Below are 71,041 nucleotides of genomic sequence, written 5' to 3'. Positions count from 1 at the left end.
TATCAACAACCAGATGATATGACGTCACATTATACACTGTTTGTTGTACATATTATTTGTTGGATTAACTTTTATATCTATTATATATGACATATTTTTTTGAAATTAAAATATTTTTAACAATAATTTTATTTAAAATAATTAGTTCAATTAAGGAAAAAAATTGATATGATGATAATTACAAACATTACCGTAATTATCAATATTACGTTAATTATGATTTCAAATCTTATTCAAATATTGTCTCATATTTCAATATGCTATCAACTAGATATGCATATGATATCTGTGATTTTGTAATATGCTTTATTCATAATTTATAATGTCTACTTAATAGGTTACTTGCAGAATTAATATTTTATATTTAGGTAATATTTTTTTTATTAAGATATTATATTATTTAACTTAAGTAATTAATTTAATTAAGTCAAAGATATTGATATGATATTAATTACAAACGTTACTATAATTAATGATTTCAATAATTATGGTATGAAATCTTATTAATTATGTTATTAAATCTTATCTAAACAGTACCACATAGGATGTTATGCTATCGGTTGTATACAACTATGTTATCAATAACTCGATGATATGATGTTACGTTATACCCGAATTGTTGTATATGTTATTTGTTGAATTAAATTTTATATTTATTATATATGACATATTTTTTTGAAATTAAAATATTTTGCTAATAGTTTTATTTGAAGTAATTAGTTCAAATAAACTAAGAAATTGATTTGGTATTAATTATAAATGTTTCCATGATTATAAAAAGTCTTATTAATTATTGTATCAAATCTTATCTAAATCTTAATTCATAGGATGTTATGCTATCGGCTATCAACAACTTAATATGTCACGTTGTGTTTACTGTAAATGTATTTTGTTGAATTAAATTTTAAATCTATTATAAGACATATTTTTTTACAATTAAAATATTTTCACCAATAGTTTTATTTAAAGTAATTAATTCAGATAAAGCAAAAAAAATTAGTTGATATTAATTATAAATTCTACCATAATTAAAAAAAAATCTTATTAATTATGGCATCAAATCTTATATAAATCTTAACACATATGATGTTATGCTATCGACTGTATATACATATGCTATCAATAACTCGATGATATGATGTCACGTTATACACTATTTGTTGTACATATTATTTTTTGAATTAATTTTAAATTCTATTATATGTGGCTCATTTTGTTCAAATAAAATATTTCATCAAGAGTTTTTTTTTTATAAAGTAACTAGTTCAGATAAAGTAAAAAATTGATTTGATATTAATTAGAAATGTTACCATAATTACAAAAATTACGTTAATTTCAATTTAAATTTTTTTCCATATATTTGAATTAATTACAAACGTTACTCTAATTAACATAATCTCATTAATTATGATTTCAAATCTTATCTAAAATTTGATTACGTTATGCCATCGCCAATATATATTTTATCCGTAATTATATAATATGTTTTTTTTTTTTTTTCATGTATGGTGTATGTTGTATATATTATTTATAATAATAAATTCTATTAAAAGTATTTATGGTATTTATTTATTTTTCTCAAAACTCTACTTTACTGTGTTTCTGAAATATTTCATTGCGCTATCATTCTCCCGCCCGACGACATAATCGATCATCCCTATCGCTCTTCCGCCGCCGTCGCACTTTATACTTTCGTGCCGTCGCCATTTGTGTTGCTGCCCGGTATGCAAAAATCAAATCCCACTATACTCCCGAAAGATAAATTAAACAATGATTTGTCTAAGCCCAATCCCTCTGGTATCCCAGATGATCAATCGAATGTCTTGAACACCTCTTATTATTAATGTGCTTGTGTCCCTAGGAAACTATGCGATTTAAACAAGGAGAAAGTTTTCCGGGCAAGTGGTGATTCCCTTCGTTTTTATGTGCGTATCCACAATAGAACTTGTACACCTCATTGGGTGTACTAAATTCAAGATCTCTCCAATCAAATAAATCTACAAAAACGTGAACATTACTTAATTAATCATGCATTCGGCGCAACACTAGTCGTATGCTATTTTAAATCTAAGATGTTTTTCGTATCATACTTATATGATGTCAAGTATAGAATAATATGCTATTAAAAATAATAAAATGTGCTATTGAGTATACTCCGATCAACGCTAAGCATATGCTATTTTAAGTCTAAGATGCTTTTCATATCATACTTGTATGATGTCAAATATAGAATAATATGCTATTAAAAAATAAAATATGTTGTTGAGTATATTCCGATCAATGAGCCGGCAAAATGCATATACAAGCTTACTTGTGTTTGGTGACGAAGCTGAGGCATTATTGTTGTATGCGGTAGCAGGGCTGAGATGTGTGTCTCCTAAAATATTGTTCATCTACTTCACGTGGCAAAGAATCAACCTTGAAGAGTTTAGGAAGAAATTTTGAAATAACATACGGATAAATGTAAAACAAATGGTATAAAAATTTGTGGAAATATTTTTTTTATTCCTTTCCGAAATGATTGCTATTCTTTGTGAAATCATATTAATTAAGATTGATATAATAAATTTATATTACTATAATTACTATTGTATATAAAATTACATTATAATTCTTCTTCCAAATCTCATCCGTTAACTTCATTTTTCAACAGACGGCGCCATAAGCGAATTGTCAATTTTGAGTCCATCTAAGCTCATTCATTGAAACTTACTCCATTTAATTTGTGGTTATTTCAATTTAAAAGCTCATTCATTAAAAATTACTCAAATCTAATTTGTGGTTATTTCAATTTAAAATCAATTTGACTGTTTATACACTCCCCCTGTCATTTAATTATGCGCTCATTTGATCGGACATAAGTTTTAATATAAAAATATATTTTTTTGACGTTTTGTACTTTACAATACAAAAAGTACATAGGCAAAATGGGTTTTTTTTTTTTTTTTTTCTTTTTTAGTACAACATAAAGTAGTGATAAAAATAACTACAAATACTTAATTTTATGTTACACATGTTTAAATTTTCTATATTCAAACAAAAAAATAATAAAAAGAAAAAGAAAACCTTTTGTTCTATAGCGGTGATAAAAATTAGATTTAATTTAATTTTTTTAACAATATAAAAATCTATGTTAGTTCAAAAAAAATTCCCCTAAAATGTGGCAAAATGCGAGCCAAAAATTGTCTAAAATACACTAGGACCTTAAATTCCAAAAAATATTTTTTTCTTAAAAAAATCACCATCTAATTCATTTCCCAAACATATAGATTAATGTCAAATAAGTTCCCCCAAAATATAACAAAATTAAGAGCCAAACCAGTCTATAAATACACAATATTTTCACATTAAATACACTTTTTCAAATCAACCATATAAAGTTCTTCCACTAAAAATTAGTTTTGTCCCCACTGGAAGTTATAGAGTAGGAAAAGAGAAATGTTTCAAACCTGAGAGCTGAGACAAAAATTTTGGTGGCCCAATTTCTTCTCGCACACATCAAAGACGGAAAGCTGGAAAGAGGAAAGATTAACGAGTGCGCAAAAATGCTAGCCATCTTGAGGCGTAACGTTTCTAGCATATAGAGCGCAAGTAAGGTTAAAATTAGTTTGGTGAACCTATTGTTTTCCAAAAAACTGTGTGGTCACAACATGCAGATTAAGAAAAAAGGTTTGATTCAATGATGTTTGAAAATATTCCTTTAAAAAAATGGTCAACATATCGAATGATAGCAAAAGAGATGCATGTAAGTAGGTATGAAGTTCAAACCTGGGTGAAAGAGTGGCATATTAGGCGACATAGCAATGCTATACATCCCGAGTTAACCGTAGGCAAGAAACTATGTAGATTAAAATTCTGTTTAAATGTTCTATTTTACAAAGAAGAATAGAAGAAATTCACATTCAAATGCATGGACAATGTAGTGCATATAGACGAGAAATAGTTTTATATCCCAAAAGACCATGATAGGTACCATCTCACCTATGAAGAACTTGACCCATATAGATCATGTAAGAGTAGGAGAGTTATCACCAAACTTATGTTCTTATGTGTTGTTAGTCGACCTCTATACTCAACCAATGGAGAGCTACTTTTTGATGGGAAATTAAGAATATTTCCCTTCACAAAAGTAGAACCAGCACGACGAAACAACAAAAATAGACTGAAAGACACTCTTGAGAGCAAACCAATTGACACTATCACAAATGCAGTCACAAAATAATGCCTTATAAACCAGGTATATATACATTCACTGTTAGCTATTCATCATATAATGAAAAATGGGACAACCCTCTAAATTCATTTATTTTTACACATCTAGCAGCATATTTGCATTTCACACAGGCAGTAACATAAATTTCATGTATATTTTGGACATGCATTTCAGGTATTACCAGCAATAAAAGCAAAGTGGCCAAGTCTAGCATAAAAAAACATCAAAATCCAACAAGATAATGCAAAGCCACACATTCAAGATGACGATCCAGATTTTAGAGAAGTTGCACAGTCTGATGGATTCAATATCCACCTTGTATGCCAGCCCAACCCCCTAACTCCCCGGATCTTAACATCAATGATGTAGGTTGGTTTAGGGCAATACAAAGCCTACAAACAGAAACATCATTATACACAGTGGATGACCTTGCACGTACCGTGCAATTGAGTTTTGAGGGGCTAATTCACACAACTTTGAATAATGTGTTTCTAAGCTTGCAAGCCTCTATGATACAAATTATAAAATGCAATGGGAATAACAATTACAAGCTTACACACATGAACAAAGAGAGAACGGTTCATGAAGGCACACTTCCAAGAAATTTAGATGTTAAAGAACAAGTTGTCAAAGATGGATTACAGTTTCTAAGGTTGCCGAAAATGAATCAGTAAGTGGAATAGATATAAATCTTTTGATAAATGAAATAATCCCTCCGTCCCATAATAAAATATCCATTTTTCCATTTTAGTCCGTCCCATAACAAAGTATCAATTTCTTTTTTTAGTAACTGTACTATCTACCTAACATTACAAATACCCTTACAACTTACAATATATTACACAAATGCCATTACCTTTATATCACACATACTAATAAGGTTATTTTAGACATTTATATTTTATTCCTACTATATCCCAATATAATACTAATATTTATAAAACTACGTGAAAAAAACAAATGGATATTTGCTTACGGTATGGAAAGAGTATTATATGCTGAATGATGTCTGAAATACTTAGTGCATAAGGTAGGAAAACCTTAGTTTTTGCCAGAGCTTTATATTGAGTAAGAAAATGCAATGTATTGATAGTTTGTGAATTTTTTTACTGTACTAAATCAATGAATGACATCCAATGATGAATGCATGAAAGGTTTTGCTATTTTGATTTTTTAACTTGAATTGGAGAATAGTTTGGAAATAATCATCCTTCAGACAAAAAAATACCCACATCATAAGGATGAATGTGGCAATTAGTCTCCCAAACATGCGTAAAGACATGTTGATGACATAATGCCACTTTAGCAACTTAACAAAAAATATGTCCATTAATGATGTAAAAGGACAATAGCCGCCTACAACAGTTTTTCAACTGTGGGCAACATATGGGGTTGCATCCTAATTAACCAACAAATCCCTCTGACTCGATGGACATTAATCATCACAGAGTATGATATTTTCAAGCATCAAACAGAAGCTTCATTTATCTCTAACAAATTACAAGAAACATGCCAACAAATGCACAAAAAAGCCCTCTCCCAAAATGATTGGATCATTGGGCAGCACATAGAGACATATATTAATTAAACATACCCCACATTAGTAAGTAGAATTATCGCACTAGGCACCCAAATCAAGTACATTTCCACAATGAGATCCCTCAGCTTTGGGTATCTTGGTCCTCTGAAAGGGCTCTAAATTCTCGAGAAATTATCAGTATACAAGAGACCATCAAGCAAAGAAGCAGCAACACATCAACTTCATGATCAGTAATGGATAAACGAATTATACCAACATAAGAAGTATCGATATTGTGGTGAACCATATTTTCTAAAGTTTTCATCACTATTTCATCTGAATCGATCGCATAAATTGGATAGGGGCCAAATCCATAGCCATCAAACCCTCCCAACAAACATTACAAGAAATAGAAATGAAAATTATAATTATTGTTGTTATTCCCTAAGCGAAACCAAAAATCAGTTCAAATAAAAATATTATGGCACAAGAATAAACTGATCTGTGATGAAGGATGAGAGTCGAACCCCTAGTATAAAAAACAACAAATCAGGCCAACCCACCGCCAGCTTGGCCTTCTCCATCACCTTTTTGCTGTTTTCGGCGTCGACAAGGTGAGAGTTGCCCAAATCATCGATTTTTTTTTTCTCTTCCACAAAAGACATTAAACTGAAATTTTCACCCATGAGATCAGTGGAGAAGTGCGAGAGAAGATTTTAACAGCAAAGACAACCAGCGAACAACTTGAAACTGACCGGAAAAATCATGAACGGTGGCGACGAGATGAAACCTTAAATCGCGATGAAGATGAACGAAAGTGATTGAGTGAGAGAGAGATAAATGAAAAATGAGGGCTAGGTGGATGATTGAATAATTGGGTGGGTAGGTAAATTAATCGGGTTGGTAGCATTAAATTTAATTTTGGTTATCCAATGAATAAAAAATACATGTGATATGGGAATTACTTTTGGTACGAATATCAAATATGTGAAAAGTTTGATGGCATTTTAAGAATATGTCATGTTACAATTCAAAAGTATTCATCAAATAATAATTTACTTATATTAACCGATGAATGCTAGGTCGAACTCAGGATATTCAATATTAAAGAAATTTTTGAGTAAAAGTGCATGCAAGTTTATAAAATTGAAAATTAAAATTAATTCGCGTTAGAGGTAAAATGATATAAAGAAAGTAAATGCGAAAAGCCAGGTAAAATAAGGTTATTAAGGCAATTGAAGTGTATTATGGAATTTGAAAGTAATGGAAAATAAGAGTTGGCGAGTGGAGGTTCGCAATCTCACGATAAGGATTGCGGGTGATGTGGGATAATGGATATAGATGGTAATAAGTAGATAAAAGTACGAAAAAGGGAGAATTCCCTTCGGGGGGGAAAAAAAAGGAAGAATGCCCTCCGAGAGTGAAGGTATTCATGATATAAACTTCGTGCGAGAGAGTATTGCGAGAAAGTGATTACATAAGACGTCCGCTCGCTATTGCACTTCATGATTACTATGACATGTTCTAATTTATAGGAAAATGTAGAAGATAAACTAATTCTCACTTATTGAGTTAATATTTCGTTTCTAAAATCATTATTATATAATTAGTGAGTTGTTCTCCTCGACACTCGCGACTGATAAATTGGGAGATTAGTTCATTACCTATATTTTAACTACATATTACTCTTTTCGTCTACCAAATTTATGTCTATTTCTATTTTTTGTTTGTCCATAAAAAAATATGCAAATTTTCATTGATAGTAAATAATTTTTACATATTTTTAATTTATATTCTTCAATATTCTATTTATTTACATATATGTTACTAACATCTATATAGTCAATTTATTTAAAATTTTCTCTCACCTTATAATCTACTCATATACTTATCAAAATATCCTTATTTTATATCATAATCAACCAATATAATATTATATTCATTAAAATCTGTGTCTAACTCATATAAGCATTTTTTTTTTTTGGAACAAGGAAGTATAAGCTAAATTGCATTCAAGGAATCACTTTTGTGATAGGTCTTGGGTTTACTTGGCAATGTGGAATTCTCTCGGAACCTTCTAACTTGATTAGATTAAGTGACTTATATTTGCTTCTTAGTCAAAGTTCGCGTGAGATACTTCGTGAAACAACTGTCTTATATATGCTTAATCCATGTAGATTAAAGAAATAGAGAATAATGATATTTCATTAATTATTAAGAAATTTAAGTTCACAATTATGCTAGTAAATTTATCTAAGTACATAAAAGAAAATGTGATGGATGGTTAAGTGCACGACTCCTATCTCGGGTGTTGCCAACCATCCGGGCTATGCGACTTGGAGCCTTTACAGCTTGAGCTCATTATGTTTCTAAAAGTGGTAGCGTTTTACGAAACGTGAAATTATTACAAAGAAATAAATCAACCCTTATTTATAGGCGTTGACAGAGCTTCTAAAATATTGACGGTTATTGACAGCTAACAACTAGTTAATACTTTCATTCTCAATTGTCCAATCTAGCAGATGCAAAAATGGATGGTCAATCTTCCTCCCACTTAGATCAAGGTGATTAACCTTTGAAGAAAAAATGAAACAAGGTTTCATTTATTTAGCAGATGATTTAATCACTTTTGGCTGGCGAAATTCAAACGTAATTTTTGGGATCACGACCCGAGAACTTGGTTTTCAGATAGCCAGGTTGTCATACTTTCAAATGTAAGCTTATCTCTTCAAAATTTTATATAGAATGCGATTGAAATACTAAAAAAATACTAAGACATTTCAAATGATACATGCCCAAAATCAGCGTTTAAAAAAGATATAGAAAGCTTATCTAATATTCATATACCTCCCAAAGATTATTAAATACAAAAAATCTCAAATAAGAACTTACCAAACATGTAACGTGTACATATTCTTATTATAATATATTAATATATTTTGGATTTTCGATTTGTAAATTGATCTGAAAATATAAAATTTTAGAAAATTTTTAATTCAATCCAATTAATAAATCTAAACAATTTGAATAAAATTATAAATTCCATTATGATTCAAATCGAATTTCGAATATTTTAGTCATCCTGATTTGATTGCAAGTTGATTGTATATTCAATTAGGATGCAATTTATTATAAATAAATTTAAAATATTTTTAAATTTTTATTTCAATAAAATATAATTAAAATGATTGCTACTTTGTATAAATAAAAATTTATATAATATAATATAAATAAATAAAATAATATATATGTTTATAAATAATTAATAAAAATAACTTATAAAATATAGAGTATTTTAAATGTATAAAAATATATTTATGTATTTCGAAAGATAGAAATAAGATAATGGATTAATTCATGAATGAATGAATTTGGATTTTCTTCTATCGTCCGTTTTAAAGTATCATTTTTACTACTTTTGTCTGTTCCACTTTAAAATATATAGTAAAAGTAATCATACACCAATACCAAAATACACTTAATTTTTACTTAAATTATAAACATATCATTACACATGCAATACTTTTTACATAAAATCAAAGAGAAAAAAATGTTTAAACTTCTTAGACACTTCGACTAATTAATAAAATACTAAGGGTGTGTTTGCTTGGAGGTTTGGATTTTGAGTTGGGATTTAAATAGTAAAAATTTTGAATTTGAATAGTTGTATGATGTGATATAAATAGATGTTAATGTGATGTTTTGAATGTAAAATTGATTTTTAATATATTATAAAAAATAAAAAATAGGTGTTTGAGTTGATATTTTTGGGGAAAAAAAATGGGATGAACAGTCTATTTAAAATCTAATCTCCAAACAAACACACTCTAATCTACTGCAAAACTCCAAAGGGTCCATTTGGACCGGGATGGAGGGAGTAATAGATATAGATTGTTTAGAATACATATTAATGGATAATTAGTTTGTTAATTAGAGATTTGGAGACGAAGTAAAAGTGAAAGTTCGAACATGCAAGCAAGCTAGCCGTTGATATATTTTTTTATTAAATGTAATTATTGTAAGTATAAATATGTTATACATACATACATCCTCCTCCACGTTCAACTTACAGTCGCCTTTCAATCTTCTTATTCCCCCATCGTATCTTTTTCATCACTCCCAACTCTTTCCATTCTTCTTTCTTCGGCTCCTTCCAAGTATAAATAACACCTCAATATATCCACCGCCTTAGTCTATATATATCTCTCCACAGCCTCCAACGCCTAAAGCATGAGATCGTCAAATTTTTCAATAATTAATAAAGAAAATTAAAAAAAAAAATTAAACCAAAATGTACAAAATTGAATATTTCAAAGTTTGATAAAAAAAAACACACCATATATAAATTGTTATTATATTGACCGTCTATATTTCGAAATGGTTATGATGATGGTTGGACAAATCAACACCATACTTATTTTTCTAGTCAATATATTAAACAATTAATCAAATATCATATGTTTTATTTAACAAAATACATATTGTGTTAATAAAGTATATAGTTGCGTTGCATTGTTATATTTATTATGTTATAATCAGTTGTAATATTATATTAACATAATTTATGTATTGTCTATTTTTATATTGCGTGACATTTATTCCAATATTATATGTTATTTGAGACTATGATATATTATTGTATTTAAATTATATTAGTATAATTATGTATTATCTATTTTTATTATGTTGTATTGTTTATCTTTACATAATTGTTAGTCAATTAGTTTTTGAAAGAATTTTTTACACTCAAATAAATTATTTCGGCGTTTTAGAAGAAAACTTTTACTTTAATTTTTTTATTATTTATTTGTCCTTAAAAATTAATCATTCATTATATATATAAATATAATTTATTGTAGTATTTTTTTATTTACTAAATTATAATTTTATCTTTATAAATTTAAAATAATTACTATGATTAATTATTACATATAAATTATTTTATTTTCAAAATATATCAATCTATTAAAAATAGTTTTGTCATATCTAAGAAAATAAAAATAAATATTTTATAATTTGAGCATCTTATAATTTATATGTTGCATAAGGATATTTTTTCATTGATGTTAATTATACAGTTTATGGACATTATTTTTTTGCATATCATTTTTATTTATACGGATAAATTGGTTTTACGTTAACAATAATTTCAAATTTGAGATTATATGTTCAGTTGCAACAGTATACCATAATTATATGTATATATATAATTTCTTTTGCCTAATACTAGTGTGGTGAGTCTGGTGATTTTTGCCTAATACTAGTGTGATAAGTTTGGTGACTCGTGCGTTACACGGTTTGCATATATTATTAACATTATAGTTTACTTTTTCTATTTCAACAAGTATATTTTTATTGTTTTGGCATGTTCCATTAAAAATATTTATTTTCTACTTTTAGTAAAAAAATATTCATATACTAATATGAAAATATATTTAATTTTTAATTAAATTTCTAACGTACATACGACTAGTTTTGTAACCCTACAAAAAAATAATATATTTGTAACGGAATTCCGTCCCTAAAGTTCACGTAGCTAACGTAATTTCATTCATATTTCCGTCTCCAATGTCATTAATAACGAAAAAATTAGATTTAGAGACAAAAATATTTTGTTACAAAAATAATTTTTTCTTGTAGTGTAAGTTCCCATGTGATTTTATATAATTAAGTCTATTTACTTTGAAATTTTATTTCAATTTTTTTTTTTATCATATAATTCATATAATTTTCTATAAAATACATATATTTCTTTCATAGAATATTATTTTAAATTGGAAATTTAATATGAACAAAAAGCAATAAATAAAACTATAGTAATATATATTACCAAAAATAAACCTACAAAATTATAAACAATAAAAACATATGTTTTAGTTTTAGAACAAATCATTATATAACATTCTAATGTAAAAGTAATAATTATATTATATATATATATTATCAAAATCATACAATTTCGATAGCTTAAAAGGGCACTATGAATTCAACCAATTATTCGTTGAATTAATTCATGAATGAATGAATTTGGGATTTTCTTCTAATATATATGAATTGTTTAAAATATATGTTAATGGGCTATTAGTTTGTTAGTTAGAGATTTGAAGACGAAAAGTAAAAGTGAAGCTTGAGCATGCAAGCAAACTAGCCGTTGGGTGTGGTGGGGGGTGTTTGGATTTTGTGTTGGGATTTGAATAGTAAAAATTTTAAATTTGAATAATGTGATATAAATAGGTGCTGATGTGATGTTTTGAACATAAAATTGATTTTTAGTATAATATAAAAAATAAAAAATAGATGTTTGATTTGATATTTTTGAGAGAAAAAATTAGATAAAATTGGATAAATAGTGTAAATCCAATCCAAGTCCCTAAACAAACACACCCTAAATGTAATAATTATAAATATAAATATGTATACATACATACATACATTCATTCATCCATATTCCATATACAATCTTCACACCAGATTCTATCTTTCTTTTTCTCATCATATTTTCTTCTCGTCGGGGAGGAATCGGGTGCTGAATGAAAAAATGACCATGCTGAACATTTAGAATTAATTATTTTAATTTATATAATTAATTAAAATAATTAACATAATTCTATGTCATCAAATTAGTGCTGAATTTTTTCATTCCGCACCCAATTCTCTCACCCTTTCTTCATAATTCCCAATTCTTTGCATTCTTCTCTCCTAGGTTCATTTCAAGTATGAATAGTAGATTTATATGTTCACTGGCTTAGTCTATATATGTCTGTCCATAGCCGCTTAAAGCATGAAATCGGTAAAATTTTTAATAATTAATAATTATTAAATAATATAATTTGGATGTCATTTTTTTTAATTGTATTTAACATTCAAAATATTTTTAACTGTAGTGAGACCAACTAGCATTAATTATTAAATAATAATTTTTTTTGTATAATTATTTTCAGTAATTTTAAATTTTAAAAATACTCATTGGGAATTCATGACCAAATTGGACCAGTAAAAGGAAAATCATCTTTAGGGTTCCCAGGATTTACTCTCAGATGAATCCATTTGACCCCAAAATTTAGCAAATCTGCAGACCGACTCACCTTTTGTTTGCTACATCATCATCATCATCATCATCATCGAAATCTGCGTCTTTGTGGCTTGCTTGCCTCCTTCGATTCCGTCATCTCCTACACAGTGATAGACAACGCACCCCCACCCCTCTGACGTCGTTCTTCCTCCCTCCTCTCTCCGTCCGTTGGTGCGACCCGTTTCTAAATTGTCATCTGGGGTCGCCCAATTCACGAAATTCCGCGGAAATCCTTTTCCAAGAACGTGGAATTCACCTCAGTTATTAGATCATCCGTTGTTCTCTTTCTTCTGCTTCAATTGTACCATATTCCTTTCCCATGGCTGCGCCGGAGCTCGCCCAGACCGATCCAGAGGGGATTGAAGGAGTCCGGATGACGTGGAATAGCTGGCCGCGGACGAAGGTGGAGGCGTCCAAGTGCGTGATCCCGATCGCAGCCTCAATTCAGCCGATCCGCCCGCACGTGGATCTTCAGGTGCTTCCCTACCCGCCCCTCCGATGCAAGACGTGCTCCGCCGTGCTGAACCCGTTCTGCCGCGTTGATTTCACCGCTCGCATGTGGATCTGCCCCTTTTGTTTTCAAAGGAACCATTTTCCGCAGCATTATTCGTCCATTTCGGAGACGAATGTGCCGGCCGAATTGTACCCTAATTTCCCCTCAATTGAGTACTCGATTCAGAATTATCAGAATCCGCAGGGTTACAATCCTGTTGCCGCCCCACCTCCGATTTATTTGTTTGTTTTGGATACGTGTATGCTCGAGGAGGAGTTGGAGTTTGCTAAGTCGGCGCTGAAACGCGCCATTGGGATGCTTCCAGATAGTGCCATGGTTGGATTAATTTCGTATGGTACACAGGTGCAGGTCCATGAGTTGGGGTTTTCAGAGATGTCTAAGGTTTATGTGTTTAGAGGATCCAAGGATGTCTCAAAAGATCAGGTCTTGGAACAGTTAGGACTTGGCGCTTCTGGTGCTAGACGGATGGGGCCAAACATTCCGAAAGGTGGTGGTGGACTTAGTCCTGCTGCGGCAGGAGGTGGCCCCAATGCGGGGATCAATAGATTCTTGTTGCCAGCTTCTGAATGTGAATATACCTTGAATTCGGTATGGATGTATGTATATGTTGACATTCTAGCTACTTAGGAATGTTTTGCATTCTTTCCCATTGATTAGTTTAGTTGTTAGACCCGGGTCTGAAAGTTGCTTAAATATTTCCTAATTTGCTTTGGGTTGATCATTTGCTCATATTTTTATTTGCCTATTCCTTGGTATAGTTGTTGGATGAATTGGCCACGGATCAATGGCCAGTGGCACCAGGGAATAGGTCATTGAGGTGTACTGGAGTTGCTCTGAGTGTTGCGGCAGGGTTGCTGGGGACTTGTACAGCAGGAACTGGTGCGCGGATTGTTGCACTAGTGGGAGGTCCATGCACAGAAGGTCCTGGAGTGGTAAAACCTTTGCTGGATTTGTCAATTGAATCTTTTTCTGATATATATGATTTCTTCTATTATATTATTTGGTGGCACTTTTTGAGATATGCTGTTGCTTGTAATAAAATCTATGACATTGATAGATGACTCTTTATGTCTTAATTCCTTAAAAATGAGTATAATGTTGAATCAACATGGTTAAGTTGTCCATTGTCATTTTTTGGACAACTTGGGGCAGGAACTTTGAAACATAAATGAAAAGATTGGGATGGATAAGCCAAAAAGAAATCAAAGAGAAGCATTTTCCTAATTAAAAGGAAGAAAAATGCAGTTACGGGATTATCCTCTTTCTTGCATGACTTTGTTCTCTTGATTTTTCAACTAGATGACCAACCTGTGCATTTCATTTGTTTATTCTTGTTAGATTTAATTGTTAGATTAATCTTGTGTCTATACGCTTAATCTTTTCCACCTATTCTTTTCATCTCTTCAGCTTACTGTAGATTGTCTATAAAAAACTCTTGCGATTGTATGTGAAGTATCAACTTCGAGTGAATATAATCTTCCCTTTTCTCTATCTCTCATAACATCGTATCGAGTTTAACATCACTTTTTCTCTTCTACTTTATCCCGTGCCATTAATGCTCATTTGATTTTCTTTAATTAATCCTTGTCATCCCAATATAGAAATTGACTTCAGTGTCCACTTCAATGATTACCGACGGCCATGCCAACATTAGTCGTGTTTTTGGAAACACACTCTTATGCGTGAGAGTCACATCCATTCATCGGCCGTTAATTTGTATAGGTTTCGGTTGGTCAACTTATTTTCTCATTTTGAGTCCCAACGTGTGTTTTTTTTTTTTTTTTCTTGATTGATTGAAGTTATTCTCAGTTTTAATCCATGTGATTTTAGTTTCACTTTGAGGTTTTTGTCTAATGTGTTTTCTCATTTTGAGTCCCAACGTGTGTTTTTTTTTTTTTTCTTGATTGATTGAAGTTATTCTCAGTTTTAATCCATGTGATTTTAGTTTCACTTTGAGGTTTTTGTCTAATGTGTTTCTTGTGCTACGCATCCTGCAATGGGTTGTTGATGGTCAAAGAAAAGCTTTCTTGCAACCACTTTCTTAGGGGTGATTACATCACTTTATTACTCTAAACATCATGAAGAGTATGAAATTTCAAGCAATCAAAGAACAAACTTTTCTCTATGGCATTCATAGTTCATCAAGGTAACTTGATGGCTTGTCATATTTCTACTTCTTTGCGTCAACCTGTCCCGATAAGTTTTCTCTATGATGATTTACACTAGACCATTTATATAGAGCAACCACTAGGATTGTTGTTTAGAGTATTTGCAAGTTGAATAATTAAAGCATTGCATGGATCAAAGCAATCACTACGAGTATGGTTTGGGTGGTCTAGCACAATCATTAAAGGATTTGGGTTAGAACAATGTGAAGTTGATCATTTGGTTTTCTATTGATGTGGGAATGCTGGAATAATTCTAGTAATTGTCTACATTGATGGTATTATGATTATTGGTGTAATACCCCGGAGTTGAGGTGGTGCTAGGCTAATTCCCGTAGATGAGCCGGTATCGGGCCATCTGAGAGTTAGTAGTAATCAAATGGATTGAATAGACTACTTATGCCAACAATGTGCACATTCCTTTCGGAAGTTCTACTGAAAGAACTTTAGAGTTAAGCGTGTTTCCCGTGGAGTAATTTGAGGATGGGTGATTCCTGGGAAGTCTCCAAGAGTGTGCGTGAATGAGGACAGAAGTGCGCTGGAAGGACTCGTGTTGGCCCGTAGGGCCGGTCTACGATCCCGACACACCCGACTTTGCGTAGCTTGCCAGCCGGGGTGTCAGAGTTGGTGGTGATGTTGGAATACAATCATGAAATCTTTCCATTATTTCAAGTTTCATCTTAAGATCTTGGGTTACTTAGCTACCCTTTCAGTATTGAGGTTTCTTGTTCCAAATGGTCATTTGCTTATCACAATAAAATTATATGCTTATCTATTGAGTGAAATTGGGTTACTTGTGCAAAACCAACCAATAGATAGTCTTATTTAGTCAAATGTCAAACTTGATGTGAAGAAAGGAGAAGACTTACGAAGTTCAAGAATGCATTGGATATTTTTCGATAAATTATGATCTAAATGTCACTTGCCCAAAGATTTCTTTTGCCACATGTTTTGTTAGTTAAATTATGATATCACTCACCTCAAACAACCTGTTGGGATGCTGTAGTTAGAATTTTGCGGTACTTGAAAAGACCACAAGGCAAGGTCTTTTATATCAAAATCATGTTCATTCCACAGCATAAGGATATACAAATGTAGATTGTGTAGGATCACATGATAAAAGGTTCTCTTCTCGTTGCTACATGTTCTTTGGTGGCAACCTCGGGGTTTGTTCTTTTTACAACTTTTTTCAGTTTTTACTGTTCATTCCCACACTCCTTGATAAAAATACACTTTCCTCTCACAAAACCTCATATCAAACCACTATTTAAACAAAACACACACACACAAAAAAAATACAAACCAAACACACCTTTTATATCTTGAAAAATGCAAAAAATGACTACTGTTGCTTGTTCTATCATAGAATCTAAATATCAAGCGATAGCATATGCAACATATAGACTAATTGGGTTAATGGATCTTCTTGCTAAAATTTGTTTTTAGCATTAATCTTTTATGGAGCAATATGTAACAATCAATTGGCCATTCACATTGCTTCTAATTCACTCTTCCATGAAATAAATAAGTACATTCCAGTGTTTTGCCATTTTGTAAGTGAGAACAACATTTCATTCAAGTCATCTACGTCCAGTCCAATGAACAACTTGTAGATTTATTCGCAAGGGCTTTGGGAGGATCACAAGTGTGGTACATTTGTGACAAGTTTGGAACTTATGATATTTACACTCCAATTTGAAAGGAGTGTTGTACGTTGGTTTTTAGTTTAAATTTTGTGTCCGTTTATTTTGTTTGGTTTGAGGGAAAAGTTGGGGATGGGAGAGAAAATGTTTTAAAAAATGTTTTTGTTTTTTCAATTTTTTTTGAAGGGGTTCTTTCTTTCAAAATCCATGGAATCCGGAAGAGAAGGCAAATGGGTTTTTTTTTTTTTTTTTCCATTAAATTAATATCCTCATAATTGTTAAGTTATTTTATTTTATTTTTGTTTCCCTCGCCATTTTAATTAAACACAAAAATACTAATTTTTCTATACTCTATTTCATTTGAAGAGAAAAGAGGCGAGTGAAAATTAAAATCGTAATAGTGTTTTTGGTTCAAATAGAAGTGAGCGAAAGGGTTTGTTCTTTTTTAGTTTTTTTTTTTTTAATTTTTTTATGCAATCTCACCGTTGTATCTATTTTTTATGCAAAATATTACATTAAATAATTACACTTAAAAAATAATAAAAATTAAAACATAAAAAATGAAAAACACACCCAAAAGAAACTAACTTTACAATTACTGAAGATATAATTGGGAATTTAATGAAAATTTTGTAACCATTTTCTTTCCTTTTCGGAAGGGAAGGAAAACCCCCTCCCCTCTTAACATATTTTGAACCAAACACACTGTTTATGACATTTCCCTCGATTCCTCCTATTGTCTTGAACCATAAAGGGACCTCTTTGGTTTCCTGATCTCCCATGTAGCTTGTTTATACATAATCTTGCAATTGTTTTATAAAGTATCAAGTTCTTTCTATCTCTCTCAACAATTTTGTTACGTCTTTTTTCCATGTATTTTGTAAAGGGTATGCATTCCAATGATCATTTCACGAAGAAGAATATTGGGTTTGTTCTGAGGCTTTGAGTTTGTTTGTTTAGTGTTTTTAGTTTTAGTTGTTTTTTATGTTATGTCTGGGAAGCGTGCTAGTAATATATAAAAAAATAATATTTTGTGTAGAATTATTTACTTATTTGTTTTATATGATGTGGTGTGTGTAGGTATTGTATTATTGGGTAATATTAATCGAGAATCGTTTAGGTGTTTTATGTATTGGGTGAACGAACCTTTTTTTTCTTTAAAAAAATTGTCTTAGAAATTTTCCTTAATAAATATCCCAACCAACAACTATTTCATCTAAAAATCATTAAAACCATCCGTAAGAGATGGTTTGGTAATGTGGGGGTGAATTCGTGATCGTAAGATCATGGGTTCAAACCCCGAAGCCTCCATGTCTCGTTTGTTACATATGGTTTACCTAGTGTGATTTACCTCACCGGACCTAGTTTGCAGGCTATTAGCCGGGAGTTTACCTAGAGCAAAAAAAAAAAAAAAATCATTAAAACCAAAATCACAAGACACCTCTTGCATCCATGCATATATTCAAACAAATGTACTTAAAATGACTTCCGCAGCCTATATTTAATTATGAATTCATACAACCTTTTTTAGCATGGTCTATGAACAACTTAAATTAGATAGACTTTTGAAATAATAAGAAATTGTACGAAAGTGAGGTGAAATAAAGGTTTGTCTAGTTGAGGTGATAGTTTTAGGTGAAATAATGGTTAGGTGTGCCTGGTGCGATGTTTTGAATAAAAATGGGTATTGGATGTAATGTTTCTTTGAGAGAAATTGGGTGATTGAATATAAAAAAATTTGGGGATAAGTATACAAACCCGAAATCTTTAAATTATATAGATTATTTGATACCTTGCCAACTTTATTTTGTATGAATCTCAACATTCATGTAAGAATTACTTTAGTTTTGCTATGATCTTATGCAAAGTATTTTCTTTGTGTTTTTTTTTTTTATCTTTTGGAGAGGGTAAATTTATATAAAAGCTGAAGCTATAGGTTACGATACTAAGGAGATTGACAAACTAACAGAAACAACCACGAGAAGAAATAGACCTTAGAAACTATGGAAGGACTACCCAGCAACAAAAAAAACTAAATGAGAGACTCCGCTACATTTGAGTTTGCAATCCCAGCACATTTATGAGAGGATGATGGCTAAAATGGTCAGAAATTACTGCACTAATACAGGTCTGACTTGGTTTGTCTAATGCTGACTTGTGTGAGTTGATTTCCACCAACCACAACATAGGGGAGTCCAGGCAATAGAAAGGTGCATATAAGCATCTGTTTTTTTGGCACCAAAGGAATGTCTTGTAGATTGTTTACTAAGGAGATTAGAGAGATGACAAAGTGAGGGAGAAGTGCTCGGTAACCAAAAGATGTTCCACAAACACAGTAGATGCTCCCAAATGATGGAATTCAATTATTTTGCATTGAGTTCGTGGGATTGTCGTATTGTGTCATTTTTTTGCCAGCTCTAGGTGAATCCAACAGAACATTTTTTGAGTTGCACTCAACGACAATATGGGGCAAATGTCCTAACAGGAAAAAGACAACATGCTCAAGGGCATCTCAGCTTGCCATTATTTGTACGACATTTGAGTCTTTTGAGCCAATGTGTTCTCTTTAATGCTCTATTTTCTTCTTCTTCCCCTTTCAGCCGTTGTCATATTTTTCTGTCAAGTACTAAGACTGACGTCATGCAAATGTATTCAAGGGTCTGTCTTGCATTTTGAAGCAAACCCTTATATCCATGATAATTCTGTTTCTTGTCTTTCGAAGTCGCTTAGATATAGTTGCTATTAGTTTCTTTGAACTATCGGGCTGATCAATAAAGGGTGGTTTATTTGTAGATTGTATCAAAAGATTTGTCCGATCCAGTCCGTTCACATAAGGATCTTGACAAGGATGCAGCAGCATTCTTTAAAAAATCAGTGCAGTTCTACGATGAACTTGGAAAGCAGTTGGTTAATCAGGGGCACGTGTTGGATGTCTTCGCTGCTGCACTTGATCAGGTTAGTGATGATGAACTTGAATTGGTGTTGGATTTGGTTGTTTATTTCTACTACAGCTGTATAAACTTAATGTTACTGGAGCTTCATCTGATAATGGAAATCATAGTCTATAAGCCATGAATAGATTGTAGAGAATGGAAATCTATGTGAGTTTGCAGATTCTTTATTTTTATTTATTTATTTATTTATTTTTCTTTCTATTTTGTTTCTATGGATTAGTCACCTGTTCTGACTATTTTAAACGTTTAAAGTGTGATTGTGTTGCTGTCCCAAGAGAGAAGCGACTCATTGGAATACTTTTAACTGTGTATGAAAAGTATAATGTGATGCTGTTATATCTATTCATATTAATATTGCGAAGTACCTCTGTGATTAATTATTGCTACAATTCTTCTTCTACTTAATGTGCTAGTTTTCAGGTCGGCATTGCTGAGATGAAAGTAGCTATAGAGAAAACTGGTGGACTTGTAGTTTTGGCTGAAAGTTTTGGCCATTCTGTTTTCAAGGATTCGTTCAAGCGCATTTTTGAAGATGGGGAGCAGAATCTTGGACTTTCATTCAAGTAAGTTGTTAATATCGGATATGGGCAACTTGTTATATCTTTTGAATGATAGTCATTAGTTGTCAACACAGCTTCTGTTAATGCATTTACTTTTAAGAAATTGACTGGTGGAAGGCATCCTCATAGCTATTAAATGAAATGTCTTTTCTTGTTGTATTTGGATTCTTGAGTGACAGTTCTGTTTATATCTCTTTTAACTTTGTTATCTTTTCAGTTATGACACAATTTAGATCTTGAGTTTTTAACCATAGAATTGTCTTTCTGGTATGCGGCTGTTGCTGTCTTGGAAATTTCAGCTTGCCTATTGTAACGAACAATCTTTTGTGTTCTATGTTTGGTGTTTTGTTTGGAAAAGTATCAGCAGACTTGGTTAATATATTTCCTCGAGTTCATGATTCACACCCTTGGCGACAACATTTTATAACACAAGTTTTATTGTAAACTACAGCACAAAAAATTATAAACACTAGCTCTGATATTCTATTCCAATTGTTTCAGTGGAATTATTTTCCCAACTATTGATATTTAAAAATTGATACATCTTGAATCTATTAAGCCTCCATTTTGGTGTTGATATATTCATTACGAGAACAACTAGGAGCCAATACTTCGAAGGGGGAGGCTTGCTGAATTGTCCAATCCTTCATTTCTATTCAATCCATCCGCATATTATTTCTACTGTTATTGTGAGGAATTATGTTCACAAGAAAGTGATTAAAGATACAATGTTTTCTAGTGGCACATTGGAGATCAACTGCTCAAAAGATATAAAAGTTCAAGGAATCATCGGACCATGCACATCACTTGAGAAGGTGTGTTCTTGTTCCTTATGTTCATAACTTACTAATAAATTGCCCACTTCGGCTTCAGTTTGTCAATGTTGCGGTACTAGGTATATTCTTATACTGATCTATGAGCTTTTGTGCAGAAAGGACCTGCTGTTGCCAGCACATTTATAGGACAGGGGAATACAACAGCCTGGAGATTATGTGGCCTAGACAAGAATACTTGCTTGACTGTTTTCTTTGATGTTTCTTCGACTGAAAAGTCTGATCCTGCTGGGTCAAACCCTCAATTATACATACAGTTTCTGACAAGGTACAGATAGTTTGCATACCTTTCTTTTCTTAGGAATATAACTTTAAAAATCTTTCAAGATGAATAAATGTGAACAAAAAAGTGACCAATCTGCTGTCAGTCCATTCTGAATTTGGATGGAAGGATATTGATAGCTGGTGTGTCTGTCATAATGATTTATGTTGTACATTGTTTGACTTGTTTTCCATGTTATAATGAATTTACACTTGTTCCTTAATTATGGTTTATGCTTGATCATCGTTTTACCTTTTTTCCATGTTATTTTGAATTTCCCCTACTTAAATTGACACTAAAAAGCTCCCTTTGGGCACAGTTATCAGAACCATGATGGTCAGATGCGATTCAGGGTCACAACTGTTACTAGACAATGGGTGGATGGTGCTTTGGGAAATGAGGTGGAATATTAGTTTTCTCTGCAACTTAACATGTGAAAAAATTGTGTTTCTTGTTAAAAATCAACGTATACATCTATGGAATGTTTTTTTGTAAATAATTTTAAGTAGAAATTGTGTTTGTTCACCAAGTCTAGACGACTTTATGTGAATATTACAATTTGAAGCATTAACTGTTTGTATTTGAATTTTTTTCCTGTAAGTGTAACACTTTTGACTATGAAGATGACTGCTAGCATGTTTCAAAGGTAATTTAGATTTTAGTATAATTTGTCATTAATGATAGATATATGGATTATTGTCTGCAAATATGTTTAGCTTTCAAAGGTGAAATTTCAAATTGTTTTTTTTTTTTTCCATACTATATGCGTACACTTTCTAGCTACCCGCAATTGTTGTTTACTCTGATCTCTTCAAGTTCCAATTCTTAGGAGAATGGTCTCATTTAATCATATTTATTTCCAAATACACTTGTTAATATTTTTTGTTTTGCTTTGTAATTGACTCTTCAGATTATTTTCTCACTAGTGTGAAATTCTGTGAAACTGAAGTTCATGTGATGTCATTTCTAATTTGTTTCTGAACAGGATTTGATTCAAGGATTTGATCAAGAAGCTGCTGCTGTAGTTATGGCTAGACTGGCATCGTACAAGATGGAGATTGAGGTAATATTATGAGGAATTTTGGTAACTGTGGGAAGCATCTTGCATCCCTGCAAATTCTAACATGAAACTATAAAATATGTTCTCTCTCTCTAGTTTTCATCTTCATCAAGAAGAGGATAGAATATTAAAGCTTGAGATGGCAATATCGGTTAGAACAAAGTTGATGAATCGCTCTGACCATTGGTCAATTGTCAGTGTTAGTTTAAGCCCGTTTACTCTGTTTAAGTTATTGTCTGTAGATTTACTTGTGCTAGTTCTCATGGTTGAGAAATAGAATACATATTTACATGGTATCAGAGTAAACCATTATTAGGGTTTTAGCTACCGCACCACTGCTGCTGCCCAAAAACCTTAAAATTTGGCCAAAATTCTAATTTTTCTCTCATGCCTATTCTGGTAATTTTTTGACCCAATCAACACCAGTCTTGTTTCCGTCCACCAGCTTTGCAACCCATGGTCATTTGCTGTCTGTCCTTCATGCGGCTCCACGTGCTTCCGACCTGAGCTGTTTTTCTCCTTCTAGCAGATTTTTCTTCCGTTTTTGCTGCCTCCTTCCGAAACCTGCCATATCATTATTGATGTCAAGATGCGTCGATCGGCATTTTAGTCGCTCGCTGAATTCATGCGTGTGCCACATGTGCCGCCTCTTGTTTGCTGGATTATTTTCTACAAAAAAACAAGAAAAAGGAATATACGAAATCCTTAATTATCTCCATGGCTAACTAATCTAAACCATTCAATTTCCAAGCAATTACAATTTAGAAGTCACATTGTCAAGGAGGTGTTATCTTGTTGTGTGGACACCGGGTATGAGTCCTCAAACAATCAACTTGCAAACATGTTGACAAAATCCCTTAGAGGTTCTCATTCTTAACTTTATATTAAATAAGCTTGAATCGTATGACCTGTACACACTATCTCGAGGGGAGTGTTAGATTAGTAGCCTTTTTTTTTTTTTTTTTCCTTTTTCTCCTTTTTTTAAGTTTAGGTCTGTTTAGGTTGCTTTGTATGTATATATGCATGTAGTTCATCATTGAGAAAATAGAATATATATTTACCGTTGACAAAATTATTAAAGGAAAATTAAACTGTTATAAGGTAACTTGTAATATGAGACAACATTCTTTTGTCGGTGAACTAAAAAGGTGAAATATATTTACTTGTTCACCTAGAGCGATTGCTCAGTAATTTGCGTGCCAGGGCTTGGGGCATGCATTTTGTTTTTCCTTGAATTTGATTCATGAAGTAAACATGGTATCTTTTCATCTTGCATATTCAATTGTATGTCATCCAAGTATCCAAAATCTTTCTTTCTACTTATTATAAATCGAGAGTACTTATCTGCATGGCTACAGAATTCTGAATTCAAGATTGGTTGATTTGGTCTAGTTTAGGCGGTCATCTCATGCTTTTAATTGTATGTAAACTATTTTCTTCGATGAATTATTTTTCCCCCCAATTTCATTTTCTAGCTCATTCAATATTTGAAATTACTAGGAGAGTTCCTAATAAGAGTCGGAAGAAATATTTTCTGAAACGATTCCAAGTAGTACATTACTTGATGGCCTTTATACATGCATCTTTTGCTTTAAATAGTAAAATTTCATATATCCCCTATTTATTATCCAATATATTTGAATTGTATCCATTGTTTTAACATATTTATGCGGAAAGGGTTTGATGATCATTCAATATTTTTTAACTAACCTTTATTTCACTTTTGCTCTCAGTATTTTTTGTACCTGTACTCTTTTTCACAATTCTCTTTTATCTTTTTTCTCTATTATATACATCCTTTAACATTCTTTTTTCTCTTCTGCAATTTTAACTGTTTTTTTTCCATTTCTTCCATAAAGTATCTCCTTCCTATATTATTATTCTATTATTCAATACTCAGTTAAGTTTTTCAAAATTTTCTTTATTTTCACTCTATGGTAACTTAAATGATTCTTTCAATATAAAGTTTTTCATTTTCTTTTCATATTTTACAGTGCATGTACTGTGTTTACTTGTGTTTTCATTTATATTTTCACACTAATTCAATCTACAGCGCTATCCCATTTTCCCTTAAAAAAGAAAAAATCACATAAAATAACTATTTTTCGTTCAAAACATTACTTCCAACATCTTCGATTTAAAATTTTCTCCAAACAACCCATAAAGCAAGCCTTTTTTTGCATGGTGTATGTGTGTTTTTTGTTTTTGTGGCTGAAATTATTGTTTGATGTGATGTTTTGTATGAAAATTAGTATATTTTTTTGGGAACTGCGAGGTGCATATGGGAAAAAAGACCCTAAGTAAATGCACCTAGGATATATATTTAGAATGTAAGGTCTTAGAACTGTGTAGGTGTTTAAAACCTATATTTGAATCCTTTCCTTAACAATAAGTGTATGTTTTCGTTATTTGCATTTGCTTTGACAGCAATTGCATCCTTAACTTTGTGGCTCAACAGCACTTTTGATTGGTGTTTGGTCATATAGAGAATGAAAGCAAAGTGTATAATATTTCATTCTCTATATAATTATTACTTGACCTCTTGCACTTTTGATTGGTGTTCCGTTGTTCAGGAAGGGTTCGATGCCACGAGATGGCTGGATAGGAGCCTGATTCGTCTATGCTCAAAATTTGGAGAGTACCGAAAAGATGATCCTGCCTCATTCTCTTTAAATCCATGTTTTTCTTTGTTCCCTCAGTTCATGTTTAATCTGCGTAGATCACAGTTTGTGCAGGTAAATTGCTAGTAATATCTATTCTTGTCGTTATATTTTGTTTTGCTGGATCATACTTTGATCTTTATCTTTATGTTTCATTCAGGTATTTAATAACAGTCCAGATGAGACAGCCTATTTCCGCATTCTATTGAATCGGGAGAATATAAGCAATGCTGCAGTCATGATTCAACCGTCATTAATATCATATGCATTTGATTCATTGCCTGCACCAGCTTTACTTGATGTCCAATCCATTGCAGCTGATCGCATCCTCTTACTGGATGCATATTTTAGTGTAGTTATTTTTCATGGAATGACGATAGCTCAATGGAGAAATATGGGCTACCAGAATCAGCCAGAACATCAGGTATATCTTCAAGTTTACTGATTCTTGTGTTGATAGTGAATGGATGGATATTTATTATCCATACTCTTATAAAAGGGAAGGTGTTACGGTGTCATGAAATGATAGGACTGTATGGATCTGCTTCATCTTGATTAGTAAACATACATGAATATGTACATGGCTTGATACAAAATCCATTTCCATGTGGTAACTCCCATAAATTGTTTCTTTCTGAAAGTTCCGTGTGTTTGTTTGGGTGATTTGATTTAATTTCTACTGTTCACAAAAAAATTTGCCTCTTAAAGAAATCAAACCACACACTTATTTTATATATTAAAATCAATTTTAAGTTCAAAAGATCACATTTATTCCTATTTATATCACATCAAACAACTATTCAAATTAAAATTTTTTATATTCAAATCAAAACCTCCAAACAAACACACCCTTGATTGTTTCTATTGTTAGTTTTACTATGCACCATCAAAAAATTCTTGTGATCATAGTTGTGTTGTGCAAATCTTTTGCAGTTACAATGTGAGCTTTATCTTATCAACACATTTGTTTATTTTGGACGGTATAGGGTTTTGCCCTCCTGTTACAAGCCCCTCATGATGATGCCCAATTAATAATTCGTGACCGCTTTCCTGTACCTAGACTTGTAGTCTGTGATCAACATGGCTCTCAGGTAATCATTATTTCCGTTTTCGTGTCTGTATGATCTGCAATTAGGTTTGTTTAATTAAAATTGCCAGTTTTCTGATTGGGATGCATATGATTACCTGTTTCTGTATGAAAGGTCTTGTTCCTTTCTACTTTGTAGAATCTTTGGTTAGGTGTATTTATATCCATTTTTACTCTATTTCATAAAACTTCAGTATATAGTTTTTGGCAATGCAGCAGCTTATGATAAAACAAGGTACATTTAGATATGTGAATGTTTTATTTTCTACAGGATCTTACAGTCTTGGTTCAGTATGATATTCTGATTATTCTCTGTAGTGTTCAATGTTTATCTATGCCACACGCCACTTTCTCTATGAGTTTCTAGGATATTACTCATGCCTTTTGTTATCTTATATGTTTTGTTCAAAGTTCGAACTCTGCCTTAGTTTTGTGAACAACCTCATTAATAATATCATTGCCCTTTTTGCTGATTCTGTCGTAATAATCTCTGATCCTTGTAAGTTGCATATATATTTCAAAAGGTTGGTTTTCCTTGTTTCTTTAAGCTTTTTTTTTTCCCATCAATTATATATTTGCATGTTTATTCAATGCTTGCAATCCACAGGCAAGATTTCTGTTGGCAAAGTTGAACCCTTCCGCAACCTACACCAATGCACATGAAATGAGCACTGGCTCTGACATTATCTTCACCGATGATGTGAGTTTGCAAGTCTTTATTGATCATCTTCAGCGGTTGGCAGTCCAAGGTTCTTGAGAGTAAGTGCAGCATGTTCAGTGTGTATAAGTTTCACTTTTCTCATCTCAATGGTTTCTTGGTTTATATATCGAAAAATCCAGTGTCATTTTACTACTCCCATTTACCTATATTTGAACTGTGAGGAATGAGGTTAGGCAGGCCATCTACTATATGAGCAATATGTGGTAAAGACTGTTTCTTATAGTTTTCGGTTCTTTTGGGAAGCCTTGAAGGGATTTGTAATTTTAGTAGAATTGGATTTAAAGCAGCCATAGTTGTAAGTTAAACAGGACAATTTTGGACTGAGAGCAGGGGGTAATCAGGCTATATATTGTTAATTATTGTGCTACTATTTTATTTTTTATTTGTGATTGAATTAAAGGACTGTGATGAGTAGTCCAGACTTATAATGGTTAAATGGTTTTTCAGATTTGAGTTTTTATTTTTGTTATCTTCTTTTTCATTTCAGTATTTTAGCTGTTACAGCATTTTATTCATATAAGATGATGACCCACACTATATTTGTGTTTCTTTACACCAACTTCATATTTCTATTATTTGGACTGAATTTTTCGAAAAATAATACATTATTTCTTCTCACAAAATATCTTATTATATATATTATTTTAATATTAAATCCAAATAAAAAAATTTCAAACTTTGTCAAAAGAAACACAATTGCCATTTCTTTTTTTCTTTCATTTTTTATTATTTTTTTATTTTCCCTATATTTTCCTAGTAATATTCATATCACTTTTCTCTATTCATTTTGTTTTAAATTCTAATTGCATCAATTTAAACAAATCTTTAAATCTCAATGCTTTTTTCTTTTTCTTTTTTATTCTTATTTTGTTTATAAAGAGTGATTAGATTTCATGTCACTTATTAATATAAACATATCATTTAAATCTTGTGAAATTTAATATCATCAATACATTAGATTATAATATCATATTATATTAAAATTATTTTAAATTTTAAATTCAAGCTTTTATGCCAATTAACTTATTATTTTGTACTACTACAGAGTGTTAAAATAAGATGAAATAGTTGGTTAAAAAAAATAAATTAAGAGTAGAGTATATGCTTAAATGAAGCTGAAAATTGTTCAGTCATACCCGACATGACATAGGCATCGCATAACTATTACTCCTCAAAATTTTATAATTAGTTATTAATTTTTTACTAATTTTTTACTAATTTTTAAAACTTTTAAAACACAATTTGTTCCTTTTGGGAATTTCGGTGATTTTGGAAAGTTATCTGTATACAATTATTTTACAAAAATATAATATTCCCTAAGTATTAAAAGAAATAAACTTCTTTTTTTATTATAAAAATAGACTTTTTTTTTTAATAATAATTATACTATTTTTATCAATTTTTTATTATAAAAAACTATGCATACTATATTTAAAATCGTACAAAAATCAAATACTTACTTTTTTTTCACAGAAAAAGTACATATGTGTTCTTTTTATAAAAAATACTCTAACATATATATATTTTTAAAAAAATAATATTATACTCATTATTTTTATATTACTTATATAACATTTTAGTAAAATATATTTCTCTTCAAATCAAAATACAAGACAAACAACATATATTTTTGCCGAAAAATATAATAACTGAGATTTTCTTTAACCGAGTTATTTATAAAACTTTAGAAAGAACAGATCTTAACAAAAATATGAACGATTTTGTCTCTCATCTAGTGTAACTTGCATTTTTTGGACCCATATATATGACAGAGCAGTGGTGGTTTCACATGCTATTAATAAAAAGAAAACAAATAAATTTTATATAATATTAAAGAATAATAGTATTATATTGACAATTTATGTAAAAGTGTTTTTAAAAAGACTAAAATATTCTCATTTTATATAATTATTGTAAGAAATTGGAAATAATTTTGTAAAAAAATGGGAAGTTTGTTATTAAATATGGAAATTAGACGAAAAATGACAAAATGAAACTATTGTTTTGAAATGAATGGAGTATTATTTCTAAAGAAAAAATTTGAGAATGATAAAAAAAAATCAAACGATAAACACACCAAGAGTTTGTAGTAATTATAAAGTAAAATCAATGCTATTCATTTTGTATTATCTTTATGAATTTATATCAAAATATTATTTAAATAAAAATTTAAATTAATATTAAAAAAAATTTGCCTCGTAATATGATGTGTCAAAGGGGACGACTGACGTTGACGGGTGAAAAAGGAAATTTGCATACAATGGTTATTTTTTTCTTCCATTTATTTATTTCTTTTAATAAAAATTTCTAGGTTTTCTTTCATGAAATACGAATAGAAATTCCCATTTCATTCATCTTTGCTCAACATTGCGATTCTTCCTCAACTTTCTCACGCCGCATACGATTTCGGCCGTCATCATCCTACGCTTCAAGCTCGCCTCGGTGGTTCTGCCTTCGTCGTGCGGCCGGAGAGCCGAAAGATTTTCAATTTGGAAACTGTAAAAGAAAGTCTCTCTCGCATTCTCTTTTTCTGTTGCGGTAAGGTGTGTTAGTTTAATTTTTTCCACTACTGGGTGAACTTGATCTTTGGATTTCATACCTGTAGAAATTTGTGGTGATTTGGTTTCGATGTTGATTTCTCTTGGGACTTGGTTGAATAATATCACATGTTTTGAATTTTTGATATATTTTGGCTTCGCTTTCAAAATTGAAAGGAATTAAGAACAACGTTCCTATGAAAATATGGATATCTAATTCTATGTTGGGTTGCAATTGCAAACGTTGGTGGGTATACTTGTTACTACAAACCGTGTGAAAGTTGAAATCTCTTGGAAATGTAATACTACGTGTAATTGAAAATTGTGTCTATGTTTGTCAGTTCTAAGAGAAATCTGATTTATATTTGTTGATGTATTTTTTCAACAATAAAAAGTAAAATCCGAAAATAGGGAATTATATTCGAATTTGATATAATTAGTGTCTGATATTATGAATCTTTAAACACTGAATGTTACAGAAAATTTAAATGATGATCATGAATCACTGACTTCTGACTTTGTTGTGGTTTGAAGATGATTGAAGATGCCGGTCAGTTGCAAATCCCAATCCTTAAATATTCTTTAGAAATGGTACTTGGAACCGTCGCCCGAACGGTTACAACGCCTCCTCTCAACCGTCTGCTAACTCCTCTTTTGCTGACACGTGCTCTCAACCGACCAAGCTATTATTCTCACTCGCTCTCCGCAGCATCCGACCTCCACAACAACCAACAATTCGAACCAACCGACTTGTCTATCCGATCGCAAACCAACCGACTTGTTGGTCCGACCACAGACCTTCCGACTTATTGGTCCGACCGTAGACCTTTCAACTTGTTGGTCCGACCACAGACCTTCCGACTTGTTGGTCCGACCTCAGACCTTCCGATTTGTTGGCCCGACCGCAAATCTTCCGACTTGCAGACCATCTGACTTGTTGGTCCGACCGCAGACTTTCCGACTTGTTGGTCCGATAACAAACATTCCAACTTGCAGACCATCCGACCCGCTGACCAACTGACCTGCGGACCGTCCGACCTGTAGACTGTCCGACTTGCAGACTTACCGCCCTATGGACCATCCAACCTGCGGACTTTCCGACCTGTAGACTATCCGACTCGCAGACTTATCGTCCTATGGACCATCCGACTTGCGGACCGTCCGACCTGTAGACCATCCGACCTGCCTATTTTCTCAAAAAAAATGCCCAGTTTACCCGATTATCTTGAAATACCCCTTAAAAGTAACAGACCCAATTACAGGCCCACTTTTTCTTCTAACTTGGGCTTTTTAACCTAATTATAAATTTCATACGTAACAATAATATTTAAATTCCACAATCCATGTTTTCATTAGTTGCTGTAGGTAATTGTTCCGGGGAAAGAAAGTATTGACAAATATAACTGTTTAGCCTAGGTTTCTTTCATTGCATGAGTAATTTATCTTATTTACTGTGTTATATTAATATGCATTCGTATATCTTTATTTGCTTGTAAGAAAAAAAAAAAAAGGTATCCAATTAAAACTAGTATTTTGGTTGTTATAAGAATGATTCTAGGAACTTACGACTAGGAAATGCATGTCATTTAAAGATTGTTAAATTTTAGCGAGTATGCCACTTTTATTGTACAGTTGTATGAGATTCTTATTAGACATGTTCATATAAAGTTCAATTACTTTCGTCGGGCCGACTGCAATTGATTTGAAGCGTCCAATTGGAGTTAAAAAGGCGAAGGCTAGAAAAAAATTCAAATAATCAATGACAACGAAGGATAAAGAATCATGAAGAGTCTAAGTATCGGTTGCTCGAACAATTACTGCTAGTTTGATGAAACCTGAATCTACAAGTAATAAAAGATGGTCCAGAATTGAGGAGTTTGATCGAAGAAGTCAAGTGCAACTAGATGATGAATATGAGTTGGTCTCTAAAAGATCTAAAAAGAAGGTATTTTCAGATATTTACGGTTCTATTTTTTAATTTTTGATTTCGTGTTATGTCAATCTCATTTACTTTTACTTTCAGGATTCAATAAACACAGAAAAAAATATGTGAATATAATGAAAGAGCTTGAAAACATGAGTGACAGGCCGATGGCTTCAATAGCAAGACTAGAAGAACTGCATGAGAACAATATACGCACCGAGTATTAAGAGAAATTATACAAAATGCAGAATGAGCAATTGTAGTACTGCACACGAGGTTATAACAGTATGTATATTTATTTTTTTTCAAATACAACATTTTGAGATTTTGTTTGCTGATCTTGTCCAATTGTAGGGTTGCAATCAATTTTTCAATCGATTGACGAAGCAAATCCTCTGAATGCGGATGTGGCCTATACCAGTGGCAGACGTATGGAGAGTCGGAAAAGGCTTTTCTATGAGACAAGTGGAGATGAGTGTTCCACGGAGAAATGAACACCTCATTATGTGTTTGTGATGCAAGGTATCTTTATTTTGTACTTGAATGTGCTATATACTTAATTGTGCACGTTCGATCTTTGTTTTGTGTTTGTTGTATATTTGTAGATCTCGTATGTATGTCATGTTCGGTATACAATGCTACCTTTTATGGTGCACGTTTTATATCATTTTGTGCTTGTTGCATGATTGTTGAATGATGCTAGATAATGCTTATCCCATTTCACCTTATATTTTGGTTTGTAATTGCATGCATGCATAATACATAGACAATTCATATCCTATTCCATACTGCACGCACTCAGACAATTCATATCTCATTTCACCCATATTCTGAAGGTTTAGTTGTTTGCTTCATACATGTATATACTAAAAAAAAGGACAAAACACATAGACGGTGCATTTAAATATACATATACACATGTATAATTTCTAGACAATGCATTTATATATATAATTTCCAGACATATTTCATATATTCTAGGCAATGCATTTATATAGATATATAACCTCCAGACAATATTTTACATAAATGTATTTATAAATTTCATTCAACCACTTATATACATATATATAATTCAGACAATGCTTTTATACTTATATATGAAACTTCCATCAAACCATATATATACAACTGTATCGCCTCTTCCATTGCAAGGCAACACCTACACAAAATGTAATTTCATAATGCTCATCAGGCCTAACTTTGATATCTATTGCAATTCGGCATGAAAGCAACATAAGACTAGCCGACACGACAGTACACAAAAATTTAACAACAAAGATCATTTCGTTGGACCTAGTAACACAACACGTGAATCACAAAATATTTTCCCGACATCATCCATTGGTGGTTAATGAGATCATCCCGTAGTCTTCCATTAGTTTCCGTTTTGCGGATTCTACCCATTCTAATGCGATATAGTAAGCGAACATCTTCAACTGATTGTGCTCGCTCAAGTAAAATTTGCTCATCTTCTATCGTTGGAATCCAATCAAGTAGGTTGTTGCCACGCTCATCTTCAATGATCATATTGTGTAATATAATACACGTAGTAATCACACGGAGGAGGTCACTTATTTTCCGTATTCTCCCTGGCATGGCCAATATACGTCATTTCTATTGGAGTACACCAAACGCCCTTTCTATATCTTTTCGGCAGGCTTCCTGCGTAGTTGTAAACGCTTGTTCCTTGGCGATGATTGGATTTATCACCGTTTGAATAAATATTAAATGTTTCGGATATATACCACCCGTTAAATAGTATGGTAAGTTATAATGCCTATCATTCACCTCGTTGTCAACCGGCGGTACTGTTCCATCTATCTACTTGTTGAACAGAGGCAGATGATCCAAGATTGTAACATCGTTATTAGTTTTGGACATTCCAAAAAATGCATGCTAGATCCACAAATCTTGGGAGGCGGCTGCCTCTAATATTAGTGTCGGGTATCCATAGCGTCCGTTGTATTGGTCTCTCCAAGCCACAGGACACACATCCCACTGCCAATACATGCAATCCAAAGATCCTATTATCCCCGGAAATCCATGTTGTCCATTTTCAAATAGTAGTCGCGCTATGTTCTCATTGGTCAAATCACGCAAATATTGCTCCTTAAATGTTGTGATAATTGTATCACAGAGCTCCATGGTTGCGACCCGTGCTGTTGGTGCTCCTATTTTTATAACTTCATCAACACTATCAAAACAATAACCATATGCGAGGATACATAGAGCGGTCATAATTTTCTGTATGAAAGAAAGACTTGTTCGACCAGTACAATCCGATCGTTGAGTGAAGTAAGGGTTGTTATTGCATACCTCTGTAAAAATTCTTATGAAAAGATCTCATCGCATTCGAAACCTTCTTATGAAGTAAGACTCAGGGAAATGTAGAAGCTCACACAAGTGGTCCGTCCACAAATCCTCGTGTCTTCATTCCCTATCCCTATATATGTAATTTCTTTGTGTTGGAACTGTCATCGCAACCATGTTAGAAATGGCAGGCAAAATCACGGACAACCATTTGCGCTGTTCTTGCTTCATATGTAGTAGTTGATGTCTTCGACGACGGCTGTGTAATACACGTCTTCGTGCTACAACAAAAAAGGAAGTTGTTTCATCTTCATCCTCGGATTCTATCTCATGCCCGTCCATAGACCAGAATCACTCCCAAATGATCAAAGATCTAAACTAAACCAGGAGAACTACAAAGTAGTTTTATCTTGTTGAAACTGGAAAGATGGAAAAAATACAAACATAATAGTGTAAATGAAAATTAACATAATGTGGTGGTTATGGATAAATTTTATAGATGTCTGATGAATCTTAATAATAAATAGTGTGATGTGGTGATTGTGCTTCGATCCTATCTAACTTGACTTTTCTCCTCTACCTACATTTGTAACACACTAAGAAACCATGATGTTACCTAATACTCACACATCTAGTACACTGCCTATATATTTAATTTCCCGTCCACTTACTTTATATTTATTAAATGCGATGTACATTGACAAGATACAAAACAGACGATCTATTTGAATTCTATTACTGAAGTTCTTATGTAGCTTGCTCTCTTTTGAATTGTCAACTCTAATTAATGTCATCCCATCCAATGGTCATTACATTGCATCACATCTAAAAAAAATCTTATCTGCACCTTATGCAAATTCATTGTTGTATGTTCTTAATACAAATAGAATCTTATATCAACCTACAAGAAAAATTAATACAACACAAGTATATTTATATACATATATATAGAACAAAAGTCTTTATCCACATACAAACATACAATATATGATATGATGTGATGCATAATTGAAGCATGAACGGATATCAGTATTTGAGTTGGGCAATTAATTATACAACATTGAATTTGAACTAATTTATTAATATTCATAAATATCCTAAAACCCACATGTTGTTATGGATCAATAATTATATAACATATGCAAATTTATACTCCCATCTTAAGCAAGCAGATCCATTTCACCTTAATTCAAATCATCATGATTGATAGTATGACATTTATACTTACTTTAATTTGGTGGGATAAGTATATAAGTGACACAAAGTAAATTAAAAAACTTACTACATAGAATCGATTGTCAAACAAGCCCCTTCACACTTCATTCATCCATCCACCCACACACATAGTTTAGTTGGGTATGATACGATAATAGTCTTGCATAGATGACTTGAAAATAAACCCAATAAATTAACACTTCAACAAGACAATGCCAAATTCATTTAATTATATAATAATCATCATGCAAATATATATGCTTATTTAATTTCAAATTTTAGAACAAGTTAAATATCAATTGTTTATTCTTATCATTCCACATCCGAAGATCAATGAGGAAGCTAAAAACTTTTGAGTGTTCAACCTTCTGCATCATTCTAGACAGATCTAACCTGCCAACTGCATGAATAAAAAAACAAGAAGATGTATACCCCAAGTAATTAGGTTCATCACAATTGTACATACAAAGTAAATGTATTTTTCAATAGATACAACCTGCCAAGTAGTTCAATTGGTGATACCTTGGGGTACTTCACATTACAACACGAGCTCATAAGTGAAATTGTCAGGCCAAAACCAATGCTTCTATTTGTAGAACTTATATATTATAGTACCTCTTTAGCCACAAAAGAAATGTATTAAAATGTACACACTTTGAGGAGTTGTCCCTAAACAAATTCAAGTAGCAAAAGTAGATATTGTTTCTTCATAAAGCCGCCCACAGTTCGTGAAAAAGTGTTAAATGGAAGATACATAAGTGATCCTAGTCCTACACAAACCATACAAACTAGCTACTACATGCAGTTAATGAAACAAAATACAAATAAACATTAGTATAGTAATAACTAAATTAGCCAATATTAGAAGAAGTAGCATTGAAATATCCTCCATTTGTCTATTCTCCCCATAGCCTAAACATGTACATCGACAAGCAGTACTCACACGCGGATGTTGTGAGCTTGTAGTTGAATCACCAGCGTAGAAAGATCTATTTTTCTTCATTTCAAACTCTCGGTACGATTGTTCATTTAGATATTCTTCTCAACATAACCATTTATCACAAGGATTACATCTGTATTATAACCTACCTGGATTGTTGACGCTATTCGAAACTCTTAGCACACCATCCCTCCCACAGGAACATTTTCACCCTATTTCCCATAGAACCCCTTATAAATTTCACAACCTTGCAAATCTGCACAAGCATAACAACATCACAACTATAACATTACTACCATCCCATCCATTGAGTTTCATATCAAATGCCGACAAAGTATATTCAGAAGGTTTCACACAAATAAACAATAACAACATCAACAATACTCAAAAGCTTTCGCCATTTTTCTAAAGACGTAGTATGTGATGCTAATCCACAACATCCAGACTAAAATAAGTTCCATTGGCATCAAATTCAAATCTTGACAAGAAACAACTAAAGCAAAAGCCAAAATCGAATGACTTCTCCACAGATATTCTACACATATCGATCAAATATTGCTCCAAATTCATATTCAAGTTTCTCAACACTAAACAATAAACCACAATGAGTTGCAACATCCAAAAAAAACTAGCCTTTTGTCTAAAAACAATATTTTCTCATCTGAATACCAAATAGACAAACACACCACGCTACAAAATTACAAATCATTACTAGAAAAACTTCCACAGAAATGTCGTAAGTTGGACAGTAAGATGCTTCCAAAAGCAGATTTCACCATCACCCAAAATTATTTAACTAAAAAAGATCCATGCTAGTGCAAACATGGCTTCAATTGTAACCTGTAATCTCTTGTATATGCACCAAATCGATTACGTTAAACTCCTCATTCATAGCAACAAAGCCCTAAATTTTGCTAAGATTTCAATTTTTCAAATCAAATGCTACCAAGATTCGATTCAAACCAATGAAAAATGACAGACAGAAAACTTACCGGAGGGGACGACGGGAGAGTACTTGCGTAAAAAAACACTCGCCTTTGATGGCCGAAAAGGAGAAGAACGAGAAGTAGAAAAAGACATAAAGAAAGAATTGTGAATAGAAGAATAAAAGTTGGGGTTGTTGTGCCTCGTCTGCGCCAAGCACAAGCCAAGTTTTGACGAAAAATTGCTATCGAAACATATTCTTTGACCATATTTTTCATGTTGGGATAGACTGCCTCTAAAGAATAAAAAATTAGTAAATCAAAAATACAAAAATGAACATTGAACATACCCAAACCAAACACAGACACGTGTATGAATATATATACACATATATATAAAATCCCTTTTTCAAAAATTTCCCGCCTCTCATTTGAATTCGAACCCTCAGTATGAGCTCCATCATCGCCTCACCGGCGACGGTGCCGCCGCCGGAAACTTGTACGCAGGGCCACCGCTCTACTCTCATCCTCCCAACAGCCGAGGGAGGCTCCATCTGCCTTCTCTGCCTCTCCAATCTATTTTCCAATCCCAATTCCCCCACCGTCCATGTCTCCTACGCCCTTTCCCAGCTTTCTCTGGCCGCCTCTCAGCCTCAATTCCTCCACTCTCTTCTCACCTTCCACCCCCACTTTCTAATCTCCCCACTGCTCGCTGTCTTATCCAACTTCGAAGACGAGCCCACTGCCACACAAGCCATTGATCTGATCCAGAGATTGTGTGATGGCTCCAGCAGCAATGGCGGTTGCAGCAGCCAGAATGTGCGTCAGGAGTTTGTCTCTAGGGTTTCGGATTGGCTTTCAGGTGGATCGTTGGGTTGGAGCCGCCGCCAGCTATTCATGGTAAGAACCGAGCCAACCTTTGTTATATATATACAATGACGAGTTTACAAGAATTTCACTATGGCGGTTGTATACGTATGTGTGCATTATTTGGAGAGTGCAACAATAGAAGCTAAAGTGCAGCAAAATGAGGGCTATTGCTCTTATGAATTGAAAATTTTAAAGCAAATGTAATAATCACACCTTGATTTAGATAAGGAAGTAACCAGGCAGGTTGGGATGAGTTTGCATTATGAACAATATGCTCTGTAGGTTAAGAACTTTAGATTCTGCTTCAATTATCAGATATGTAAGTTCTAGCTGTAAAATTAGGTGAATCTTTGTATTATGGAGGTATTAAAAGCATCCCAGTCTCTCAGATAGATTAACTGTTGAATAGGACTACAGAGTTTTGTCTTCTGAGAAAACTAAAGGTTATATCACTGCTATGAAATTAGGCATAATGTTTCGGGATATGGTAAGTCTAAAATATAGCAAATTGCTTACCAAAAATGCATGTAAAAGGTATATATGAAACTGGAGTATGTGTATTTCTAACATAACAAAATTTTCATGACATCATAGTGGCATAACCTATGAGATCGAGAGCTCAGCATGCTTCTAAATAATAAAATAAGCTTGTAACTGGAAATTCCATTTGATTCTCGCAAATTTTTAGATCTTTTGTCTTTTATCTTGCACATGACTGTGTTGTTTGAGAAAGTGTTTTTATTTAATGCATTTTGTGCAATAACTTAATATCAAAAGCTTGTTCTGGATGAATTTAAACTCCGAAGAATGGTTGGTTTCTATTGTTCAGCCTTGCTATGTTGTGTAATAACTCACTCCCCTCCCCTTGTCAAATGCAGCTCCATTGCTTTGGTGTCCTCTTAAATACTCAGGACTGTGATCTCTACACATGCATAAAAAACAAAGATGCACTAGTTTCGAACCTTGTTGTTGGACTACAGTTGTCAAAGTGAGTATTACTTAAACATGAACTAACCAGTCTTTTTGCATCTTGCTCCACTTTCTCCTAATACGAGCTTTTCTCCTCAATTGCAGCGATGAAATCCAAGGGGAGATTATGTTTGTTCTTTATAGATCATCCCTCCTCCACTACAAATACATGGATGATTATGGAGCTGAAGATCTGTTACTTCCTTATTGCAATAAGTTTTTGAATGTGGCAATTGATGTTTTACTAAAAAGTCAGAGTGATGAAGTTCGGATCAACTGTGTGGGTTAGTTCTTATCCTTTTTTTTTTTTTATTTATTTATTTTTGGAACTTTCCTGTGCATATTTGGGAGTCAAATTCAACAACAATCCTAGGTAAGGCACCAACCTGCCTTTGAATAAGATAAAAGTCTGAATGTTAGCAAGAAATTCCTAAAGATATATAGAGAGAGTGAATATAATATGGTCATGGTGATACCTGTAGACTGGACTTCCCTAAAGCCAGTCCATCAGTGATTTATCTTCCACCTTCCATTTCTAGTGCCAACCTGGTCACAGATGAAACTGTCCTTACGACGTATCACATTGTATGAAGAAGATTTGATGTAACTTGTTCACCAAAAAAGAAAGAGAGAGATTCATGCCTCTGAATTTTGATTTATACTGTTCTCCAATTGTGAGACAACTAAGAAAGAAGGCCAATCAGCTGAGAAAGACTTGTTTTTAAAACATGACAGTATTGGCTTTCCAGATTTCCGAAAGAATGGCCTTCTAGTCTGAACCTAATTTAGAAATTTGTATTTTTTCTTTTTAATTTTAATTTTTTATGCAGGGCATCCATTAGACTAAGACTTTCTTCCAGAGGAATTGTTTCTGGCACTCATATCCAGAATGACAATAGCAAGCTTTGATTTGATATTTCAGTTTCTAAGTAGTTTCTAACACAATCATTCTAATTAGTTTGTTTGATTTCACAAAAAATTTAAAAGTACTTGTTTGCAGGTTAATTTGTGTATCATAACCACTTATTACTCTATGTAGCATTCTTGACGGTGTTGGCTCGTCGGGGGTTTTTTGCAAGCATGGATTCCCTTGATACCAATGATTTCATGCAATTAACAGTTCATGAAAAGGATGGTCCACTTGTCGAAGTCTTGTTTGCTGAGGCAGTTAAAGGCCCCCTTCTTTCTTCAGATAGTCAAGTACAGATCGCCACAATGGATTTGATATCCATCTATCTTTCATCAACAGATGTATCAGGGAAACAATGCCAAGCACTACTAGAAGAGAACATAGCAGATTATATTTTTGAAATACTGAGATTATCAGGTGAGGTGGAACAGTAGGCGAAAACTGATGATGATGCTAAAGTAGTAAAATAAAAAAGATACAATGTTATAAAACTGTAGTAAATTGTCATCAGCTTATTCATTTCACTTTTATTGATATAGTTTGATAATCTATCAATATTTCTTGTGCAAACAAATTAATATGTGTGTTTTTACCTACTTGCCTGTGCTCCAGGAGTTTTATCTCTTCTGTTCATATTTTGTATCCATTGACTTCCAGTATAAAAAATCTTTCTTATTTCTCACTTTCTGATTTGGTGATTATTTAGGAAACAAAGATTCAATCATCAACTCTTCAGTTCTGGTTCTAGATCTTTTATCAAATGCAAAGCAAGCCTTCAGACAGAGGCTGGCAATTGGGTTCTCGACGATGGTTCTCACTCTTCGTTATGTAGCTGAAATTCCTTTCCAAACCGTGCAATGTCAGCTACTGAAGCTTATTTTGAATTGTGTGGAAGACTGTCCTGGAGTAGTTTCCCCCTCAAGTGCAGAAGAAATAAGTAGCATTTTGTTAGGGATGTTTAAGAAAAATATCGGCATGCTTCCAGAGGCATTCTCCTTGTCTTGCTTAATTCTAGTGGCTATAATGAAATGTTCATCATCCTGTGGAAATTCAAGCTTGGCAGCCTCAGTCATAGATGCATCAAGGTCAGCTGTTTCAATGTGTTTGGGAAGTATTTATGCAGACACTGATCAAATTTTGCATTCCCTTTACCTACTAAAGGAAGCAAGTGTGTTTGATGAGGAAGGTAACTTCTCTACCTCCCAAAGTGTGAGGCTAAGGGGCTGTATCATTGACATACTTAAATCTCAAATTCTACCTTGGTTTGTAATGGTGTTTAATGAATTGGAGGAAGAATCCATTGCCTTAGGTGTGATTGAAACTTTCCAAACTATACTACTTCAAGATTCTGACGTCGATACCAAAAGTTTTGCTGAGATTCTAGTTTCATCTTCATGGTTCAGCATATTATTTGGGTGTTTGGGTTTGTTTCCTACAGAAAGCTTGAAGTTGAGGGTATATCTAATCTTCAGTTCACTTGTGGATGTACTTGTGGGCAGTGATTTTGGGCAACCGATTAGGGATGCTGCTCTCTCTCTGCCTTCTGACCCTACAGATTTGCTATTCCTTCTTGGGCAAGAGAGTTCCCATAATCTAGAGTTGCTTTCTTGTCAATCTGCAGTTCTGTTGATATTGTACCTAACTTCTCTTTACAATGACAGGTAAACATTCTCCTCAATGTTATTCTGTCTCAAACAGGAAATTGATATTAAAGGAGATTATAAGACTTTTTAACATTTTGTTTATATGTTCAGGATTGCCGATGACAAACTCGTTCTAGCTTCCCTGGAGCAATTCATTTTACTTAACAGCAGTCACTTTTTTGCTGAAGCTTCTGCCTTTGTGACTGTAGAGCTTCTAGTCAATCTGTATGGTCTTTACAGAGGATTGGCTAAGATGAGTTACCAAATGCTTTATAGCCCAGAAGCAGAAAAAAGACTTTTTCAGCTGTTAGGTGAAAATGAATGGGATTCTTTTTTGACTAAAATCCACTTAACTTCATTGAGATGGCTGTTTGAACAAGAAAGACTCTGGAAATTATTGTCATATCAGATATTAAACTTCTGCAGACGCAACTCCTCAGTTGGCAACTGCGTCGTATTATATCATGAATCTAGTGGAGAAATTGATTTGCATGTTCTTGCTGAGCTGATAGCATCTGGAGACAACTTTGGAGCAAAGATATTTGTATGCTTGCTGGGAGATCTTGCAGAAAGTGCTTCTGAAGAGTTTGACATCATTTCAGTATTGAAAACATATGCAGAATTAATTGAAATCTCTCCTACTACTGCAGATCAGCTTTGCATTCATGGGATAGATGGTGTGCTACAGAACCTTTACAATTTTTCGAAACACACTCTCCCAGAATTGTTCATGGCTACATCTCGATTTGCTTTCAGCATTTTGCAACATGCACACTCTGAATCCGTAACTAATAGCGACACTTGGGCAGGGATTGCTTTCCAGGTATGCAAAATCTGCCATCTTTGTGAGGTTCTCATGTAGCTGAAGAACCTTAATCAGGAATTTGCCCATTTTGTAGTTGATGGATTTCCTCTTACCAGTTGTGGCCTCGGATGGATGGACTGAATCTGTTCTCACAGTAATTGGCTTACTTTGTCTAATTTTGCATCACTCAGCTCAGGGAGGATTAACAGAAGCTTCGAAAATTATAGTTTTGAATGTTCCTTTGATATCAATAGTTAATACCATAATCCATGAAGCCTGTGCGAAGGGACCTGCTCTATCTGATTGTGATGAGGGAACAGAAACAGGGGAAGTTCTCATGTTCCTGCTTTCACTTGTTTTTTTCTCCCTGAGAAGGTAAATCATATTACAACTCATGTAAGAGAAGCATACCATCTTATCATACTTCTCACACTGACTTCATTTTTGTCACAGTGTACGGGCCAGTCTACCAGGTACCATGATTTTGTCCGATGAAGAAAGTGATACGCAGCAACTGTCCTATGTTGGCATCCAATGCCGCGACCTGTGCAAGTTGTTGCACTTTGGATCAGCTACAATCAAACTGATTGCTTCCTTTTGTCTTGTGGAACTATTCGAAGGAATATCAGCTAACCTGAGTAGACAAGCTGATGATTTTAACTTCAGAGAAGGCTACCTATTGTCATTATCATCTATACTGGAGGGCCTGATCTTTTTTGATGACATCAGAGTCGCGCTGAACTGCTCACGATGTTTATCATCTCTCATGACATGGAAAGAGCTGAAAATCGAAACCATGTTTTCTCAGGACAATTGGTGTAGACTGATAGTGGAGGAGCTGGTGATGTCCTTGTCTACTCAAAGTCTAACATCAAAATCTTTCAGACTCCATCAAAAGCCAGCTCTTATTTTCGCGGCAGCATTGCTAAGAATGTCTCCTTCCTGGGCGGCGAAAGTGTTCAATGAGTGTGCCGTACAAAGCATCATAAAAAATGTGACCCCGAGCAATGTGAATGCCGAGCTAGTGATTCTGTTTCGGGAGCTTTTGAAGTCCGGCCATCTGAGCGCCGACAATGTTTCGCAGCTAAGTAGAGTGTTCCAGGTGATGGAGAAAAACCACAGTTAATGGATGATCATTCGAGTCTTTTAACTTTTTATTGCTTGTGCATCTTATTTGGCATGTTTGGAGTAGAACATTAGATGTTATTCACTTGAAATGGTTCATTTATAAGAATCTAATGAAAAGTGGGATCTTTGCAGGTGTACAGACAACAAATTTATGCCAATGAGCTTAAAGATAGCTGCACAAAGAATCCTGCAGAATGTTTGGCTCTTAATTCGGATTATATAGGTAAAATTCAAGCATCTCTTTTCAGCTTCATTGCATTGTCTAGCTATTATCCTGAAAATAGACTTGTTGAGAGGAAAGAAATTTTACAAGAGATAGAATTATTCACTACATGTTTTGATGGATAGGATGACGACCCCATAATATTTGAGCAAGTATCAGTTCTTGGTTAGGAACTAGAGAGAGAGAGAGAGAGAGAGAGAGAGAGAGAGAGAGAGAGAGCTAGATTTGTGTGAATAAACCTAAGCTGTAGCTAGTTGTTAGTGTTGACAAATCACTCATACATTGTTGCATACATAATGATTATGGGTGCCTTTGGTTATGCGCTAATGTTTTAGTAGAAGGTGGATTGAAAACGATTTATTTAATTTGTGATAGTAATATATTATTTTCGTTATATACTTTAATTATATTTTTAATTTTATAATTAATAGTTTTCTTAATATTAATTAAATTAATTAATTATTTTAATTTTAATTTATAATTATTTATATTAATATATTTTTTAATTATTTACTAATTATATTTTATCTAGATTTTGCAAAAAATGGACAAATGAAATATTATATAAGACTAAAAAAAATAAATTAAAATATGTGTTTAATTATTGTAGTAGCTATATTCTAATAAAATATACAATACAAATATAATTTGCAAATAATAAAATTTTATATACTAAAAATAGATAACAAATATTAATATTTATTTATAATTAATATAAATTAATTTTATAAATAAATTAAAAGTTTTGAATGTATTTAAATTTATTTATTTATTAAAAAAAGATATAAATAATTTTTAAATTATGCAGAATCTCTAAAATTTGTGTCATTTGTTTAGTATTTAGATGGTGCAATCCCAAATAGTTGTCTGTCCATCAAACCAAGTTCATGCTTAACTTCCAAAAGTCCTAAGTTGTAAGACTCCATTTTCTGTTCCAAGTAGCGAATGCAATTTGGCAAGTGTAGAACAAGAGCAACACCTCGAAGAACTAGTTGTCCATGAAAGGCAATACTCCTTGGTTGATTAGTGGCGATTTCAATGCCATTGTGGATATTTTGGAGAGGAAGGAGCCGTGGCAGTCAGGGCTTCGTTCTATTCGGGATTTTTCAGAAGCGATACTTGATGCCAATCTCCATGATGTCGGGTTTGAAGGATAGCTGCACACATGGACTAATAGACGTGTGTAGAAATGCCTTGATCGAGTTTTATATAGTACATTGTGGGAGGAGCTTGCGGAGGCAGCTCGTGTTCGGCACCTCCCTCATTCAACGCTCCTTGTTCGGATTTTTTACAGGAGCCACAGGGTTTCGTTCTGATTTCAGAACATATGGACGCATCACTATACTTTCTTAGACTATGTGCGGCAGAGTTAGGAGGCTCTGACGGGTATTGTGAGAGTAAGGCTTCCGACGGGCCTTCTTACATTGAGAATGAAACTCGGGCACCTTAAACAAGCGCTCAAGTGGTGAAATAAGAATGTATGTAGGAATGTGTTTCATACATTGGAGGGTGCCGAAAAGGAGTCTGCGGTATGTGAGGAGAAGTCTGATTGGGATCCATCGGAGGCTACTTTGCTTCGTCGACAACGTAGTGCAGTGGCATTGACGCATGCGATTGCGTTGGAGGAAGCGTATTGGAGACAAAAGGCGGCATGTCGATGGGCGGTGGATGGAAGCACAACTCCCGGTTCTTTCATTCCATGGTTCGGGAGCATCGGCGACATGCATCGATATTTTTTATGCGTGACGGTGATTGATCATATCCAAGCATTTGGAGATAAAGGACTCGACCGTAGGTACTTCTAATCTATGTTTGATGAGGAGGACGATGCGGATACCTCGGGGATGAATGACCTTGCTGATCCGCTGCAGCAAGTTCCGCCGGAGGAAAATTTGCGACTTTTGGCGTTACCGACATTAGCAGAGGTTCGGGAGGTGGTGTTCTCGATAGATGCGGATAGTGTGGCTGGTTCATATAGATTTTCAGCAGCGTTTTATCGTTAATGTTGGGACATCATAGGCCCCAATGTTCTCACGGCGGTCTTGGACATCAAAGAGGATCATTTGTCGCCAACTTTATTTGTCTTGGCAGCGGACTTGTTATTGCAGGGGTTGGACCAATTATTTGGGAAATTTCTGGATCTCTTTATCATTGCGGAGTGGTTTTCAATTGTCGCATTTGGCGTATGCGGATGATGTTTTGATTTTCGCTAACGCTGGTAGTGTGAGCATTGGCTCTTTGACGGAGTTTTTAGATGATTATGCGCGGATCACCAGGTAAAAGGTGAACTGTCAAAAGAGTCATATAGTGTTGAGTCAGCAATATACGGAGGAGCTCCGTAGGCGGCTCTGGGAGGCCATGAACTTTGGGGAGGCTGAACTCCCGCTTACATATTTGAGAGCCTTATTTTATATGGGATATCGGAGAAACATATTGTATGATGGGCTTCTTGGCAAGCTCCAGAGGTATTTAGCGAATTGGGATAGATCCGTCCTTTCGCATCGAGGATGCCTCAAGTTGATCTGGTGTACACTATCTACTACAGGTTCTTAGGCCGCCGCAGACGGTGCTCCATTCGGTGGAGCAATTATTTGCGAGATTCTTTTGGGGATCTTATCATGGTCATCGTCAGCGACATTGAATTTCTTGGGCAGAGGCTGCGAGATCAGTGGAGGAGGGTTGATTGGGCTTTCGTACATTGACGGATATGGTGGAGGCTTTTCCGTATAAGCTTTGGTAGAGGTTCCGGGATGGCTCGTCTTTATGGGAGCGAGCTATGAGGCACAAATACTTTTGCAGCACTTTTTCTGGGATTGCTCCATGTAGGAATTACAATAGTCCGGTATAGAAGCGATTGTGTGGAGTGCGTGCGGAGGTGCAATCTCGGATCTATTGGAGCTTAGGTCAGGGTGATTGTTATTTTTTATATGATAGATGATGCGGGGAGCAGCCCTGTTGTACGTATCGAGGAGAGTAGTCGCCGTCTTTACTTGTTCGGGAGATGTGGTATGGCGGATCTTAGGATTTGGAGCGCTTTGGGCATATCTCTTGGAGTCGCTAGTTCATCGTGTCTCGAAGATTCTAATAGATGGATTATCGAGTGATAGGATGACCGGGGTGGTATATGGTCATGTCTACTTACTCCTACGATATCGGTCTTTTTATGGAGATTATTTTAGCGGTGTTTACCGGTTGATGATATCCTTCGGCATTATGAGATCCATATAGTATCAAGATGTTATTATTATCCGGCGGAGGAAGAGACGGTCTCTCACCTCTTCTTTGAGTCGGCGGTTATTTGGAAGGTATGGAGCCACTTTGCGGCGCTCTTCCGGTTCACCTTGCCGGAGACATATATGCCGTACATCATGGTATCTTCTTGGAGGCTTTCGACGACACATGCTCGGAGCATTCGGGTTTTCATTCCTATGTTGATTATGTGGTTTTCTTGGACCGCCTGGAATGATGTAAAACGTCGAGGTATATATATATATTTTTTCATCCAATAGGATTATTTGGCGCATGCACTTACACTTGCAGGTACTTTGGTGCTCTGGTATCCTTTTCTAAAAGCATTTGGAGGGAGATCTACATATAGCGATGAGCCTTAAGTTTCGGTATCCTCCGTCAACCCCTCGTCCTCCGATCCTTGTGTGGTGGAAGGCGCTGTCCCCGGGATAGTTTAAGCTCAAAAGGGATGGAGCATCGATCAGGAACCCTGGGCCGGCAGGAGCTGCCGGTATAATTCAAGACGCTCCAGGCTGCGATCGATAGAGCGACAAACACTTTTGCCGAGCTCTATGCGATTTGCATGGAAGTGGACCTAGCGGTGGGTTGAGGTCATTCACCGTTGTGGATCGAGACGGACTCCACCGCTTACATCTCCTTGATATCTTCATCGATCGGTCATTGGACGCTCTAGCCCCTTATTCTTCAGCTTCATTTGCGGCTTTGGGACATCACCTAGAGGATTTCACATGTTTTTTTAGAGGGCAACCGAGTTGCAGACTCATTAGTAGGTATGATGAGCACTCCCTGATGCACGGACTCTCCTTCAAGAAGACATCCCTTGGCGGCCTGAGGGTTTCTTAGAGCGGCCCGAGGGTTTCTTAGAGCGGACGCGAGCGGACTTCCGAGTTTTAGGTTCCGGTAGATTTCTTTATTTGGTCGATTTTGCTTGTGTTAGCTTTTTCAGTTGATATTGGGACATAGACTATGTTGTAGCTCTTCAGTTAGAACTACACATGGCTTGATCTTGGTTTTTTAACCGTAGGCAACTCTTTTGAGCGCAATCATTAAAAAAAATATATAAATGTGTCAACATTCTCAACAAATACACTGCAAACTAAACAAGACATGTCATATTAGACAAATCATGTGTAGCAGATAAAACTTAGAAGCCTTGAGGTCCGAATAATTATTTTATGATATTGATGTATTATTTGGAACTTAAAAATTATTTTTTAATATAATATTAAAAATAAAAAAGTAAAAGCTTAATTTGATATATTTTTTTTAATAAAAACTTTCCACCAAACACAACCTCCTTGTATTTTATTGTTACGCATAGGATTATGGTTTCGATGAGTCTTTTTTTAACACAAATCTTTCCAATTGTATTCTTTGAACTTAATATTTTTAAAAAATATATATATATATTTACAAAATATCTTATCAAATATTATTTTAATATTAAATTTAAATAAAAATTTTCGAAATCAAACACAAAGAAACGCACATTTTATAATTATCTCTCTCTATATAGTTGGTATTCATGCTGAATTAATAGGTAGGCAAGGCAGCAATCAGTCACAGCAATTCCGCAGATACATTATGATGATCGGTGAAATATATATATATATATATATATATTTGAATTGATTCGATCTGTTACACCTATATAAGCGGCAGAAATCCTGGTCAGTTATATATATTGACTTTTAAATAATAAATATATACAATTCATTTAAATTTGTCAGCCTCCCACCTCTTCCACACCTTTCTTTATTATGAGTCATTCATTAATCATTACAATGCTAATACTTAAATTAAGTGATTTGATTTATAATTATCTATATAATATTTCATTTTTAATTAGTTTGCAGTCATTTAAATTATATGATTTGTAGAGAGAATATCTAATTAAGCAAGATATGTAGAGAGATCCAATATTACAAAGCCCTGGTTTTTGGGATAACATCAAAGTAATTAAGTAGAATCAAAGGGTTCCACTAAGACTTCTTGCAGCCTTGTACAATGCTAAAACCCATTATAATTTTCGGCTACGGTGGAGTCATCTTGTTTTCGGCTCCGGTGGAATCATGTTATTTTCGGCTCCGGTGGAGTCATGTCGTTTTCGGCTTCAGTGGAGTCACGTCGTTTTCGGCTCCAGTGGAGTCATCTCGTTTTCGGCCATCTCGTTTTTCGGTTCCGATGGAGTCATCTCATTTTCGGCTCCGGTTGAGTCATCTTGTTTTCGGCTCAGGTGGAATGTCATCTCGTTTTTTGCTCCGGTGGAGAGTCATCTCATTTTCGGTTCTGGTGGAGTCATCTCATTTTTTGCTCCGGGGTAGAAAGTCATCTCGTTTCAGGTTCCAATTGAGAGTCAACTATTATTTTTATTTATGTTTTTGTTTTTGTGTTTATATTCAGATTTTTTTATCAAACTCAAGTTGGTTTCTTTTATCCTAATTGAGTTTGAGGGGATGTTAAGATATTTTAGATATTCAGTTTTAGATTTAGTAGATTTATATTTAGATTTGATCTTATTCATAGATTAGATTACTTAGATTTGAGTCTATCGAGTCTGTTTTGTATGGCCTCTTTATTTTGATGATAATAAGACAATTTCATTATTTTCCCCCAAAATTTCTAACAGTTTAATCTTGGCATATTGAACAAACAAGTAATTTTCTCCAAGTCCTCCACTTAGACATCGACTAAGTTGGAAGATTGCCTATTAAAAAGATTATATTAAGTGACAAATATTCGACAAAATATATAGTTCATAATAGTTCTATTTTTATAATTACAAAGTATAAAATGTTTCAATTCTGTTGCTCTATAGCATGACATAGATTCGGTTTAGTCTGGGTGATACTACAAGGGAAAGAGATATATATATTCATCTTCCAAGCACTTATTTTCATGGAGATTTTATAGTTTGAGGCATCTCCGACTCATTACTTCGTTTTTGGAGCGGCTACCGTAAAAATGCAATTGATCTAAAAAGTAATTTTATTAATTTTTACTCTAAAAAGTATATTTCATATATATCATCTTTTATATTATTTTATACAATTTTTCGTATTTATAAATTATACCATAACTTTAATTTATTTTTAGATTATCACTAAATATATATATATAATTCATATTTTATTTATAAAATTATATATCATTTTTTAAAAAAATAGATTATATATTATTTTTTAAAAAAATAAAATTACACATCACTTTTCAAAAAATAAAATTATATCACTTTTTAAAAAATAAAATTACACAAAACATCCAAAAATAAAAAAATTATACAAAATAATCCACTTCAAAAATAGAGTTGAGCTCCATAAATAAGGAATGAAATGAGATTGGGTTGGAGCCCTAGCCCCTTCATTTTTAGCCAACCGTGATCTGACCATTAAGATTTCAAAAAGTTGAAATCCGTCCGTCCAAAATCCCAATCTTACCATTCCTATGCTTCATTCCGAATGAAGGGTATGGCGTCGAGATGTTTCCAACCTTTTGTATCACACGGGTGGCACAAGATGTCTCCACTTGCATGCCAATAATCCGCATGACACCATATAAAAGAAGCAATTTGAGAAGACACAAACATTCGCTTAAGCTTGGGTATGGTCGGCAACTAAAACTTGTACACTCATCCTTTTCTTTTTTGTAATGTGGGTTTGCACAGAGTTTGTTTCATAGATAGTGCATCAATGCACATTGAAGATAATTTGTTGCATAGATAGTGCATCAACGTAAGCCATTCTAAAATATAAAAATATGTTTCAACAACCTGAAGTGGAAAAAAAAAAAAAATCATGTTAATATAATAGGTGGTAGTACGAAATTGATTGAAGGCTTCAGAAGAGCCATATTATTTCACTCCGAATGAGTAAAATTTGACATTTCAAATGACTATTTTCCAACAAATCTCAAACAAATACGCTAAATTCTAATGATATTCGCTGAAATAGATATCATATTGAGACATCGAGGGTGAGACAAACAATGAATTTTTGTTGATTACCAAATTATCTTCATTATCTTCTAAGTTATATTACATAAACTAAATGAAATTGAAATAAAACTGGTAGATGTGAAGTCTACAGATTTTATTATTTACACTATAAAAAAATATCAATTTTGTAACAAGATTTTTTCGTTCTTAAATCAACTTTTTCCGTTACTAATGATATTAGAGACGGAATTAGGGATGAAATTATGCTAGCTACGTGAACTTTAGAAAGGGAATTCCGTTACAAATATACTATTTTTTTGTAGTGTTAGCATGATCGGCTTAGGCATCTCGATAAGATTATGTTGAAACAAATTGTTAAAAATACTCATGGTCATACTTTGAAAAATCAAAAGGAATACAAAAGAGTTGAAATACGTTGCTTGCTCAAAAGAGAAATTAATAACTAGATCATCACTAGCAAAAGTGGAAAATGAATCTCTTGTATTTTTAAAAACGAATTCATTGTGATACATGTGAACCAGTAGATCTACAATGCAAACCATTTACATATTTTATGGTGCTTATTGATGCATCTATTCAATGGTCGCATATATGTTTATTATCCACCCGTAATTTGGCATTGGCGTGATTGCTTGCTCAAATAACTAAATTACGAGCATAGCTTTCAGATCGCCCAATAAAAAAAATTCGTCTTGATAATGCTGGTGAATATTCATCTAAGACATTTGATAATTATTGTATGTCTATTGGAATTGATATTGAGCATCTGTACCGTATGTACATGCTCAAAATGGTGTTGAATCACTTATAAAAATGATGCAATTAATTGCAAGACCTATGTTGATTAAATCTAAATTTTTCGTATCTGCATGGGGGCGGGGGGACTGATCAATTGAAAAAAAAATACTTGAAAATTACCTTTTAATTTTTTTGATCATCTTAATAGCCAAAGTAAATTAGAAGTGCGAAGAATTGTACATTGCAGTGAATAACAAATAAATTGTTTGATGTTTTCTGTGACGCCAGCAAAGTCATTAGATCATATATAGTTGCAAAGAATGCAGCGGCTAAAATTATCGTCCCTGACGAGGATCCTAAACCTAGATCGATTAATGAATGTCGAAAAAAAAAAAGATTGACCAAAATAGGAAAATATGATCCAATCTAAATTGAATTCACCAGCAAAAAAAACTCGGATCCATTATACAAACACCTGAAGATTATAAGTTTGTTGGCTATAAATGAGTATTTGTTCTAAAATAAAATAAAAATAATGAGATTGTCATATATAAAGCAAAACTTGTAGTCTAAAGTTTTTCACAAATACCTGAAATTGATTTTAATGAAATTTATTCTCCAATAACTGATGGAATAACATATCGTCTTGTTAGTTTGAAAGTTCATGCAAATTTAGATGTGTCCGATAGTCATCATAATTGTCTATTTATATGACTCGTTAGATAGTAATATCTATATGAGAATTCCTAAATGATTCAGTATGTCTGAAACATACAAATCAAAACTAAAAGAATATTATTCTATTAAATTACAAAAGTCTTTGTATAAGCTCAAACAATATGGTTGCATATGATATAATCGTCTCACTGAATCATTATTGAAAGAGGGATATGACAATGATTTTGTTTGCAAACATGTGTTTTTATATATATATAAAAAAATAACAATAAAAAAAAATGAGAGAAAATTTATGATAATAGTTGTATATATGGACGGTTTGAATTTAGTTGAATCACCTGAGGAGGTCCAAGAAACTGTTGAATATTTAAAAAGAGAGTTTGAAATCAAGGATTTTTTTTTAAAAAAAAAAACGATTGGTATACAATTTGAACATTTGGAAAATAGAATTTTGATTCATCAATCTGCATATACTATGATTTGAAATGAATGAAACACATTCATTAAGTAATCCACTGGTCATTAGAACTCTTGATCTTATCAATGATCATTTTAGACCAAAAGAAGAAAATGAGGAAGTTCTTAATCATGAAGTACCATATTAAAGTTCTATTGACACACTAATGTATCTGACTAACAATACAAGGTCATATATAGCATTTTTTGTAAATTTATCAGTAACATTTAGTGCAATAACAACACAATGATATTAGAAAAGAATCAAATATATTTTTCATTAGCTCCAAACATCATTGATCTCGGTTTATTATATTCAAATAATTTTCGACATTAATTAATGTATATTTCTGACCCGCACTTAGACTAACTATATATTTACTTGTGACAGTGTTGTGATATTTGAAGATCCACTAAATAAATATTAACCGCAACATCTTCAAATCATGCTGAAATAATAAAAATTCATGTAAGCTAGTCAATAATGTGTCTGGTTGAACCCACATTTTAAAGAATTGTGATTTGAGATCTGAAAATTAATATCCTCCTACTATTTTATCCAAAGATAATGCAGCTTGTATAATGCAATTAAAAAGAGGATATATCAAGAAAGACATAAACATATTTCACCAAAATTTTTCTTTACTTATAATCTTCAGAGAAATTGTGAAATAGATATGCTGCAGATTTGATCGAATGAGAACTTAGCATATTTAATAACACAAAGGCTTTACCGACTGCAACATTCTTGAAATTGATTTTAAAAAAAATCAGAATGCGTCGATTGCGATATTTCAAGTAATGTCTACATCAGGAAAAGTTTTTTTTTATTTTTTTTTTAGTACATGAATGCCGTATTTTTTTTCCTTAATTAAGAATTTTGCCTCACTAAATTTTTTATAGTAGAATTTTAGCTTATTAATGACATCTAAGAAAAATGGAAAGTGTTGTAAATCATCATATATATGACTCGTTATAATTTTTATAGATGTCTATCTTGCATGTATTGTCCTGTAATACAATTATAGCGACTAACCACTTCATGTAAAATCTATAAATAGACTATGTTAATATAACAATTGTATGGAATGAAAATTTACTCCTTTTCTATCTTGTTCTCTCTCTTTAAAATAAAACACACATTTATACATATACATATGTGTATATATATATATTTATCTATATATAACCTCTTATGTTTCTTTAATTATCTATTTTTCTATAATACTACACATAAAGATATTATTATTGTTATATATTACACCTTCCGTCATTCAAATCTATGCTCACTTTCATTTTTTGGTTGTTATCGGAAAAATATTCTCATTTCTTTTTTAAGTAAAAAATCATTCATCTTTTAATTATTTTTTACTATAAAAAGAAAAATTAACAATTATTAGTCACTTTTATTAAAATCCGTGTCAGGTCAAATAAGCACATATTTGCATGACGGATGGAGTACATAATATATATATGTTGACATTGATTTATAACATATATTTATCATTAAAAAATAAAAATAAAATTGTTTACACTTAATAATCATGCAAAACACCTCATTTGGTAAATAATTAATTGTGCCTGATTGATTATAAATTCTCCCAATGTCCTAACTACTTTTTTCTCACATGGGACATAGCCAACTCTTAATTTTAAGATATATCATTGTTACTTGTCAATATATAAATGATATTCCAAGTTTAACTCCTATGGCGATCACAATAAGTGTTAAAAGATGGAGGCTTTGGTTAGATGATTTGATTCAATTAGCATATATTAAATACAATATATCGTATATAATTTGACAGTACATTATATATTTTCATATAACACAATATATTATAATTTCAACATAGTAAACAAATTATACAACACAATACACAATAATTCACATAACACATATTTCTATATATCACAGCAAATATTGTTTGACTGACTTGTGATGGAATGTCGATTACTTCAAATTTGTACACTGACTTGATCATATCAGCACGGTGTTAACTTGATTGAGTCAAAACTCTAACCGCGGCCGATGGATATATATTTATATAGAGGTCCCAATGAATTAATTTGAATCTAAGGATTGTAATCTTTGGTCTCAAGATTGACTTTCCCTTCATAAAATTTCACTATTTCATAAATTTAATTAAATTCCGTCAATTCTAAACTAGTTAACTAATTATCTAGAGGTAATACATGTTTTGGTTTGGAGTAGTCATGACTTGTTAACTAGTTTGAATCTTAATTAATTTATTATCTGAGAAATTAGTATACATATATATATATATATATATATTATATCTTAGGTTAGGTAACATGCCAAAAAAAGATGAAAAGAATCTGCAAAATTATTATTAATGTTGGTTTGCAAAGTTGCACGTATATGTCGTAATCAGTGACTAAGATTTATCTTTTTTATTTCGAAAAAGAAGAAAACTTTCAGCAAATAATTTATTTATTTATTAGGTAATTAATTAAGAGAGAGAGGATATTATTGTCTGTCAACCATTTTTATTATTATTATTATTATATGTTTATTTATAATTAATGAAGAGATATCAATCACACACAAATATATATATATATATATATGCATATATTTGATGTCCAACTGCTTCTTCTCCATTATATATATATATATAGTGATGATTGTTAATGATTAATTATAAACATGATATTAAATATATATATGTATTGATTTCATTATATTGTAATTGGGTTTCAAATTACACGTCTTATAAGTCTCAAGTCAACTTCACTAGTACGAGACTTTTTTGAAGAAATTCAAAAAAATATTTGTGCTGGTTTAGCCCAACGCAGACAATATTATACTAGTGTTGAGTTAACTTAGTCCTAACAGTGGTATCAGAGCCCGGTTAGATGGTGAAGTGCCTTGTGTCGAAAGTTTCCTGGCGATGTTGGGTCGGTCCCGATTAAGGTGGTCAAGCAGCGGATCCCTTTGTGATAGGCAGTACAAGGTGGACAGGAAAGATGCATTGGTTGATCTTTTATAGGGAAGATCTTTTGAAGGAAATCAAAAAACAAATCCGTGCGGATTTAGCTCAAAACGAAAAATATTATACTAGTGTGTTTACTCGGTCCCAACAGTAATTGCAGTTGTAATATAATAGTGGCGTTTAATTTATAGTGAAATATATATATATATATATATAATATCGTAGATGTATCGATCATGTGTTGTGGATGTGAATAAACGACAGAAAAGTTTTATTTGAGGAATAAAGGTCTCCAGAGCATGTGCTGCAGCATCGAATAATAATAATAATTATTATTATTATTATTATTAAGATAATCAGAATAGGGTTTGATTAATTGGTTGGAAAATGATCATGAATATCTCCATGGTCACTAAATTAGAACCTTTAAAAAAAAAGAAAAAGCTTACAGATAAAGAGGCAGTATTTTCAAAAAATTAATTAATGTATTTTTTTGGTATCATTTTCGTATATATTTCATTGAAAATTATTTATTTTTTATTTTTTATAATAATAAAAAGTAATTAATATTCAAATACCAAAATATTTTCAATTTTTACAAAAATATTAAATTCTTTTACTTGCAATGATAAAAATATCAAAAATTATCTTACTCACGTTGATTAAAAATAAAAGTACTATTATTTCTTAATTTACTATGTAAAAAATAATAATTAGTCGTGGGAATAAAATAGTATATGCATATATAGAAAATCACTTCAGTTAGCATGTTGATTAAAGCTAATAATCCATTCGATTATCATTTCTTTCATACTAAAAATATAAATTCATTTCTTACTTTGTCTTATGCACTTCTCTTTTCCTCTCTTTTTTATTCTCCTTCAACAAATATAATTATTTTATTTAAATTTGTAAAAAAATTCATTAGAAAAATTAAACAAATAAATAAGTATAGTAGATACGAAATTTAGATAAAGTTTAATTAATAAGTAATTACAAAGTGTATTAGTAAATATAATTATTGTATAGTAAAAATAATTATAGATTAAAACTAAAATAACTAAATAATTTAATTAAGATTAAGAAAATTATAAAATTTAAAATTTAGAATATGATTAAAGTGTACCATCATTTTTCCAAAAAAAAATGACAATTATGTGGGACGGACGAAAATAAAAAATAGGAACAAATTATGTGCGATGAAAAGAGTAATATTTACTCATTGATTAGCAAATTTCGAAAATATATAAAATAATAAAGAAATATTAATAAAATTTTACTCAAACAACTAGCATATATAATAACTAAGTAAGTAAAGAAAAAAAGAATTATACGAACTTTTGAATAAATATATTTATTTTACTTAAATTTATAAAAAAATAATTTAGTAAAATTAAACAAATGAGTAGACAATATCTATTGAATTAATTATCAAAGCATCATAATATATAAAATCATAAAAAAAATATACATTAGCAAAATCTTACTTAAACAGTAACACATTATTCTACATTAGTAAATACGAATTTATCGGATTAATTTAAATAATAACCCTATGAGCTAACAAAAACGCAATTGGACGGTCCATATTGAATCAATATCCTATTGATGCGAAAGATGGCAACAAGATAACCAAATAATTTTGATGCTTTTTTTCAAAAATAATTATATTATTACTCAATTTTAAATAATACAAAAATAAATATATCACAGTCGCACTGGATAGGTCCGACAGAAAAGTTACACCTGAGGGTATCGGGAGTTTGAACCCATGGTCACACGTCCAACCCCCATACCACTAGATCGTCCCTTACGGGACTATATATATTTTACTTTTAATTTCATATCGTGTTGTTATTGTTGTTGAACCTCTCCATTCAATGCAACTTATATTACCGTATTATAATATATATATATATATGTATAAGTACGAATGAAGTATTATTATTCTCCTCAAGACAGAAAAAAATAATACTCCTTCCGTCCTCCCACGTACCATGTCTCACGTTGCCATTTCTGTCCGTCCCATGTACCATGTCATTTTCTTTTTTTGGAAAATGATTATACACTTTAATATTATTTTAAACTTTTTAATTTTATTTTTTTAAAATTTTAATTAAACTAATTAGTTATCTTAATCTTAATTTATATTATTTATAGTATATGATAATTATTTTCACTAATACATTCTTAATTATCTACTAATTAAACATTCCTAAAATACCGTGTTTACAGTGTATCAGACACGGTATGTGGGACGGAGGGAGTAATAAAATATATTAATATAAAAGTAAAATGGATAAAACCAAAATATGGGTATTATAATAAAAAATTTATTAAATGGTTGATAAAAAAAAAAGTTATGAAATATGTAAAAAATAGTAGTAATTTGATTATTATTTGTTAATATATGGTAATAAATTATTACAAAAGAAAATGTTTTTAGTCTAATTCAATATCATAATTATCGATTTTGGTTTTTCATTAAGTTTTTCTTTTTATCAATTTTGGTCTTATTCAAATTAAAATTTATTAATTTTAGTCATAATAATTGACTGGGATTGAACAATATCGTGTTAAATTGACTCAGAAGGGTGACTAGGCGCCTAGACAGCCCAACATGGCTCAACACGATCGTGTTGATTACCTTACTCTGAATATAGCCGTGTTCATGCCCCTGTTGACGGTCATGTTCTTAACACGGCCTTGTTCACGCCAGTATTCTCAACACAACTATTGTTCACGATCTTGTTCTTAACATGATCATGTTCTAAGCCATATTTACGACATGTTTTAAATATGGTCATATTTTAGGTTATATTCATTATTATTTTTACTTCTTTATTCAAATATTTGATATATATTTATATTTATAATTTAATAAAAATATTTTTTTACAATTATTTAATAATATAAAAAATAATCATATTTTAATATTTTAAGAAATAATTGCAAAAAAAAAAATTATAAAAATAATAGTATATAAATATATATTTTTAATAATCATAATTATATATTTTTTAATAATCATAATTACATATATTTTTAATAAGTTTTAGTAAAAATTTTAAAATAATCAAATAATTTTAAAAATAAAAATAAAAACAATTTTAAAAATATTTTATTTTAACTAAAAAAATTATAATTATATATTAATTATATAAATTATTATGTTGTTTTAAAAAATTTCCATTTAATATATTATAATTTTTTTAAATAATATTTATATTTTTTTTGTTTTAGATTATAAACTAAAATTATTTTATATCTTATATTTTTAAATTTATGAATTAAATTTCTTTTAAAATTTTTTCTATAAATTTTGAAATATATATAATTTTACGTATTCAGAATATATATTAATATACTATTATTTTAATAATTTTTTTTTTTGCAATTTTCTTTTTAGATATTAAAATTTGATTATTTTTTATATTATTAAATAATTGTAAAAAATATTTTTATTGAATTATAAATATATATCAAATATTTTGAATAAAGAACATATAATATTAGCATATTTATAATAGAGTCCTGAAAATAGACATGAATATGAGTGTGCTCAGAATACGGGTATAAAAACGATCAAAAACACGATCGCGTTAGAATATAGCCGTTAACAGGGGCATGAACACGGTTATGTTCGGAGCAGGGTAATTCTCAAGGCTGTGTTGAGCTCAACACGGCCGTGTTGGTTGTCTCGGACTTTCAGTCACCCTTTTGAGTTATCCAACACGGCCGTGGTTAGTTTCAATCAATCATCATTGGACTAAAATTAATATTTTTAATTTGAATATAATCAAAATTGATAAGAAAAAATTCAACGTAACCAAAATTAATAATTATAATATTAAATGAGTAATTAATTTTAAGTTCGAAACGAGTAATTAATTTGATTAAGTCAACTTTTCCTTGAATTTTTTTTTTGTTTTTTGTATTCTACTCCCTCCGTCTCACGTACCGTATCTGCTATACTATACTGTAGACACGATATTTTAGGAGGGGTGTAATTAGTGGATAATTAAGAATGTATTAGTAAAAAATAATTATCATATAATATAAATAATTATAAATTAAGATTAAAATAACTAAATAGTTTAATTAAAATTTAAAAAAATAAATTAAAAAATTTAAAATGAGATTAAAGTGTATAATTATTTTCCAAAAAAAGGAAAGTGACATGGTATGTGGGACGGACAGAAACGGCAACGTGAACATGATATGTGAGACGGAGGGAGTAATTTTTTGGTAAGAAATTATTATTATTATTATTATTATTATTTATAGTTTGGGGTCCAAATGGATGTGTTTGATAAGTGTTTTCTATATTAATTCAAGAATATGAGATGCAAAACTTTTTATCTAAGTAGTTTGCTTGATTTGCTTTCAATTTATCAAAATTAAAATACCATTGAGGATAGAATAATAATAACCATCAAAACCTCTTAAAAGTATGTAATTAACCTATAATTAAAATCGGTATTGTTATTTAATTTTTTTAAAAGTACAAATTGAATGTTCAAATAGCAATCCATATTTAATGCAGATAACATTGTGTTATGTGAAATAAAAGCATGTACTTTTTGTTTATTATTTTTTTATACGGGTGTTTTAGATAATTATATCTAGTACTCTATAAAAATATATTTTGTGTTCTATAAAAGTATATTCGGTGCTTTATATATTATATATATATTATTCTATAATGTATTTTTAGTTTTTTGCAATTCAATAGTTCATAAAGTACCGATTAAGAATCCAAAAAACAAGGATCAAGAATTCAAAAAACATACGCTTTAAATATAATACATGCTATCCGGACTCTTAATCGGTGCTATATGGATTCTTGACCGGTACTATACAAACTTTTGATTTGTGTTATTTGAACTCCTGAACAATGATTTCTCTTAAACAATATTATCTGAATAAAAAAAAATCATCATCGTGCTGGTTTTTCAAAATCAATACTATAAATGCCACAAACTAACACACTATGCAATATATGCACACATGCTTATCATGATTACCATTAGTGATTTGTGAATTTATCTTAAAAAATATTTTAGACAAAAATTTCATGACTGAATATTATTTCAATACTAGTTAGGTGTTAAAATCATTTGTCTTAAAAGCAAAAGAACACATTATTAATAATTGTCATGTGTGTTCAGAGGCGGAACCAAATCAGGTTAAGAGGGGGGCTAATTTTTCAAATTTCAAAACGAGCATCATCTATTTGTTATTCAATAATTTTATCAATGGAGTTATCATATTTCAAAAATTTTGCAAAATATCAATCTACAGTGACAATTGCATATTACAGATAAATTTTGTATTATGAAATTGATAAATAGTAAAAACATTTATTAAAAAAATAGCTTTACCTCCTATATATTTGGTTGAGATTTTTTTGAAGATTTTTCTTTTTTTAAATTATTATTTATTATTTTTTGTTCATATTTATTTTTATAACATCAAACAATTATTATGATATAAATTTTTTTATTATACTCTATCAATTTTTAACAATTTTTTAATTTGTTTATTGTTTTTTATATTATATATTATAAATTAAATATTAAAAAGGGGTGGGGTGGGAGGCTGGAGCCCCTTACCCCGAGGCTGGAGCCCCTTACCCCCACATACTGCACCTGTGTATGTTTGTTTTGTGAGATTGTAAGAAAGAAAAAAAATTTATGTAAGGTATAGAGAATTGCATAGCGAATATAAAAATAATGTATGTATATAGTGTATTAATTTTTTTTAAAAAAACACTTGAAAAAAAAAATAAAAAAAAAATATATATATATATATATATATATAAAGAGAACAAAGTTTTTGCATATTTCATTACCCCTATATTGATGGCCAAGACTATATACCACAAATCTCTAGTCGTAGATGTTTTGTAGAGTATATTAATTCAATCCTAATAAATATATAAACTATTTTGCACATTTCATTACGACTATATTGATATTTAAACTTTATTAGTTAACCATTGTATTCCTTTACCTCATTTTATCTTCTTCTTTTGAGGGTTCTTCCATATATATTATCGATTCTTTGCTCCATTTTAATCCATTACTATTATATTTACGTAGCCAAGTTGGCTATTTTGAGATTGGTAATTTTCTTAAAAAGACAAATATTTATGCGGATAACTTAAATTTTCATAAAATAATTCGAATTTGTGGTTATTAAGATGTTGAATCAAGGCTATATGATTTCATTTTTTGTTGAATAGACTTGTTGAGATATTTTAGATATTCAATTTTAGATTTAATAGATTTATATCTAGATTTGATCTTATCCATAGATTAGATTAATTAGATTTGAGTCTATCGAGTATGTTTTGTATTGCCTATATATAGGCTCCTTATTTTGATAATCAACAAGAGAATTTCATTATTTTCCTCCAAAATTTCTAACATGGTATCAGAGCTTATCTTTCTCATGCCGTAGATATAGCCTAGCAACCCGTGTTTCTCCGGGTACATTCAACCTAGATTGTACCCGGAGATCTTGTGATTTTGAGATTATGCCTTTGCAAGTTGTCTTTTTGCAAATCTGTCTCGTCTCCGATCTGTCATCTGTCCGCTGTTTGTCTGTTGCTTGTGTGCAATATGAAATCTTCGCTGCTTTTCTGTTGCCTACGAGCGATTTGAAACAATCTGTCATATGTCCGTTGTCTGTCTGTTGCTGCGTGTGATCTGCCATCTGTCGTTGTCTGTCTGTTGTTGCGTGCGATCTGCCATCTGTTGTTGTTTGTCTATTGTCTGCATGTGATCTGCCATCTTTAGTTGCTTATTTGTTGCCGGAAATCTGTCTATGATCTGTCATGTGTCCGTTGTTTGTCTGTGGCCTACGTGCGATTTGATCTGTCCGATGTTTACGATTTGTCTGTTTTCAGCTCCGGTGGTCATATGGTTTTCGACTATGGTGGAGAATCATTTCGCTTTCGGCTCCGGTGGAGCGTCATATCGTTTTTTGGCTCCGGTGGAGTCATCTCGTTTTCGGCTCCAGTGCCGAAAATCACATGACTCCACCGGAGCCGAAAACCACATGACTCCATCGGAGAGATGACTCCACTGGAGCAGAAAATGAGATGACTCCACCGGAGCCGAAAACGACATGACTCCACCGGAGCAAAAAATGGCATAACTCAACCGGAGCCGAAAATTACATGACTCCACCGGAGCCGAAAATTATATGATTCCACTGGAGCCGAAAACGAGATGACTCCACCAGAGCCAAAAACCGAGATGACGCTCCACCAGAGCCGAAAACGAGATGACTCAACCGGAGCCGAATACGATATGACTCTACTGGAGCCGAAAACGACACGACTCCACTGGAGCCGAAAACAAGATGACTCCACCGGTTCTGAAAACAAGATGACTCTCCACCGGAGCTGAAAATGACAGGACTCCACCGGAGCCAAAAACAACATGACTCCACTAGAGCCGAAAACGACATGACTCCACCGGAGCCGAAAACGACATGACTCCACCAGAGCCGAAAACAATATGACTCTACCGGAGCCGACAACGAGATAACTCTCCACCGAAGCTGAAAACAGATATATCGCATACCAAAAAGATCGCACGCAGACAACAAACAAGCAGCGAACATATGGCAGATCGTAGACAGCTTTCCGGCAACAAACAAGCAACGGAAGATGACAGATCGCACGCAGGCAACAGACAGATGGCAGATCGCATGCAGACAATAGACAGATAGTGGATATATGGTAGATAGAAGACAGATCGCAGATAGATTTCATATGCAGATCGCAGACAAATTTCAGATTGCATGCAAGACCAGACAGACAGCGGACATATTTGCAAAAAGACAAACTTGCAAAGGCATGATCTCAAAATCATAAGACCTTCGAGTACAATCCAGGTTGAATGTACCCGGAGAAACACGAGTTGGTAGACTATATCTACAACATGAGAAAAATAGGCTCTGATACCATGTTAGAAATTTTGGAGAAAAAAATGAGATTGTGTTATTGATCTCAAAATAAGGAGCCTATATATAGACAATACAAAATAGTCTTGATAGACTCAAATCAAATCTAAGTAATCTAATGAATAAAATCAAATTTAGATATAAATCTACTAAATTTATAATTGAATATTTAAAATATGTCAACATGTGTAATTAACATGCATATATTTTAGAAGATTTAAATTAAGTACTTTTGTAGAAAATATCAATAAGATTTTTTTTCAATTCTTATCGAAGTGAATTTTTTCTCAAAGCTTACATTATCCGCACAATATTCTTTTTGTCAAAAATCTATTAATCTCGTAATAGCTAACCTAGATTATGTAAACACAATATTACATAAGTAAATCAAACAAAAGAAAAATGAAAAACATATATATATATATATATTCTAATTTGCAACACACAATTGAGAGTTAAATCTCTCGCCATGGACAGCGGAATTTGCAAGGTTATAAGTAGACAGGATGACTATTTGGTATATTTTCGATGAAAAATCACGAAGAAATTATTTTCCCACAAGTTTTTGTTTACTAGGAATTTGCGACGGATCTTCCCTCACAAAGTTTTACTTTTTGTTTAGGGGTTAGGATTTTTAGTTGGGATTTGAATAGTAAAAATTTTGAATTTGAATAGTTGTATGATGTGATATAAATAGGTGTTGATGCGATGTTTTGAATGTAAAATTGATTTAAAACATGGTGAACTAGGGGACGAAGATGTTGGTAATGGCTTGAGGCTTTTTTTTTATATTTTTTTTTTTACTTTTAACCACCTCTCAGCCGTTGTTACCGGCAACGACAAGGTGGATAACATAAAAGAAACATATTTTAGAAGTTACCCATTGGAAAAATTTATTTGTTCGATACAATCTAGATGTTATACATGTTGAGAATTGAAGAACATGTTTAAAAATATCTTCAATATTATTACGGACATGAAGGGTAAGACCAAGACAATGCCAAGGTACATGTAGATATGAATCATATGATTATCTTTTATGACACAAAAGAACTTGAATATGATAATGTCCGATAGTTCTACCCTCTTTCAGCATACGCACCGGATAAAACCTATAGAAAAAAGATTTTATAAGTTTGGTTGAGAACTTGAAAATTCCCCGATGGATACACGTCCAAATTAGATCAATGCATTGACATGATGAAGCACCAGTTGTTGCAAATGAAAAGTCATGATTGTCATGTTTTTATGTAATGACTAATTCTAACTGAATTTCACGAGCTTTTGCCTAAGAATAATTTATCATACAATACAAGCATGTAATGATAATTTTTTTTATATGTCTAACCACACTATTAATAACTACCGTACTACACACATTCATTTCAACTCACCGAATAATCAGTTTCAAAAATTATAAATTTAATTTAAAATTAAATTTTAATCGGTTAATTAATTAACTGATTTTTTCAACAATCCCCCACAAGAGTGGAAATGCCCATTAATTAGGACAACACATTGCTTAGTTCTTGAGACATCGACACATCGAGATAGGTAGCTTGTGGCTTTGAACCTTCCATAGTCAATATTATTGTATATACCGGTGGCCTAGTTGACACGATGTATTGAACAATTCAACCTTTGTGTACATTTTAATCAATAATATTGGCAAGTCGCTATCTCAACTTCATTTTATTCTCACGTTTTGATATGTTTCGGCCATGGATCACATCTTTGGATTCATAAGTGTTTCTTTAGAAGCGGCCCTCGCTTCACACTTATATAGGTAATTCTGTCTTAAAGTATCCAACTCTACTTTTAGGATTATTAAGAGTCACTGACTCAACATCACCACTTTGCACATTGAAACACTCGTAGCTTTTCAGGGAATGGTGATCGAGTGTTCATGCTGAACTATTCTAGCTTAGTTTTCCCATTAAACAAAGGGTTGGGATCTTCAAGTGATTTGGTTAGGTTACTACTGTAATTGTCTCTTAATTTTGTAGATTTCAGATCGCGAGAATAACAAATAATTATCAGAAAATAAAATTCGATATCAAAATAATTTATCGAAATAAATTCGATAATCACGTCAAGTCGAGGTAGAACCTCTCTCCGTAAAAACGAATACGTCCCGGTAGTGTCTCCGGTTCGTGACGCAACGTTTCCAAAGACAAAACGACATCATCTCTGAATTAGGTGGCACCCCAATATTTCGGAGCTCCGGCAAATTAAAATAAGGAGATTTCTAGCTATATCGGAGGCTTATATAAATGCAAGTGATTGGAATATTGACCGGAAACTTCGTCGGATAATATTTCCAGAAACTTAGAGAGGAAGAGGAAGAGAGAGAAGAAAGAGTTCTCTCTCCGTTGGTGTGTTTTGAGAGGGTATAGAGATGGTCTTTTATAGGCACTTTCACCCTTGGAGTTTTAATGCCAAGCCGAAATCGTCGGTCATAATTTCGGTAACATCCGACAATAAATACCAAACTTAATTCTACTCATAAATATAATGATAATTTTTTTATCCGGACAGATGGTATGTGCATATGTGGCTTACCGTTATTGACATTTATATGTCTAACCATACTATTAATAACCACTTTACTACTCACTTATATTCCAACTCACCGAATAATCAATTTCGAAAATTATAAATTTAATTTAAAATTTTTAATCGATTAATCAATTAACCGATCTTTCCAACAATCTTTGTATAAAGTCTAGTTCATTAAGTTTGGTTAGGCCATCTCTAATCCATCAACTTTATTTATCCAGTTTTAATTTCAAATATGCAGTTGTTACAGTAATTTTACTTCAACCATAACTCTATTTTCCCCTATTATTCTTCAAATATTCAATTTTTCTTATTATTTTAAACAATTTTTTATTTTTATAATTTTTAAATAAATTTTTTAAAAATTTAAAAAAATAAAAATTAAATTTAAAAGTTAAATTTATAATTTGTAAAAAATAAAATAAATAAAAAAAACAAAGACACCATAAATGGCGTTTGCTACAGTGCAACACAAAAAATAGTGTTGCAATTGGCGCTGAATTGAAGACCCGGGGCGGCATAATTGGAGTTGCAACGTCAATTTTGACGTGTGGTTGGAGATGGCCTTAGTATTATTAGAATGAATATGTTGTTACACATTAAAAATAACTCCACAGAATATTATTGGAGTTGAGCCAAACTCAAGAACGAGAAAACTCGATCCATCAAAACGTTGCCCTCCAAACGGCAACAAGTCGTCAAATTATTAGAAAATTAATTATAAAATTATATATATATATATATATATATATGGATAACGCGTTGCCTCCTTGTGTTAAATTAATGGAGTGAGTGACGGACAAGTCACATCCATCGTCCATCCCTCCCATGTGAGATCAGTTCAGATCAGAGGGATCTTCACATCACCACTTTTGTCCATATACACACTAATATATTATTATTATTATTATTATTATTAAAAAAGACAACATGGGAGGTGACGACTAGAATCTAACTTCCACACACACACACATTATCGTCCTTTGCTTTAGCCAGCTTTGTTACAGCCAATTTCTTCCAGTGTCCTTAATTTTCTCTCTACTTATATATATATATATATATATATATATTGTAGAGTATGGCAAAAACTAACGCGGAACTTCGATATAGTAATACAAAATAGATCGACTAGGATTTAGCCTTTCAATTCGAATATGACATAACAATTCAATTATAATACTCCCTCCGTTCCATAAGTAAGTATCCATTTGCTTTTTGCACGTAGTTTTAGAAATATTAGTATTATATTTGGATATAGTAAGAATAAAATAGAAATGACTAAAATAACATGTGATATAAATGTAATGGCATTTGTGTAATATATTGTAAGTTGTAAGGATATTGGTAATATTAAGTAGATAGTACAATTACTATAAAAAAAAAAAGAAAAGAAATAGATACTTTGTTATTGGACAAATGGAGTATATTAATACTAATTTATTTATTATATATATAATAATTTTGCTATAATAACAATTCATGTATTGATTTAAATTGAATTCAATCATAAATAACTTTATGATTGGACAATTCTGGCACAAACACAATATGAAAGAATTAGATTTGGATAAAAGAATAAAAAAATTACACCTTGTTTGATTTTGAAAAATCGAGTCTGATTCTATGTTATAATTTGAAGGAAAATTATAAAATTGTATTATTTTAAAAAAAAAATAAAAAAAAAAATACAAGAGTATATATACTAGCTAGTGAATTCAAGTCTAAACTAAGACAGATAATATCAAATAATATCAAAAATATATTTATATCTAATTAGGAAAATATATAAATCTAACACACCTAATGATATACTTCGTCCGTTTAAGACTAAACTTCTCATTTACGTTTTATATGTTGATCTTCGAATATTAATTGTTATATCAAAATATAGTACAAATTAAGAAAAAATAGCTAAAATATTTGTATTAGTATCACGTAATACTAATATAATGACATTTGCACAACAAATTATACAAATATAAATATATTTTTAATGTTAAGAACAATGATGCAAAATGTAAATGGAAATTTAGTCTTGGACACTTCCTCCATCCCATTGAAAGGTTGTCATTTTTCATTTTCGTCCGTCCCAAAACAAAGTTACAATTTACTAATTTAATAATTGTACTATTTATCTGCCATAATAAATATCATTCTATTTTACACTATATTACACAAATATCATTAATTTTATATTACACAATACCAGTAAGGTATTTTTGTCATTTTCACTGCAGCTCATTATAATACTAATATTAAAAAATTTACATACAAAAAATAAACGGCAACTTTGCACCGAGACCGAAGGAATATATATATATATATATATATGTGCAAGTCAAGTCTATTGTATTTTATGTTTGTTTCTTTAGAAATGTTTCATTCATTCCTTTGGGCGGCCCACAATAATAATAATCAATCAATCCTGCTGGCTGGCAATTACAGGATTCCACCCATCCAACTGCTATGCTGATCTTCGGACATGCCTGCCTCTGCCAGCCTGGAATCACACTTCAGGACAACCATAAAGTGCACACAAACACAGGTTCTTCTACACTTTCTTGCTCAACATGTTTCTGTTTCTTTATCTACACATTTTAAAATAATAAATTTTATTATTTCAACTCTTTATCTAAATAAATAATAATTTTCAAATCAAACCCTAATTAAAATAAAAAATAAAAAATAAAAAAAAGACGAAAGCAAGAAACTGTAAGTAAGAAAAACCATGAATCATGTTGTTCAATCAGTCACATCTCAGCTGATCTATTCGATCAATACAACGAACAAATTAAAGACCAAACCAAGTCAAGTGGAAAAAGAATAAATTAAATACAAACATCATCGATCATCCTCAAAGTTCGATTTCTAAATACACAACCATGTAGATGTAGTGTAAGGACAACTACTTACCTTGCTCGATCGCCAATTTCCATCCATGTCCGAATCACGACACCCCTTCTATCCTCCACATCATCTACAATCCGTCGAATTGAACGTGTCGGCAAATCCCGACGGCTTCGACGGGATGCTCGACTGCGACGTCTGACTGTAAGACAAATCGTCGAACATTCTAGAAGTCCCTTCATTGGCCTGCCATCTCTGCAGGGCTTGAGGAAGGCTCATGTGGAGGTCGATTCCGTAGCCGTCGTCTTCTTCCGGTTTCGACGGCTTCCACTGCTCGACGAGCGGTCCCAAGACGTTCACGGCATGTCCCATGTCGGGCCTCTGGAAAGGCTCGCGCGCCGTGCAATGCCCCGCCAGCTCAGCAGCCTTGCAGATGCTCTCGTAGGTCTCGTCGTCGGGGTCGAGTATCGGGTCGATCGACTTTCGGAGGCTCTCCTTGTTGATGAGGACTCTTCTGAACCATGTCACCAAGTGAGATCGCTCGTCCGGCACCGTCTCGTCGAGGGCCCTTCGACCCGTGATGATTTCCATCAGTACGACTCCGAATGCGTAGACGTCAACTTTCGTCGTCACTCTTCCCGTAGCTGATGAAAAATAGACATGATAAGAGAATTCACTTTGAGATCTCATAAATTATGTTTCGGCATTTAAACCCTTTCAAGACTATAAGCTCTTTCCCGGAGTTTCCTAATTCATCGTCACTTTTAATATATAATCAATGATGTATATACTACCGTTTACGTAAAATGATCATTTAATATGATATCAGAGCAAAAAATCTAGCTCGCGCGCAAAAATTAATACCATTAAGCAACGACAAATGAAATATATAATAATTTCTAAACATAACCTACTTTAAAATACCAAAATTGCTTTTCTCCCTATAATCTAAATTACTAGAAAAGTTTCTACAAATAGTCTCATCAAGGGTTGAATCTAAAGCATAGTTCGATCGCTAGTAAACGTTCATAACATAATCATAGCAAGAATGCGCAATAACCACAAAAAAACAACATATTTGTAACGAAAATTAGGGACAGTTGACGTTAGCTACGTGAACTTTAAATACAAAATTTAATAAATTTCGTCTTTAATATCATTAATAACAGAAAAAGTAGAATTAGGGACAGAAATTTCATTACAAAAATATTATTTTGTTATAGTGACTCTAAAATCATCCACGGATGCTCATTCTAGGTAGATTTTGTAGCAAAAATGGTATTTTGTTATAGTGACTCTACAATCATCGATGAAGGCTCATTCTAGATAGATTTCGTAGCAAAAGCGCGAAATATAACGTAAAATCAAAGCAAGCCAAAGCTTACCGGCGTATTCGGGCGCAAGATACCCAAACGTCCCGGCCAACCGTGTCTCAAGAGAATACTTCCCGTCGGGGGCATTCTTAACCAATCCAAAGTCGGCGACCTTGGCTCTCATATCATCGGAGAGAAGTATGTTCGACGGTTTCAAATCCCTATGAATAAAACTTTGTTGAGCCAAACTATGAAGATACTCGACACCCCTCGCCACATCCAAAGCTATCGTCACCCTTTGCTTCCACGTAAGAGGCTCGTATCCGAGCTCATTCCGCTCGAACAAGTGTTGCCCTAAAGTCCCTTGCGGCATGTACTCGTAAACCAATAGCCTCTCGTTGTCGTTGATGCAATATCCGAGAAGCGCCACCAAATGCCGGTGCCGGACTTTCGTTAGGACGGCGATTTCCGCTTGGAATTCCCTCATCCCTTTCGTCCCCATCGCGCCGGCTTCCATTCTCTTCACTGCTATTTTAGTCCCGTCGTGCAACTCCCCCTTGTACACCACCCCAAACCCGCCCCTTCCTAATACATTCTCATTGCTAAAATTGTTCGTCACTTCCCTAAGAACTTGTATCGATATCGCCAC

General features: G+C 32.4%; 3 protein-coding genes and 1 long non-coding RNA gene across 9 annotated transcripts in view; 3 read left to right on the top strand and 1 right to left on the bottom strand.

The window, feature by feature from the left end:
• Positions 1-12,812: 12,812 nt before the first annotated feature.
• Positions 12,813-27,711, top strand: LOC127252884 (protein transport protein SEC23-like). Its single transcript, XM_051277255.1, has 12 exons — positions 12,813-13,906; positions 14,077-14,250; positions 19,920-20,081; positions 20,501-20,643; positions 21,380-21,455; positions 21,572-21,741; positions 22,055-22,136; positions 22,721-22,798; positions 25,369-25,530; positions 25,616-25,879; positions 26,442-26,546; positions 27,150-27,711. Exons 1-12 carry the CDS (start codon positions 13,124-13,126, stop codon positions 27,297-27,299), a joined length of 2,349 nt encoding a protein of 782 aa, XP_051133212.1. The 5' UTR covers positions 12,813-13,123; the 3' UTR covers positions 27,300-27,711.
• A 1,747-nt stretch (positions 27,712-29,458) lies between these two features.
• Positions 29,459-32,451, top strand: LOC127252789 (uncharacterized). Of its 5 annotated transcripts, none has more exons than XR_007839144.1 (4): positions 29,459-29,806; positions 30,335-31,745; positions 31,824-32,009; positions 32,079-32,451. It is a non-coding gene; the product is annotated as an uncharacterized LOC127252789 (long non-coding RNA). The 5 variants fall into 5 exon arrangements; XR_007839142.1 differs by having other exon boundaries at positions 29,461-29,801; positions 31,824-32,000; XR_007839141.1 differs by having other exon boundaries at positions 29,461-29,806; positions 31,824-32,000.
• Positions 32,452-37,556: 5,105 nt separating this feature from the next.
• On the top strand, positions 37,557-47,979 carry LOC127253113 (protein PUTATIVE RECOMBINATION INITIATION DEFECT 1). 2 transcript variants are annotated; one of them, XM_051277554.1, is made up of 10 exons: positions 37,557-38,015; positions 38,864-38,973; positions 39,060-39,238; positions 39,994-40,281; positions 40,571-41,525; positions 41,619-42,330; positions 42,407-42,687; positions 42,766-43,414; positions 43,573-43,663; positions 44,629-47,979. In XM_051277554.1, exons 1-10 carry the CDS (start codon positions 37,566-37,568, stop codon positions 44,688-44,690), a joined length of 3,777 nt encoding a protein of 1,258 aa, XP_051133511.1. In that variant the 5' UTR covers positions 37,557-37,565; the 3' UTR covers positions 44,691-47,979. The 2 variants fall into 2 exon arrangements, with proteins under 2 accessions (XP_051133511.1, XP_051133510.1); XM_051277553.1 differs by lacking the exon at positions 44,629-47,979 and having other exon boundaries at positions 43,573-44,002.
• A 20,952-nt stretch (positions 47,980-68,931) lies between these two features.
• The window catches only part of LOC127252890 (receptor-like kinase TMK4), a 3,805-nt gene continuing 1,695 nt past the window's right edge, over positions 68,932-71,041 (bottom strand). The window contains exons 1-2 of the mRNA XM_051277264.1: positions 70,465-71,041; positions 68,932-69,723 (exon numbers count right to left, since the gene is read on the bottom strand). The exon at positions 70,465-71,041 is cut by the window's right edge and continues 1,695 nt beyond it. Of these exons, the coding sequence (XP_051133221.1) occupies positions 69,206-69,723; positions 70,465-71,041 (1,095 nt within the window). The 3' untranslated portion in view covers positions 68,932-69,205. The remainder of the gene's footprint in view (positions 69,724-70,464) is intronic.

The sequence above is a fragment of the Andrographis paniculata genome, unplaced genomic scaffold, assembly GCF_009805555.1.
Source record: "Andrographis paniculata isolate CXL003 unplaced genomic scaffold, ASM980555v1 Contig49END, whole genome shotgun sequence".
In the NCBI taxonomy this organism is placed as follows: Eukaryota; Viridiplantae; Streptophyta; class Magnoliopsida; order Lamiales; family Acanthaceae; genus Andrographis; species Andrographis paniculata.
This window is presented reverse-complemented; position numbering and strand designations above follow the sequence as displayed.

Coding starts and splice junctions, on each gene's coding strand:
- LOC127253113 (XM_051277553.1), top strand. CDS start 37,566: ATGAGCTCCATCATCGCCTCACCGGCGACGGTGCCGCCGCCGGAAACT. Junction 38,974..39,059: donor GTTGGACTACAGTTGTCAAA/GTGAGTATTACT, acceptor CCTCAATTGCAG/CGATGAAATCCAAGGGGAGA. Junction 42,331..42,406: donor GGGCAGGGATTGCTTTCCAG/GTATGCAAAATC, acceptor CCCATTTTGTAG/TTGATGGATTTCCTCTTACC.
- LOC127252884 (XM_051277255.1), top strand. CDS start 13,124: ATGGCTGCGCCGGAGCTCGCCCAGACCGATCCAGAGGGGATTGAAGGA. Junction 13,907..14,076: donor GTGAATATACCTTGAATTCG/GTATGGATGTAT, acceptor TCCTTGGTATAG/TTGTTGGATGAATTGGCCAC. Junction 21,742..22,054: donor TACATACAGTTTCTGACAAG/GTACAGATAGTT, acceptor CTTTGGGCACAG/TTATCAGAACCATGATGGTC.